General features: G+C 46.8%; 1 protein-coding gene and 2 pseudogenes across 1 annotated transcript; 2 read left to right on the top strand and 1 right to left on the bottom strand.

Annotated features, from left to right (window-relative positions):
- Nucleotides 1-22,372: 22,372 nt before the first annotated feature.
- On the top strand, nucleotides 22,373-43,771 carry MRPL44 (mitochondrial ribosomal protein L44). The gene is made up of 5 exons (XM_063915595.1): nucleotides 22,373-22,595; nucleotides 22,752-23,050; nucleotides 26,370-26,838; nucleotides 26,919-27,097; nucleotides 43,243-43,771. Exons 1-5 carry the CDS (start codon nucleotides 22,572-22,574, stop codon nucleotides 43,409-43,411), a joined length of 1,140 nt encoding a protein of 379 aa, XP_063771665.1. The 5' UTR covers nucleotides 22,373-22,571; the 3' UTR covers nucleotides 43,412-43,771.
- Nucleotides 43,772-64,741: 20,970 nt separating this feature from the next.
- Nucleotides 64,742-64,860, bottom strand: LOC134912037 (5S ribosomal RNA; annotated as a pseudogene).
- A 386-nt stretch (nucleotides 64,861-65,246) lies between these two features.
- On the top strand, nucleotides 65,247-65,365 carry LOC134912036 (5S ribosomal RNA; annotated as a pseudogene).
- The last annotated feature ends 6,724 nt before the right edge of the window (nucleotides 65,366-72,089 follow it).

The raw sequence follows: 72,089 nt of genomic DNA, 5'->3' as shown, positions 1-72,089 counted from the left end.
GTGTGTGTGTGTGTGTGTGTGTGTGTGTGTGTGTGTAGCTGCATCAGTCTGACTGATGGAGGAGTCCTGCCGCCTATCCGGGTCAATGATTACTGCCTGTAATTCACAGACAGCTCATGAATTCTTTCTGATTCACAGCTGTCTATGAATTAGAGGCAGCTCACAGATGGTGTAACTGGTACATCTGAGCCAGCCTGACCGCGTGCTGAACTGAGGAAAGTACAAGGGGCAAGAGCTCTCTCACAGACGGAGCAGTGGCCTCTGTGTTCCCACCCCCACCCCTCCCCCCGTTCTATGTTCCGCACAGAACTATGTGCTTGTACGCTTTTCACTCTCCATGACGTCAACCTCTCCTTGTCACCCTGCATCCCTCTGTCTCCTTAACACCCACTGACTCTCCCCATCACCACTCCTAGTCACCCTCTGCCTTTTACCCACAGCCTCTCTACCTCTTTCTGCCACCTACCTCTACCTGACACCCTCTGTCTCTTCTTTTCACCCTCTACCTTTCCTTCTCACCCTGTATTCTTCTGTCTCTCCTTGTCTCCCTTTGCCTCTCCCCATCACCACGTGCTATTTCACCCACTGGTATGTGGTATATTATGAACCAGGAATGGTGTAGGGGGGCCCAAAGAATATTTTTGCACTTGGGATCCAACATTCACAAGTTCTGCCTCTGGTATTTAGGGATATTCAGATGCTCTTAAGTAAGCCACGTCTATGGGCGGGATTCAAATCTTCCAGCTGCCCTCCCGCCCCCCATCTCGCCCTCCGACAGTATTCAAATGTTACTGCCGATGGGTGCGATATCAGCATTTCAGTTCGCCACCCCCTGGGGTGGTGAGCTAAAATACACGAAAAGTGACCCATTTGAACGGCCAAACGGGACTTTTTGCGATCGCGCCCATGACTTTAGTCGAGTTTAGCTGCTTTACGTGGCTAAACCTGTCTCTTATGGGCGCGATCAGCGCGATAACAGGGGCCATAGAATATCGCCCCGCGATCTCCAGTCACTTTAGATGGGAGATCAGGGGCAATAAAGGATTTGAATCCCACCCAATGTGTTAAGTTAAATTTCTCATACGTCCTAGAGGATGCTGGGGATGCTTCAAGAACCATGGGGTATAGACGGGATCTGCAGGAGACATGGCACACTTTAAGACTTTGAATGTGTGTGAACTGGCTCCTCCCTCTATGCCCCTCCTCCAGACTCCAGTTTAGATTCTGTGCCCAGTGAGACTGGTCACACACAGGGGAGCTCTACTGAGTTTCTCTGAAATGACTTTGTTAGGTTTATTATTTTCAGGGAGCACTGCTGGCAACAGTCTCCCTGCATCGTGGGACTGAGGGGAGAGAAGCAGACCTACTTCTGTGAGTTCAAAGGCTCTGGTTCTTAGGCTACTGGACACCATTAGCTCCAGAGGGTCTGATCACTTGGTACGCCTAGCTGCTCGTTCCCGGAGCCGCGCCGTCACCCCCCTTGCAGAGCCAGAAGACAAGTGAGTAGAAGAAGATCAGAAGACTTCAGTGACGGCTTTGAGGTACTGCACAGTGGCCGCGCTATGCTCCCACATACACAGGCACTGTCGGGTGCGGGGGGGGGGGGCGGGGGGCGCCCTGGGCAGCATATAAATCCTCAACATAGACTGGCAATAGACTATATAAGTGCCTGGGCACTATATTTAACCCCCGCCAGTATAAATATTTGTAAGTAATAGCGGGGCTGAAGCGTGCCATTAAGGGGGTGGGGCTTCCCCCTCACAGCTCATTTTAGCGCCATTTTCTCCTCACAGAGATGCTGGTCCTTCCAAAGCACTGCTGTACAGATCAGAGTGGAAAACGAGGGGGGGTACTGTTGTTTGGTGCAATATAAGTTAAAAATAAAGCACACTATATAATGAGCGCTGTGGAAATGAGCTGGTAAACTCCTTCTGTGTTTCCATGACAGAATGTACTGGGGTCTATCCCTTATAGCCAGTGTAATGTCGGCGGGTGTTTGGTACATGTGTGTCGGCATATCTGAGGCTGAGTGCTCTGCCACAAAGGGAATGACTGTCGGCGCTGTCGGCTTCTAATAGTACTTGGTACATGTAAATAAATGTCAACATGTCAGTAGAGGTATATTTTTCCCAAGAGAAAACTATATGGGAGACACATGTGGGGGGTGACCCTGTCGGCACCAACAATATCTGACTGGGTGGATATTGACATGATAATGTGATGCATATCAAAAAGAACTATACCTATATGTATATGTACGTATAGTAAGGTTGTATAGGGCTGTGGCACGATCACAGACGCGATTATATTTATGGAGGGAGTCATTTTCATAGCATAGATTTCTCTCGGACCCCTCAGGATAGCAAAAATTTTATTTTGCCCACTTACTACTCCCTGAGATAGACTCGAATAATATTTCTTATGTCGACCATGTTTCCTGATCAGATCCACAAAATTGGCATTTAGTACCTGTTCATACACATTGGAACGTATTAATGTCACTAGGGACCCTGCTGTTCCTGACAAAAGGATATATGTATACGTATTAGATAGATAGATAGATGTGTGTGTATAGGTGCATTTGAAAATATATGTATAATTATTTATAATGAATGCTGAGGTAAAGTTATTCCTTTTCATGGATAGAATAATGTGAGAGTCACCCCTGTTCTGCACGGGGCCCTGTCACAAAGGATCGTATGCAGGAAGATATGTGATACTCTAATTATGTGTCCGCATGTACGTTGATTATACTAGCATTACATGCGCATGGAGGAGTAGTTGTATGCAGGGTACTCCTGAAGTTGAGTCATGTCTATATCATTGCAGCATACTGCCGTGCGACTACAAGGAATATTGGACTCTTGGGGTTGCGAGCCACTTCCATGGCGGTCTCGACTAGGAGGATGTTGTGGATTCACCAATGGAATGCTGAGGCTGACTCCCGAGAAGTACTGGAGTATCTTCCCTATGAAGGTGAAACCTGGTTTGGGGATGGCTTTGTTAAGTTGATCTCGGCAGATACCACTGGTAAGTCTACCTTCTTGACCTATGTTTCCTCACGACGGTTGGTGACGCATTTTTGGAGGATGCAGTCATTTCGACTGAATGGATACGGTTTTCCCTTTCTTTGCAGGTAGAGGAAGGTGAAAAGGTAAGAGGTCAGCAGCCTTTTCAAGTTCGCAGAAGCAGAAAGCCTCTGTTTCTACCACATCCACCGCAGTTCGCTGGGGCTTGCGGGAGCCCACACCGGTGGAACCACATCTAATACTCTTCAGTCAGTCCTAGAATGGACATGGACCAGTGAGTTTAAGAATAGAGTCCCAAGGGGGACATACTGGAGTTTCCAGAAGATTCCCCTCACTGATTTTTCAAATAGACCTTACCGATTCTACTCTGGACGGGAAGGTAGTATGCGACGCCATACAGGAGTTGGGTCAGGATCAGGTCATTGTCCTGCTGTCCCGGTCACACAAAAAAAAAAAAGCTGTAATTCAAGCTTTTTCGTGCTTCTGAGGCCGGACGGCTCGGTCAGAACAATCCCAAAAATTTCTACTTAAGAAGTTGAACTACAAGATGGAATCTCTCAGGGCAGGGATCGCCAATCTGTAAAAGGAGAAAGAGGGTCTAAGTACGGTTTCTTCCGCATTAGGCTTACCTGGGTTTGCTATTCAGGATTGTCATTGCCAATTCACCAGAGTGATGGCGGTATGATGGTTTTCCTTCAATAGTAAGAGTCATTATTATTCTGTACTGGGATGCTCTCCTGAGTACGGCGAGGTAAAGAAACAAGTAGTGCAAAACGTTTTCTCCCTGACGGTTCTTCAACAAAGTGGTTGGCTCCTGAACTTGCCAGAATCACTGTTGATCCCAACGACGCGGTGGTCGGAGTTGGGAATAATGTTAGATACAGAACTGTTGAGAGTTTGTTTCTTCCAGTGGAAAGAGCTCTGAAGATCCAGATTCGGATCAGATCTGCAACAGTGTCAATACGTCAATACGTTCCGTTGATGAAGAAGATGGTTGCGGCCTACGAGGCCATTCAGTGAGCAGGGTAAATGCCAGAGTGGTTTTAGCGGGACCAGTTGGACATGTGGTCCGGGTCTATCCTGCATATGCCCCGGAAAATAATCCTATCTTCCAGGACCAGAATCTCTCTCCTGTGGTGGCAGCACAGTTCTCGCCTCCTAGAGGGACGAAGGTTCGGGATCCAGGATTGGATCCTGGTGTCCATGGATGCAAGTCTCCGATGATGGGGAGCAGTCTTTCAGGGGGAAGAATTTCCAGGGAAAATGGTCAAGCCAGGATGCTTGTCTGCAATAAACATTCTGGAATTAAGGGCTATTTACTTAACAGCAGTGGCGTACGTAAACCGCCAGGGCGGAATGAAGAGCAGAGCGGCAATGGCAGAGCCACAAAAGTTTTCCGCTGTGCGGAAAGACATGTGAGCGCTCTGTCAGCGGTCTTCATTCCGGGTGTAGACAACTGGGAAGCAGACTTCCTCAGCAGACACGATCTCCATCCAGGAGAGTGGGGCCTTCATCAAGAGGTCTTTGCAGAAGTGACAAGTCGTTGGGGAATTCCTCAAATAAACATGCTGGCGTCTTGCCTCAACAAAAACCTTCAGAGATATTGTTCCAGGTTGAGGGACCCTCAAGCAATAGCGGTGGACGCCCTGGTGACACCGTGGGTGTTTCAGTCGGTCTATGTGTTCCCTCCACTTCCACTCATTCCGAAGGTGAATACAGATCATAAGAAGAACAAAGGTTCAGGTGATCCTCATTGTTCCGGACTGGCCAAGGAGGGCTTGGTATCCAGATCTTCAAGGATTACTCATAGAAGATCCCTGGCCTCTTCCTCTACGAGGGGACCTGTTGCAGCAAGGACCGTGCGTGTATCAAGACTTACCGCGGCTGCGTTTGACGGCATGGCGGTTGAACGCCAAATCCTAGCCCGAAAGTGTATTCCGAGTGAAGTCATTCCCACACTTCTTCAGGCTAGAAAAGAAGTAACGGCAAAGCATTACCACCGTATTTGGAGAAAATATGTGTCTTGGTGTGAATCCAAGAAGGCTCCTACGGAGGACTTTCAGCTGGGGCGTTTGCTCCATTTTTTGCAAGCAGGTGTGGATGTAGGCCTAAAGTTAGGCTCCATTAAAGTACAAATTTCGGCCTTATCAATTTTCTTTCAGAAAGAATTGGCCTCCCTTCCAGAAGTTCAGACCTTCGTGTAAGGCGTACTGCACATCCAACCTCCCTTTGTGCCCCCAGTGGCACCATGGGATCTTAATGTGGTGTTGCAGTTCCTGCAATCTCATTGGTTTAAACCTTTACGTAATGTTGAGTTAAAATTCCTTACTTGAAAAGTAGTCATGTTGTTGGCTTTGGCATCCGCAAGGCTGGTATCTGAATTGGCGGCTTTGTATCACAAAAGTCCCTATTTAATCTTCCATGCTAATAGAGCGGAGTTGAGAACTCGTCAGCAATTTCTGGCAAAAGTGGTTTCATCGTTTCATGTAAACCAGCCTATTGTGGTGCCAGTGGCTACTGATGCCTTGGCGGATTCGAAGTCTCTTTATGTGGTCAGAGCTTTGAAAATCTATGTTGCGGGGGCGTGGCTTGGCTGGAGAAGAGAGCAGACGTGTCTCTGCTGGCCTCCTCTCTCCAGAGTTTTATATTACCGTGTCCTGGGTGCTCACCCCCTATATTCCCACTCTGGGGGCTCCCCTTCCCTCCCTGTAGGCCCCCTTAGCCCTGCTGCGACTGCCGCGGAGCCGGGGAGGAGTTTTCACTGCTCTCGCAGGTTGCGGCCTACACACCTCCGGAAGCCGGGGACTCGCGTACTCCCGGCGCCCGCGATTTGAGCTCCACGGCGGGATCGCGGTGCCGGAAAGCGGCACGGACCCCACACTCGAGCTCCGGATCACCTGGAAGCCTTCCCCTGACCCCCAGGGAGGACATTCCCTCTGTAACCAACTTGCTCTCTGTATTTGCCATACTCTCTCTCTCTCTCTGTTATTGTTACGCTGTTGTATATTGTATATGTGTAGTTATTATGTTTAGATATTGATGTTAGTCTGTAGTGTATAAGATGTTAACTGTATTTTCCCTTTTTACATAACTAAATCTCGTTAGTAAAGGTTTTGGAACCTTAGCAAGGTATTGTGTGTTTATTACATTGCTGAGAGTATTCAGAGCGTCTCAATCGCTCAAGAGGCTTTTATATAATAGAGGTTAATTAGCATTGCATTGTGTTCACATTACAAAACCAAGGTTTACAGTATAGGCTCAGACTTTCATTGTGTTGCATACAAGGTTTACTGTGTGTCATCCTGTGAGCGTCTGCGCCGCTCGTGTTCCTCTTGTGGGCACAGCGTCCGCTACGCTAGTAGCGTAGCATTACGGTACTCGGACCACCTATAGCGTGCTCGATACCCAGCGCAAGCCATGAGCGAACGTGTCGCTCGTGCGTCTTGACCATGGCCTAGCGTCTGCTACGCTAAGTGCGTACCCTTACGGTACCCCGTACGCCCATTACGTACTGAGTCTCTTACCAATATATAGTGAATGTTATAAGATAAACATTTAGCTTTATCAATTGGCGGCTCGTCCGTCCTCCACATATCCGCTCTAGCGAACACAAGCAGACTTTAGCTGTCAGCAAAGGGCGGGAAGGCGTATCCCTTTGTATCCGTGTTGGTGGTGAGGGATACGGTAGTGCTGACTAGATAAGCGTCTGCATCGCTACGCTGTAGGAGTGCTGGTGGAATCCGGAACCGGAAGGTAAGAACAGTACGCTATTGTCTTTTAAAACTGTTTTATTTCTGTTTGATACGCATTGCGTACGCAACACACGCACACACCTGCATTTGTCATTTGTGTAATTTTTACATCTCACTCTCCTGTTTGCCATTTATCATTGATAACGTGCTGAGAAAGATTTGTTGCTATTGGTAGTTAAAAGTAAAATTAATACGTAAGGGAGTAATTTGTAAAACACGCACACGGCTTGCCTAAGATACAAGGAAGTTCTGTGTGGTGCTTGGTAGATGATTACAGTTAAAGATCATTTACATTGATATAAACGTGTTACTTGTGTTACTGTGGACGTGTCTGGCCTGTGTACACGTGTCCCTAACAAAGGGCGGGACAAGCGTACGCGACGCAAGGGCTGACGCACATAGCGTATATTACGCAACGGAGCGTATGGGTACGCCCACGTAATACAAATCACGATAGTATTGTTTTAGTAGGCGATACGGAGGCAACGCGATAATAGCGCAAGTCAATCTCAGTGTCCTAAATTTTAGCGTAAATAATCCTTCTCTAGTTGTAACTCCTTTCGGGACTAGACTGTGATACTGAATGAAAGGGATTTCTGCGCAGAAACGAAAGTAAAGAGTATATGAGGTGAAAGAGTGTGTATACATATATATATAAGTTTCTCATTTTTGGGTGGAATCACAGGAAATCGAGTTCTCGTGAGGTACATACGTGAAAGTGACATCACGGTGGCTTCGGAGGCATCCCTTGTTAACATATTAAAATAAGAGCTTTAGAGATAACGGACCAGGAGGTCCAGAGACAGACCAGGAGGTCTAGGCACAGCGGACTAGGAAGTCCGCTACAGATAGAGTCAAGAAGCACAACACCAGGAGGGTTGGTGCAATACCCATATAGGCCATTAAGCTCTGGTTGAAGGAATTCGCAGCCGCAATTTTCGATTCCACTGGTCGTTCCGCACATAAGATTAGTTGCTTATGTGCAGAACGATTGTACCGCATGTAATTGTGTGCATTAGTTAGTAACTTGACCCAGTACCATTTGCAAACGCTATTTGTACATTCTAACGTGATTTGTGTAATTTTTTTTATTTTAAGGGAGGTTCGCTGGTCACTCAGGAATTCTCCAGCAACTGATGTTTACTGGGAAGGGTTAAGTGCTCTTCGGATCACACCCACATGTTCCAGTAAATAGAGGTTCAGGTCGCAGGGGCCCTAGGTTGAGTACGCCAGCGCAAAGGCAGTGTGTGGGCGTATTGGTCGACGTGGGCGAGTGAGTGGAGGTACTCTGTAAACTTTCACAGTCAGTCTACCCCGGACATCTTGGTTTTTGTAAGGGTTCGCTGAAGACCCTGATTTGAAGGTCAGAGGTAGCGAAAGCAACACCTGCAAAGATGGGGGCCAGTTGTTCAGGTAGGGGGCGATCAACTCTGGTCCAGGTTGATTCAGTAAACCGACCAATCGGGTCGGCAAGGTATATCATGTGTGAGAAATACGGTTCACACACAGAGGTTTTGTGCGATAAATGGGAAAGAATGACTGTGCATGATGGGGAAAAGTTCCCACGGGTAGGCAGTTTTAGCCCCGAGGTGTTACAAAATTTAAGGAGAAGGATATGTCTCATTAAATCTGCAAAGAGACGGATCAAACATTATGATTATTTACAATTATGGCAACAGGAAGGTGAAATACAGAGAGGATTGGCTCAAGCGGCTGGATCTAACCCTATCAGAAAACTGATAGCCACCGCACCACCACCACCACCATACATAACGGGAGAGAAAGTGGTTACAGAGAATGGCACACTGGTGTATGATAAACATGCACTTAGTAACTGTATAGATGTTAAGAATAATGTAACTAAGATTGTTGATGCTAATACTAACTCGTGCAAGCTATACCCTGTTTTAAACTTTCCCCAGGATTGTGACCAAGAGGATGAACCCACAACAATATCGGCACTCTCTCTAGCAGCCACCATAGCAGAAACAACAGTGGGCACGTCCCAACCAGTAAGAGCAGTATCAAAGGCCCCTAGTGGAGGGACAGGTGAGGTCGTATCAACTGGTAAGTACGGCACTGTACACTATGCTGAAACCATTACACCACATGTTGTAGAATCTACTCAGAATGATGTTATTGAACTTAATCCCGTTAGGGTAATTGCAGTACCAAATGGGAAAACGGACACTTCAGGAGTCACTCCTGTCAGAAACATTGCCATGCACTGCCCCTTTTCCCGAATGGAATTAAGATCAATGGTGTCTGAATTCCCTGATCCTAGGAAAGATCTAGTTGCAAGCCAGAAGTACATTAGAGAGCTAGGACATACTGTGGAGCCCAATAACAAAGATTGGCGGACATTGCTGACGGCATGGTTACCCTCCAATGTCGACTCAGCGAGTTTTATAACTGACTGTAGACTAGATGAAGAAGTACCCCTTACTGAGGAGTACAATCAAGATAATGTGAAAAGAATTAACTTGCAGCTGGGAGTATATTTCCCAGCTGTTGCTAAATGGAACAAAATTTTCTCCATCAAGCAAAAGGAGGGAGAAACAGCTGCTGATTATTTTCATTGGGCACTACAGGAAATGGCTAAGTATACAGGGATAGAAGACATTAAGACAAATGTGAATCATAGAGAAGTAGCAGTATCTGTGTTAATGGATGGTTTAAAGGAAGTATTGAGGACGAGGGTACAGACCACCCAACCATGTTGGCGAGGTTTGTCGGTGGCTACTTTGAGAGAGGCCGCTATTGATCATGATCGGAACATCACCAGACACAGGGAGTCGCAGAGTGATAAGCTGATGGCTGTAAGTATACAGGCCCTTACCACAAGGCCAACTCAGCATAAGTCTCAGACCCCTGTGGGTAAGTCAAATGTGGTAACTTGTTATTACTGTCATAAAGAGGGACATTTTGCACGAGACTGTAGATTTAAAAGTGCACAAAACTCACATCAACCCCCTAGACAACGACATGACACACGAAATTGGGATCAAGGACCGCAGAGACGGAGTTATGAGCCACACGCAGGGGAAACAAAAAGGTATCCCCCAAGAAGAGACTGGCAAGTCTCTGATAGTTCCCATTTACCCCCTTCACAGGTAATAGCTGCCAGCGCAATGCAGGGAGGTCACCACATACAATAGGGGTGGGGCCACACCTGTAGTCTGCAGCCAGTGAAATTAATTGCGAGCCTTGGAAGTGAACCCAAGGTCACAATTGATGTAGCTGGTAAATCTCTAAATTTCCTTGTAGATACGGGGGCGGCCAAGTCGGTAATAAATTCGACCGTGGGCATGAGAACCACTGGTAAAACAATTCCAGCCATGGGAGTAACAGGAGTAGTACAACACTACCCTTTAAGCAAACCTGCAGAGATTACGATAGGGCCTTTGCATACCAAGCATTCTTTTCTGCTGGCTGCATCGGCTCCGACTAATCTCCTAGGGAGAGATTTACTGTGCAAAATGGGATGTGTCATATATTGTACTCCTGAAGGTGTGTTCTTGGACATACCCGAAAACCACGCTCAGGAAGTGCAGGATATGCTAGACTCCCCAACAAGATTAATATCACACACTGTTATTGTAAATAGGTGTCCGTCCAAGGTAGTGGAAATGATTTCCCAGATACCGGAATCACTTTGGACCAAGGATGGACAAGACACTGGATTAATGGCAAACGTAGCCCCAGTAGTTGTACAAGTAAAAGATGGTAGGATAGCTCCAAAAATCCCACAATACCCTCTGAAGCCAGAGGTGGAGTTAGGAGTTTACCCTGTAATAAAGCGCTTGCTACAACAGGGCATTCTGGTAAGAACGTCCAGCACTGCCAATAGTCCCATCTTCCCTGTTAAAAAGAGTGGGGGGAGGGGTTACAGATTAGTGCAGGATCTAAGAGGGATCAACAAAATAGTTGAGTCAATTCCCCGTAGTGCCAAATCCAGCTGTCATCCTTATGCAAATCCCTCCCACTGCCAAATTTTTCACTGTGATTGACCTCTGCTCCGCCTTCTTCTCGGTACCTCTGCACCCTGACAGTCAATACTTATTCGCATTTACATACAGAGGAGTTCAGTACACCTGGACTCGATTACCACAAGGTTTCATTGACAGTCCAAGTATTTTCTCACAGGCCTTGCATGATTGTTTACAGTCTTTTCAACCTGAGAGTGGATCAATATTAATACAGTACGTGGATGACCTACTGCTGTGTTCAGATTCACTGGAATCATCTCTGAGAGATACGAAACAACTCCTGTTTCATCTTTCAGACACCGGACACAAGGTTTCCAAAGATCAGTTACAATTATGCCAGACCAGGGTAAAATACTTGGGACACTGTCTGACACAAGGACTGACACACCTTACCGCTGATAGAATTCAAGCAATTCGTGACATGACCCTGCCACAAACCCAGCAACAGATTAGAACGTTTTTAGGAATGTGTGGGTATTGCCGTAACTGGATCCCAGGTTTTTCCATACTGGCTTTGCCTTTACAGGAGATGGTCTCCTCAAACAAACCTGATCGGATTTCGCACACAGACGAGTCTGAGATGGCATTTGAGAGACTTAAACAGTGCCTAACGCAGGCACCAGCATTAGGCATACCAGATTATGGAAAACCCTTTGAGCTGTACGGAACAGAGAGTGCTGGGTGCGCGGCAGGTGTCTTAACCCAGAAGCATGGTGATGCCAGCAGGCCGGTAGCCTACTATAGCGCTCAGCTAGACACGGTAGCGCGATCCCTCCCCACATGCTTGCGAAGCGTTGCAGCAATAACATTGCTAGTAAGTAAAAGCGAAGATGTAGTGCTAGGACACAACCTCACAATTCATGCACCACATGCAGTGTCAGCTTTACTGAATTCGGCCCAAACCAGACACGTCTCATCAGCACGGTTTACAAGATGGGAATTGGCGTTGATGGCCCCCGTAAACATCACTATAAGGAGATGCAGCGCACTAAATCCTGCAACATATCTCCCAGGTGTGCCTGGACAGGCACAAAGGGTGGAGGATGAGAGTGATGGTGAAGGAGGATTTAGTAAGGAAAATGACACACATGATTGTATGGAATATTTGGCCCAAAATTTCACGGCAAGGCCTGACATCAGTGACAACCCACTGGAAGATGTAGATTTTACTTTCTACACTGACGGCAGTTGTCACAGACAGACGGACTCGGGAGACTTGTGTACTGGATACGCAGTCGTAGATGACCAAGGTACCATAGAAGCGGAACCCCTAGGCCCACCACACTCAGCACAAGTTGCTGAACTGGTTGCCCTAACCAGAGCATGCGAACTGGCTAAAGGCAAGTCAGCCAATATCTACACAGATTCTAGGTACGCCTTCGGAGTAGTCCATGATTTCGGGGCCCTATGGCGCCTCAGAAATTTCATGACGGCAGCTGGCACACCCGTAGCGCATGCAGCCCACATCAAAAGACTTCTAACAGCGATACAGGAACCCGACAGAGTGGCTGTTATCAAGTGTAAAGCTCACACGTATAGCCAAGACCCGGTATCACTTGGTAACAGCCGAGCAGACGAAGCTGCTAAATTGGCAGCCAGTAACCCCATACAGACAGACAGCACACAACTGATGGTATTTAATACTGTAAACACACAGAAATTATATGAAATGCAAGATTTGTGTTCACCACAAGAAAAGGCAGTTTGGAGGTCAAAAGGATATGGCCAGGAGTCCTCAGGACTCTGGACAGATGGACAGGGTAAGCCAGTGGCACCCAGAGCATACCGTCCAAGTCTAGCGGAAGCGGCACATGGACTGACTCATCTAGGCAAAGAAGGAATGTGTAGGTTGGTAAGAGCTTATTGGTGCGCCCCAGGATTTTCTTCCCATGCGGGTAAAAGAGCGATGACATGCCTCACCTGCTTGAGGAAGAATATCGGAAAGGTAATACCAACAGAGCCATCCCATATCCCTCCTACAGATGGTCCTTTCCAGGTAATACAAATTGATTTCATACAATTGCCACCTTGTAGAAATTTAAAATATGTATTGGTCTGTATTGACGTGTTCTCAAATTGGGTTGAAGCATTTCCCGCGGCCACAAATACCGCTGTGTTTACTGCAAAGAAAATTGTGCAGGAATTTGTGTGTAGGTACGGTATCCCTAGAATCATTGAGAGTGATAGGGGTACCCATTTTACAGGTGAAGTTTTTCAAGCAATGTGTAAGTTGATGGGAATTAATAGTAAGCTGCACACTCCGTACCGCCCCCAGGCGAGTGCGAAAGTGGAAAGAGTAAACAGCACTATTAAAAACAAATTAAGCAAGGTAATGGCTGAAACAGGATTGTTATGGCCCGAAGCTTTGCCAATCGTATTATACAGCATCAGAACCACTCCCAGGTCCCCTCTTAATCTGTCTCCCTTTGAAATTCTGTTTGGTCGACAACCCCATGTTATGGTTAATCAGGATGATTTGAAATGTAACAATGAAGTCACTGTAAAGTATTTGGTTAAAATGAGTAAGCAATTGAGGAATCGGAATGATAACCTAAAGTTGGTGATTCCTGATTTACCAGACAGTAATTGTCATGACATTGAACCTGGGGATTATGTAATGATACAGAATTTGCTACGCTCAGGTTGCCTTATTGACAGATGGGAAGGACCATATCAAGTCTTATTGACCAGCACGACAGCATTGAAGGTCGCCGAGAGAGAGACTTGGGTCCATTCGTCTCATTGTAAAAAGGTTGCTGACCCAGAGAGGTCCCGCTATAAAGAACAGACGGTAGAGGTTGTATCACTAGAGTGTCTGTTCTGGGAAGGTTGAGACGACACCTGAGCGCTGAGAATAATAAGACCGGAGGCGTTGTCGAGCCAGATTTCTTTTTCCCTTTTGTTATTTTCTCCAGTTCCCATCTCCCTCCTATTCTCCTTCCCCCTTCTTATTTTTCTCCTTTTCCTCCTATAAGATGGACTTGCCCCAAGAGACTGTGATCCGGATTTTCCTGTTGACCATGATGTTGACCAGAGCAGTCTGTTTCGGTGAGAGTACCATGGAGGTCGAGAAAGGATCTGGAATGGGTTCTGATGACCAGGATGGAGGCGTAGTTTTCCAAGAGCAACATAACCACCGAGTAAAGGCGAGTATCAGAAAACGATCTGGTAGCATTGACAATAGAAGGAATTGTGAAGGATTGTTAGCTGAAGAGAACTGCATCTGTAGGCATTGTGACAATATAGTTGAGGATGGGTGCATCAAGAAATGTCAGTCCAGTTTTAATGTCCACATGGACCGGCATCCATTGAGTGACTATCACTCCTTAGTGGGTAAGGTGTTAAATCAGACAGACTGTTGGGTATGCTCTCAAGTACCTCAAGGTCATAGCAAATCAGGACTAGTACCATTCCCTTTAACTGTAGGAGAGGTACTTGAGTTAAGTGGTGGGAGGCCGGTGGACAAGAGGTTTAATATCTCTAGTCCTCCTAGTTTGAAGCTCCACCAGTATCACGTGGATAAGTCCTTAGTATGCTTTAACATTTCCAATCCCCGAAAGCCGGGAAATTGGGAAGTGTCATGGAGTAATCAAACCATGACATTTTCATATAGAGCCGATAGAATGCCCATAGACACAGAGCTTATACGCCAGATCGCCAACAGTGGAAAATATTTCCGGTATAGGTATACTCTAGGAAGTAGGACCATGCGAGTTGGAGAAGTATCACCAGGATACTGTGCACATATCGTACAACCTGATACGTGTACTAGACAGATGGGAGAGTTAGGGTTAGGAGATTTCACATGGAAAATTTGTAACATGGTAATGTCATACTCCGTCCCATATGTTCTCCCCGATGATACATATTTCATATGCGGGAGAAAGGCGTATAAGTGGCTTGCCCCAAACTCAGAGGGATTGTGTTACATTGGAAAAGTACTGCCTGAAGTAATCACTGTATCCCATAACAAAATGAAAGACATTCACTGCGGTGCCCAAGCTCCTTATACTCACACTCATTACGAGCACGTTGTTAAACGGCACCTGATAGAGAGGACAGAGCATCCGGCCTCTGATCTGATCCATGAATCCACCGGGATTCAATTCCTACTCGTGTTAGATATCACTCGTACTGCCAGAGGAGTGAAAAATTATAAGTATATATCTGCGCTAGCAAACTTGTTAGACAATATCACCGAAATGTATGACGACACGTTCAGGTACACTGGGAAAGAGTTACAAGCCTACAAAACAGAGCTGGTTCAGCATAGGATGATTCTCCATTATCTCACAGCAGTGACAGGCGGGTATTGTGTTACCCTAGCAACTCAGTATGGAGTAAAGTGCTGCACGTATATTACAAACAGCACCGAGGACCCGGCCGAGGTCATAGACCAAAAGATGGATGACATTTTACAATTAAAGTGGGAGTTTCGAAGGAAACACAATCTCACACTCGCTGCTGTGGGTAATGAGCTGACCAGTTGGGTGTCATGGTTGAACCCACGAAATTGGTTTTCTGGTTTAGGAGAATGGACCCAAGGTATTATAATGGACGTAGGGAAATTTCTCTTGTGTATTCTGGGAGTCGTCATATTGGTTGGCCTGATATTTAGATGCGTTCGGGCTTTAACGAAGTGTAAAGTTAGTACCAGAGTGATGAGTCTGAGGAGCGAGGACACTGTAATAACAACAACTAATTTGATTTATGACCCAACGATAGAGACAATGTTGTGATGAAAATGTGAATCCACGGTCCGTTTCTTTCACCCGTTTCTCCTTTGTTTTCCTCCAAAGTACAAAGACATCCGCTTGGAAGAAGAATTTGACAACCTCTTTTATACAGACCATTGATGAACTATGCCACAAGCCCCCAATATCCCTAGTGACTTTAACTTTTACGATAGCCCAATACTTTAGAGACTGTAATTTTATGGACAATGGAACAGCTTTTGCTCGCTATTTATAGCAAAAGCACCGAGAGACATCAGACAACATGTACATCAAGACAAGACACCAGACAAGACCTCAATCGGCGACTGTTTATTTAAACTCACATAGTTTACGACTGCATTTATAATGATTGTTTCTTATCTTCATCTCTACAACCTCCAGGTAATGACACACATAGTCGACAGGGAATATAGACACATATATCAGCATTCACATGTTCCCCCCTTCATGTATCATCAACTAAATGTGCTCCCCATTTGTTGCAACCAAAAGCCGAAAAGAGCTTGGTAGAGTTTGACAGCCCATCCACAGACCCTTGATACGGGATAAGAAGGATTCAAATGTATACTTCGCAATACCTCGAAGCTTGATTTAAAACACGTACGGCACGATGATACATGGCCCCTCAAACATGGATTTCATACACACATGCTTTTACTATCTCACTAGGTCATGTTTTTCCTACTTCTCCTCTCCTCCCCTTACCCAATCATAAAAAGGTGTTTACATGATGACATATATTTTTCTGTTTTGTTTAGGAAGTGGCAGTTATTGGTGACTGCCAAAGGGTGGACTGTCAAAGTCGAAAAATATCGTTATTCTCATGCCTTGTACTAACCCCATGCACTTGCCCGCTGCACGTGCACATTCTCTCCCGTGCGTGCGCATATTCGCAGTTGCGTGACGGCGCCTCCACGGACATGCGCTCAAGCGCGTGGTATGTGCATTTTCGGTAGAGTTTGTGTGCGTCTGGCGGGCGACTCAATTGTCACATAGTTAATCCAAATAGTGCATTTTGTAGGTTATGGTCTCCTTAATAATATCAGTAAGTTTGTTTAGTGTAACTGGTTCATGGACAGAGAAATCCCTCTTTACATGATACGAAGGGTCAGACAGGTTTTGAGCAGTGGTGTTTAGTATGCAACGGTAAAGTATATTATTAGAAACATTCCGGTATTGGTTTGAGAGAAATTAATCGCTCCTGCGAATAGTTATGTTTATAAGAAGTTTATGGACATTTACTATATTTGCAGTTCATTATCCATGCGGCGGGAATCCTGAGATTCCCTCCCACCTGAGCAGTATGAAATAGTCACAGCCCACCTGTTTGAATCAACCTATGACCTTTTGTTATAATGTGAAGACAGATTCCTGTGTCCAATGAACAATGAGATTGTAGGCCCCTTTGTAGTGTACTGTATGCAGTGTATATAAGGCAGCCAGTTTGGGCCAGCTCAGTCTACTCTCCACAAAAGGTTTTCATCACTGACTAACTTGAGAGCTGGTGACCAGGACTGCGCAGCGATCATTCCCCAGTGTGTAAGTTTTTATCTGTAACCAACTTGTTCTCTGTTTGTATTTGCCATACTCTCTCTCTCTCTCTCTCTCTCTCTGTTATTGTTACGCTGTTGTATATTGTATATGTGTAGTTATGTTTAGATATTGATGTTAGTCTGTAGTGTATAAGATGTTAACTGTATTTTCCCTTTTTACATAACTAAATCTCGTTAGTAAAGGTTTTGGAACCTTAGCAAGGTATTGTGTGTTTATTACATTGCTGAGAGTATTCAGAGCGTCTCAATCGCTCAAGAGGCTTTTATATAATAGAGGTTAATTAGCATTGCATTGTGTTCACATTACAAAACCAAGGTTTACAGTATAGGCTCAGCCTTTCATTGTGTTGCATACAAGGTTTACTGTGTGTCATCCTTTGAGCGTCTGCGCCGCTCGTGTTCCTCTTGTGGGCACAGCGTCCGCTACGCTAGTAGCGTAGCATTACGGTACTCGGACCGCCTATAGCGTGCTCGATACCCAGCGTAAGCCGTGAGCGAACGTGTCGCTCGTGCGTCTCGACCACGGCCTAGCGTCTGCTACGCTAAGTGCGTACCCTTACGGTACCCCGTACGCCCATTGCGTACTGAGTCTCTTACCAATATATAGTGAATGTTATAAGATAAACATTTAGCTTTATCAATCCTTTAGGGAGAGCTTGGCCCCGGTGCTCTTGTCGGTGTTTAATGAAGCCTCAGAGGCAGGCCACTTCCCCAGGGAGATGCTGGAAGCTCAAATCATCACCATTCCCAAACCGGGAAAAACCCCTACCTCCGTCCAAAATTTTAGACCAATTGCTTTACTGAATACAGATCTAAAAATTTATGCCAAATTAATTGCCAACCGCATCAGTCCCCTGCTCCCTTCTCTTATGAACCCTGATCAAGTGGGTTTCATTTTAAACAGACAGGCCCCGGATAACACCCGTAGGGTGATTAATGTGATTGAGCATTCTGCCTGTAGAAGAGAACCCCTCCTAGTTTTATCTCTGGACGCCGAAAAGGCGTTTGATAGATTGAACTGGGACTTTATGAAATTAACTCTGGACAAATTTGGCTTCTCTGGAAGGATCCTAGACTCTATCATGGGTCTCTATTCCTCACCCAGTGCGCGGGTCTTTGTTAACGGATGCCTTTCCTCACCCTTCAATATCTCTAATGGCACGCGTCAGGGCTGCCCGCTATCCCCTCTTATTTTTGCTTTGGCGATAGAACCTTTGGCTGCTTGCATTAGATCCCGGGACGCGATTAGTGGCCCTGTTATAGGGGGGCATTTCCCACAAAATTAGCTTGTTTGCGGACGTTATTCTGCTATGTCTATCTGACCCTGAGGCTTCCTTGCCAGTTTTGCATGACGTTCTTCAAAGCTATTCAGATGTTTCTTTTTATAAGTTAAATACAAATAAAACTGAAGCCCTCCCACTCCATATACCTCCGACTGTGGTCTCTAGGCTGAAGGATTTGTACAAATATGCCTGGAAGTCCTGCTCCTTGAGATATCTAGGGATTAATTTAACCAGAGAAGATAACTTGATTGAGTGTAATTATGCCCCGTTATTAAAAGCGTTTACGGAGCTGACTGGGGAATGGATGCTACAGGAAGTGTCTTGGTTGGGTAGGATTGCTGCTGCCAAGATGGTCCTGTTGCCGAAATTAATGTACCTGTTTCGCGCCATACCAAGGCCCCTTCCCAAACTCTTCTATAATAAATTTAACCAGGTCCTGATCAGATATGTGTGGGGAGGCTCTAGACCGAAAATTGCTAAAAAAAAACTCTTGTTCTGCCTAAACTGTCTGGTGGGGTAGCTTTACCAGATATAGAAAAGTACCATGCTGCATGTCTGATAAGTCAGTCTAGAGACTGGTTTGACACCTCGAGTCTGAAACCTTGGTTTATCCTGGAAGCTTCATGCTTGGACGCTGTTTCTCTCCCTGATTTGTTTTGGTTACCACTGTCTGCTGCTCGGAGTAGGGCCGGATCCTGCAAGTCTATTAAAACGACCCTAGACTCATGGCATAAATTAGTACTCTCTTCGGAAGAGCTTAATTTACCCGCCCCCTGTCTGTCGTTAACTGCTCTTATGTCGTTGATTCCTAATGTTTCCCTAGAGGAGTGGATTCGGACGGGGATCTCCACTGTGGGCGATTTATTTGTAGGAGACGTCTTGATGTCCTTCTCTCAATTGCAAGAGAAATTTGAGATTCGGACTCAGGATTTTTTCAAATACTTGCAGGTGAGAAGTTGGTTACACTCATTTACTCCCTCACATCTCCACAAACCTTCTCTTCCGGCTTATATTATAAGCCGATTGGAGACTCCCTCGCATAAATATGGGATTACGTGGTGGTATCAATTTCAATTGACAAACGGCTCACAGACAGAATTAAAAGCTCAGACTCTATGGGAAAGAGACTTGAATAGATCCTTTACTGATGCAGATTGGGACAGTATATTTAGATCTTGTTTTAAAGTCACCAAATGTGTTAACCACTCCCAAATGTTCTACAAGCTTATACAGAGGGCCTACTTCACCCCTGAAAGACAGCACAGAATCTGGCCTTCACAATCTAAATCATGTTGGAGGAAATGCGGCTCCACGGGGGATATCTTTCATATCTTCTGGGCATGCCCTCGTATACAACCACTTTGGAGAGAAGTTTTAAATATGGCTAGCATGGTGTTAGGGCTCAGCATCCCCATGGACCCAGCTCTAGCGCTATTTCACTTATACGTAGATCGCCTCTCCGCAGGTGATCACTACGTTTTGGGGCATATCTTGATAGCCGCTAAAGCTGCTATAGCACAATTGTGGAAATCTGAGAATGTTCCCACCTTAGCGTTCATCCAAAATAAGATTCACAAACATTTCATTTTTGAAACAGCAGAGGCTAAATATTCCTCCTCGGCTAACTCTATCCACTTGAAATGGTTAGGATGGTCCGATTATAGGAGTAGAGAAGGTAGGCTAACCGTTTACAGCTCTCCAATTGATATGTCTGTGCTTGGCCCTTCCTAGATTGACTTCTACGAGAATGCTGTGATACCAGATATTTTCTCTCCATGTCTTCTCTCAGTGCTTTCTCCTTTTCTTGTATCTGTACGCCTAATGTAGCCAATTGTATATTCCTCCGACTGTGCGTTGTGTGTGTTTGCATATTGTAACCATTCCGGACTTCACCTGTGTTTCCCTTATCTCTTTTTTCTGTTCCCCATTTCTGCGTGTAAACTTTTCAATAAAAATTTAATGTAAAAAAAAAAAAAAAAGAAAATCTATGTCGCCAGAACGGCTCAAATTAGGAAAACAGAGGCTCTGTTTATCCTATGGGCTCCCAACAAGTTTGGGGCTCCTGCTTCCAAGCAGACTATTGCACGCTGGATCTGTAATACGATTCAGCAGGCTCATTCTATGTCAGGATTGCCGTTACCGAAATCGGTGAAGGCCCATTCTACCAGAAAGGTGGGCTCATCTTGGGCAGCTGCCCGAGGGGTCTCGGCATTACAGCTTTGCCGAGCTGCTACTTGGACGGGATCAAACACCTTTGCGAAGTTTTACAAGTTTGATGCCCTGGCTGAGGAGGACCTCTTGTTTGGTCAATCGGTGCTGCAGAGTCATCCGCACTCTCCCGCCCGTTCTAGAGCTTTGGTATAAACCCCATGGTTCTAGAATCATCCCCAGCATCCTCTAGGACGTATGAGAAAATAGGATTTTAATACCTACCGGTAAATAGTGATGAGCGGATTCGGTTTTACTCGGTTTTACTCGGTTCTCAAAACCGAATCTTATTGGCTCACTGATGTCACGTGTTTTGGATAGCCAATAAGATTCGGTTTTGAGAACCGAGTAAAACCGAGTAAAACCGAATCCGCTCATCACTACCAAATCCTTTTCTCTTAGTCCGTAGAGCATGCTGGGCGCCCATCCCAGTGCGTGCTGTATCTGCAGTTATTGGGTATGTTTACACACATGGTGTGTTGCGTTTATGTCAGCCTGTTGCTGACGATATTCATGCCATGGCATGCGTTATGCTGTCATTGGTTGTGTTTACACACAGGTTTTGTTACGCTTTATGTCAGCGTATTGCTGCATATTCTTCATGCCGTCGGCTGGTTTTCTATTGAATGCCACGTTCTGCGGCATACTGGAGGTGTGAGCTGGTAAAATGCTCACCGTGGTTTATCAATAAATTCTTTCCTCGAAATGTCCGTCTTCCTGGGCATAGTTACTTAAACTGGAGTCTGGAGGAGGGGCATAGAGGGAGGAGTCAGTTCACACCCATTCAAAGTCTTAAAGTGTGCCATGTCTCCTGCGGATCCCGTCTATACCCCATGGTTCTTGAAGCATCCCCAGCATCCTCTACAGACTAAGAGAAAAGGATTTACCGGTAGGTATTAAAATCCTATTATTGTATACCTGATTATCTTTCTTTTTGCTCGATCAACTCTAAAGGTGCCCATATACTAGAAGGTATTATAAACAATTTGGCCGTTTCTGACAGGTCGGAATTGCAAATCGTTCGTAATAGTGCAGATCGTTCAGCGTCCGTGAACGATCACGATGCGCGGTCCCGTTGGTCGAAGCTTCTGATCTTCCCTGCTGCAGGGAAGATCTGAAGCTAATGTCAACGACTGTATGCTCGTGGATGTAGCCACTCCCAGATCTTAAGATATATCTTATGTGTATAGTACTACAGTATAGCGTTTGCCTAGGACTGCCAGGGAGCTGCCGAGGGAGTTCAAGGGACTTTGTTAACGAGAAATCATTTTCATGTCATCTAGTGTATGGGCACTTTTAGTGATGACAAGGATGGCCAAACTTGGGAGAGGATATTTTATTACTTATTAACTGTTTCTTATATAGCGTAAAATATTCTGTTGTGCTTTACAACTGAAAACAACAGTGACCGCACAAAACTGGGTAATAACAGACAGACATAGAGGTAGGAACGGAAGGCCCTGCACGCAAACTTACAATCTCTAGGTATACTGCAATCAGGACTGGACCAGTGGATAACGTCTCTGCTCATATGTAATTATGTAGTACATTTCTCCGATGGTTAATCATAAGGACAAACCTCTTTTGCAAACAGAAAAGCTGGCACACAGCATTATTACCTACCAATGGTTGGCACTGAGGTGTAACTCTGGGAACAAGGTGTATATAATTGGGATTTAAATACAATTTACAGCAGAGGTTCTCAAACTCGGTCCTCGGGAGTCCACACAGTGCATGTTTTGCAGGTAACCCAGCAGGTGTACAGGTGTATTAATTAGTCACTGACACATTTTAAAAGGTCCACAGGTGGAGCTAATTATTTCACTTGCGATTCTGTGAGACCTGCAAAACATGCACTGTGTGGGCCCCCGAGGACCGAGTTTGAGAACCTCTGATTTACAGCATTCAGTGATACACAAGTAACTGCATGGTTCATCATTGGTACAGTTTCCACTACTAGCCTTTCCTTAGTAGGAAGACCTCCATCACTGAGCACTCAAACTAATGTTGCGGTCCAGGTAATGTCATCCCGACCAGATGCTCAGGTAACATATATTGCTATAGATAGCACGTCACTCCATTGCTAGCATCTGGGGGGCGCCTAGCCATAGGTTAGTGTCTGGCTTAGGGGATCATGGAGTCTTTTCGTTGAAACATCTTGCTTTTTACTGATATTTGTGCACTGGAATTTCCTCTTGCAGGAATGTACACCTCACCTCAGGCCGGGGAGAGCAGGGCAGGCGGATCGGGGAGATTTCCTACACGGAACTATTATTCTGTGCTGTCACGGGCTCTCGTTTCCGGGGGAAGCTGTGCAGTCAGCGCACCAGTCCCCCAGCCGTCACATTGCCATGTCTTCGCTGCTCTCAGGTCTCCGCTCCCTGGCGGTAACGGGGCTGTGCTATACCCCGGTGCGGGGGAAGAAGCGATGGCTGCGCCCTTACCTGAGGCTTCTGGCGAGGAAGCGGTTGCTGGAGCCTCCCCCGGTTCCTGTGCCAAGGTGAGGGCCCCGACCTCCCTGCCATATGCCCTCACCCCCACACCCCCTTCCTCTCCTCCCACCTCTGCAAGGCACATAGCCTGTACTCCCGGGATCCGCTCTCATACACTTGCCCCATCTCACCCATGTATTGGAATAGTCCCAATTATGTCCCAAGGTCATAGAACCATCGTCTGCTAAATAGATTGATAGATATTATTTATATATATATAGAGAGAGAGAGAGATAGATGTGTATCTAGGGATCCGAGCTCCACTGACAAATGAAACTCCTTTCAGACTGCCCTTCCACGCACAGTGAACGGGAAGTGGGTCGCATCGACTGCTCCCGTTCACACCACACAGCAAACCGGGTTGAACACGACCTGGGATATTTCCCCTGGCACCTTTCAGACCACATATGAACACTGGTTATCCGTGCTCATGTGCAATAACCCGTGTTCAAAGCTGGTGGTCTGAAAGGGGTATTATAGGACTGAAAACCCCCATCTCACCCTTTCCCACCATATACTCCATTCCCTATGTTTTTCCCCTACCGCATGTTAAAAACAAACCCCACTTCTGTCTCTGTGTGTCTACCTGTACCCCCGCTGCCTCTCTGTGCGTCCACCTGTAGCCCCCACTGCCTCACTGTGCGTCCACCTGTAGCCCCCACTGCCTCACTGTGCGTCCACCTGTAGCCCCCACTGCCTCACTGTGCGTCCACCTGTACCCCCGCTGCCTCTCTGTGCGTCCACCTGTAGCCCCCACTGCCTCACTGTGCGTCCACCTGTAGCCCCCACTGCCTCACTGTGCGTCCACCTGTAGCCCCCACTGCCTCTCTGTGCGTCCACCTGTAGCCCCCACTGCCTCTCTGTGCGTCCACCTGTAGCCCCCACTGCCTCACTGTGCGTCCACCTGTAGCCCCCACTGCCTCACTGTGCGTCCACCTGTAGCCCCCACTGCCTCACTGTGCGTCCACCTGTAGCCCCCACTGCCTCACTGTGCGTCCACCTGTAGCCCCCACTGCCTCACTGTGCGTCCACCTGTAGCCCCCACTGCCTCACTGTGCGTCCACCTGTAGCCCCCACTGCCTCACTGTGCGTCCACCTGTAGCCCCCACTGCCTCACTGTGCGTCCACCTGTAGCCCCCACTGCCTCACTGTGCGTCCACCTGTAGCCCCCACTGCCTCACTGTGCGTCCACCTGTAGCCCCCACTGCCTCACTGTGCGTCCACCTGTAGCCCCCACTGCCTCACTGTGCGTCCACCTGTAGCCCCCACTGCCTCGCTGTGCGTCCACCTGTAGCCCCCACTGCCTCGCTGTGCGTCCACCTGTAGCCCCCACTGCCTCGCTGTGCGTCCACCTGTAGCCCCCACTGCCTCGCTGTGCGTCCACCTGTAGCCCCCACTGCCTCACTGTGCGTCCACCTGTAGCCCCCACTGCCTCACTGTGCGTCCACCTGTAGCCCCCACTGCCTCACTGTGCGTCCACCTGTAGCCCCCACTGCCTCACTGTGCGTCCACCTGTAGCCCCCACTGCCTCACTGTGCGTCCACCTGTAGCCCCCACTGCCTCGCTGTGCGTCCACCTGTAGCCCCCACTGCCTCGCTGTGCGTCCACCTGTAGCCCCCACTGCCTCGCTGTGCGTCCACCTGTAGCCCCCACTGCCTCGCTGTGCGTCCACCTGTAGCCCCCACTGCCTCGCTGTGCGTCCACCTGTAGCCCCCACTGCCTCGCTGTGCGTCCACCTGTAGCCCCCACTGCCTCGCTGTGCGTCCACCTGTAGCCCCCACTGCCTCACTGTGCGTCCACCTGTAGCCCCCACTGCCTCACTGTGCGTCCACCTGTAGCCCCCACTGCCTCACTGTGCGTCCACCTGTAGCCCCCACTGCCTCACTGTGCGTCCACCTGTAGCCCCCACTGCCTCACTGTGCGTCCACCTGTAGCCCCCACTGTCTCGCTGTGCGTCCACCTGTAGCCCCCACTGCCTCGCTGTGCGTCCACCTGTAGCCCCCACTGCCTCGCTGTGCGTCCACCTGTAGCCCCCACTGCCTCGCTGTGCGTCCACCTGTAGCCCCCACTGCCTCGCTGTGCGTCCACCTGTAGCCCCCACTGCCTCGCTGTGCGTCCACCTGTAGCCCCCACTGCCTCGCTGTGCGTCCACCTGTAGCCCCCACTGCCTCGCTGTGCGTCCACCTGTAGCCCCCACTGCCTCACTGTGCGTCCACCTGTAGCCCCCACTGCCTCACTGTGCGTCCACCTGTAGCCCCCACTGCCTCACTGTGCGTCCACCTGTAGCCCCCACTGCCTCACTGTGCGTCCACCTGTAGCCCCCACTGCCTCACTGTGCGTCCACCTGTAGCCCCCACTGCCTCACTGTGCGTCCACCTGTAGCCCCCACTGCCTCTCTGTGCGTCCATCTGTAGCCCCCACTGCCTCTCTGTGCATCTTACTTGTACTACTGGGTGTGGCTCATAGGGTCGACCGTGTCTAGGTCGACACAGGAAAAAGGTCAACATGGATTGAAGGTCGACTTGAAAAAGGCCAGCATGAGTTTTTTTGACTGATTTCAATGTCGTTTACTTTGGACAATCAGCAGGAACCCCAATTAGTGCACCATGTCCCCTATCATGGCTCTCTTCTCTCACCATGCTTCGTTACTATTCTCAGTCATAGTCTATGTGGATCGTAAAGTATGAAAAATTTTCCTTTGTTGACCTTTGTCATATCACCTTGTGTCAATGTCGATCCAATAGTGGAAGACCTATTGACTGTCGATCTAACAACCGCATACCCCCCTACTGCCTCTCGTGTATTTAACTGTACCATCTACTGCCTCTCGGTGCATCTAACTGTACCCCCCACTGCCTCTGTGTGCATCTTTCTATCACCCAGTCCAAGACTTACTGTTTAATGCGTATATCCCAGTATATGAAAGATGTCCCGAGGATATCACTTCTTTAGTAGTGTCCGTTCAGTAGTCAGGCAACAGTGAGGTGTAGAGCCCACATAATTGGAAGCAGCAACAAAGGCAATAGGCAGAGGCGTTCGCAGTTAATGTGGGCCAACCGCATTAATTATGTGCGCAGGACGGAGCATGCGCACAGCGGGTGCTTCTCAGAAACTGTGGTCACATCGCGTTTGCAATGCGACCTGAATTAGGCCTTCGTTTTATGAACTAAAAAATAGTTTACTTGTTTCATTAGCTATGAAACACAGAACAAATATATGAAGTTAGGTATGAGTACCATTGCACCTTTAATGAGTATTTAACTATAAGAAGAGCAAGAATTCTTATTGCTTTAAGCCTATACTTGAATGTCTTTTCTAAATCTACAGGTCCCAGCAGCCAAATTTTGATTACCATGCAGAGATCGTGGCTTTCTCCAGGCGTCTAAATGAGGCTTTCTCAATTGATGTTTTAAAAACTGCTTTTGTGAACGATTCCTATGTGACCGAAGAGGAGAACCGTCGCCGAGAGCTGGGGTTGGACAAAGAAATTGCTGCTTTGAACCTGCAGGATAACCACAAGCTCGAAGAAGATGGTTCGGCCTTCACTGTGTCATACCTAACCAATACGTTGAAGAAGAACTTTCCAAATCTGCCACCTGCTGGCGTGGAAGCTGTGGTTGACTCCCTCACTAGCCAGCAGGTTTTGTGTCATGTTGCTCAAAATATAGGGATTGAAGATCTAACACTGAGCTCAGAGTGTCCATTGTCTCCCACAACCCTACAGAGAACGCTCTATGCCGTTATCGGAGCTCTCCTGCAAAGCACTGGTCCTGATAAAACAGGGTTATTTCTCCAGGTAAGTTGCATTGTGTTTACAACATTTCGTACAACTTTGAGTTCTGAATATCCTATAACAGACTTTCTCTTGTCCTGTAGGACTTCCTAATTCCTCAAATGATTGGGAAGGACTTGTTTGATCACTGGTCCATTATAGACCCTATGTCTTTGCTGGTTGAACAGCTGGCCCAGAGGAACATACCCCTACCTGAGTCCAGGCTCACAAAACAATCCGGAGCCAGCACTGTGCTACCTGTATACTTTGTGGGCCTCTACTGGTTAGTATGACCTAGTCAGCACTGTCAGATGAACCGTTTAAAGTATTTAGTTTATTCCACATAAAATGTGATGAATAACAATATAGGCCCTCATTCCGAGTTGATCGCTCGCTAGCTACTTTTAGCAGCCGGTCAAACGCATTGTCGCCAGCCACGGGGGAGTGTATTTTCGCTTTGCAAGTGTGCGAACGCATGTGCAGCCGAGCGGTACAATAACATTTTGTGCAAAACAAGACTAACCCTGTAGTTACTTATTCTGTGCGATGAATCCAGCGACGGAGGGTCCCGGAATTGACATCAGACACCCGCCCTGCAAACGCCTGGACACGCCTGCATTTTCCCTAACACTCCCAGAAAACGGTCAGTTGACACCCATAAACGCCCTCTTCCTGTCAATCTTCTTGTGATCGGCTGTGCGAACGGATTCCTCGCTAGAACCATTGCACAGCAATGATGCTCTTTGTACCCATACGACGTGCGTGCACATTGCGGCGCATACACATGCACAGTTTTGCAGTTTTTTTACCTGATCGTTGCGTTGCGAAAATCGTCAGCGAGCGATCAACTCGGAATGACCCCCATAGAGGGCTCTGAAGATCAACTTGGAACTGATGGTGGAAGTGACTGGATCTTGGCCTAAAATATTTATCAATATATGCACCTAAATATTCACACAAAAACACATCCACTCTAGCTATATAAAACCAGCAATTATACACCATCATTTTAATTAAATTGTATATATTATCAACAATTCAACATGCCCAAGTAGTTACATTTTGCATGACTATGGTTTTAGGCAAGTATACGGGACTGTGCAAGCTGCATCATAGAGTCATCCGGATTGGTCAGGGGAGAGAAACCATGGGAGGGCAATGTAGGGATCATTATGTGACTGGGAGCAGGAATATGCCAGGAACACTGGAGCTGAGGCATATCTGTTGGGGGCTGGATGAGAAGTAGTAGTACAGTCTGGTCCAAAAGAGAAGAATCGGGCTGATGGTTTTGGCTTAGTTCTTTATTTTATGTGACTGGTAAATTAGTGCAGTAATAGGAAGACCATGCATTTTACCAAAGCATGTGAGGGGATCTCTAAGGAAGCAGGTAATATACTATGGGCCTGACTCGTAGCTTTTCGCTAATGCTGCCACAGATGTGACTTTTGATTCAGAGGATGTGCGTAAATAACCCCCGGGATTTGTATAGATACACCCATCGGAGCCCTCACAGCTGCTCACAACTGCGTACACATTCGCAGTATCAACGCAGATCCGGGAAACATTGACTCCCTGAGTGAGTCTAGGGTGACTCAGAATGGCCGCTACAACTGGACGCCAGAGACATGTTTCCTGAATACAAGATCGTAGTAGGCTGCTGTTACACCTCCCGAAAATGGTCCTGGCGCCCGGGTTATTGCCACCACTCCCTGTTACCTCCCACAAAACAACTGCTCCCTGTCAATCACTTGAGAATGAATCCTCACTAAGACTGTAATCGTAATTCAATTTGCACACATTCACAGACCACCGATAATTGCTCAATTGCGAAAACATCGGTATAGCACACAAGTATTGGTCAGGCCCTAGTTGCTGGGTACTTCCAGTAGGCAGCAATCTGGCAGTGATCCTTATTAAGCGTCTGTTGGATTGGTTTAGCCATGCGGTGGGCCCCTCTAGGGGTGACATGATTTTATATATTTGCTTTCTAACCATATTTGTTCAATTTGAGATATTCTCACCGTGTGTGCAAAAGGGAGAACCTGCCTGGGAATGTTGCCTCCAATAGTGATCTGTGGTTCCTGGGAACATGTTGCTGAGTATAGAAAGAACCGGGGACTGGTGATAGAGTAATTTAGACAGGGGAGTGAAGGATCAAAGTGTTATATATCTACGGCAGTCAATGTAGCGGTGGCACGGATTCTGGCCTTAGGGGCTCAGTGGTTATTGCAACAAACCTAGGACAACGAATTATCAGTTATAGACCTTATTCCTCTAGTGCAGTGGTTCTCAAACTTGGTCCTCAGGACCCAACACAGTGCATGTTTTGCAGGTAACCCAGCAAGTGCACAGGTGTATTAATTACTCACTGACACATTTTAAAAGGTCCGCAGGTGGAGCTAATTATTTCACTTGTGATTTTGTGAGGAGACCTGCAAAACATGCACTGTGTGGGGTCCTGAGGACCGAGTTTGAGAACCTGTGTCATAAAGCAATAATAAATTCAGATTATATATATATATATATATATATATATATATATATATACACACACACACACAGTGTTCCTTCTAGGCTGTTTCAGCAGGGTACTGCACCCTGCCCATTTTTTAAATGTGAAAAAGCACCCTGCCCTTTTTCAGTGCACCCTGCAGGACCATAAATCAACCCCTTGTATACAGAATGCAACAGTCAGAGTGCATATTACAATGTTATTGTCTATTCCTTGCCCATCTCTGAAATTGGAGCACAATTTCTATCCTTAGCGAACTGGATGGCAGATGAGGGACTGTAAATGACATCACTTTTGTGGTTGCCTGCAAAGCACAGCACCCTGATAAAGAGGGAAAGAACAGGGTAAGCAGTGAGCATGTGCTGCTTACAGTATTTCCCTAGTAGAACACTTTTTTTTTTTTTTTTTTTTACCTATATATTTGAACCCTCTGCTTAACTTCCCTGTTTTATAACACATACGGATTATAACCACTTCAGCACTGGAGGAGACATTTATAATTATCTACTTATGTATATGCTACAGCCGATCTTTCAAGAAGACTGGACATATACAGTATGTTGCCCAGTACAGATGTTGGGTGTTACATTGGTGTCCTATATATGTATGTATGGGTATATGATATACGAAGGGGAAAATGTATGTACAAAAACTATAAACATTTGCGCTATGCTTTGTGCGCAAAGCGTCACATCAAAAATGTGCCCTTCAAAATAAAAATGTGCCCTCAATGATCAGCACCCTGCTATATATATATATATATATATATATATATATATATATATATAAGTGATTGCAGTGAAATATAGCGCATTTTTATATATCTTATCAGCATTTATTATTGCTTATTTGGCACTATAGTTCCTCATTGCACAGCATTTGCTGCTCCTAACACTTAAATACATTTATTGCTTGTGACTCTCTCCCCACTTACTGTAGGCGGTTATAGATGTATGTGCCTAATAGTTGGTTTTAATAAATTATTATTTCTCTGACGTCCTAGTGGATGCTGGGACTTCCGTAAGGACCATGGGGAATAGCGGCTCCGCAGGAGACTGGGCACAAAAGTAAAAGCTTTAGACTAGCTGGTGTGCACTGGCTCCTCCCCCTATGACCCTCCTCCAAGCCTCAGTTAGATTTTTGTGCCCGAACGAGAAGGGTGCATGCTAGGTGGCTCTCCTGAGCTGCTTAGAAGTAAAAGTTTAAATAGGTTTTTTATTTTCAGTGAGTCCTGCTGGCAACAGGCTCACTGCATCGTGGGACTAAGGGGAGAAGAAGCGAACTCACCTGCGTGCAGAGTGGATTGGGCTTCTTGGCTACTGGACATTAGCTCCAGAGGGACGATCACAGGTTCAGCCTGGATGGGTCCCGGAGCCGCGCCGCCGGCCCCCTTACAGAGCCAGAAGACAGAAGAGGTCCGGAAAATCGGCGGCAGAAGACGTCCTGTCTTCAATAAGGTAGCGCACAGCACCGCAGCTGTGCGCCATTGCTCTCAGCACACTTCACACTCCGGTCACTGAGGGTGCAGGGCGCTGGGGGGGAGCGCCCTGAGACGCAATAGAACACTATAAAAACCTTATATGGCTAAAGAAATGCATCACATATAGCTCCTGGGCTATATGGATGCATTTAACCCCTGCCAGTTTTCCTGAAAAAAGCGGGAGAAAAGGCCGCCGTGAAGGGGGCGGAGCCTTTCTCCTCAGCACACAAGCGCCATTTTCTTTCACAGCTCCGCTGGAAGGACGGCTCCCTGACTCTCCCCTGCAGTCCTGCTACAAGAATCAGGGTAAAACAAGAGAGGGGGGGGCACTATTGGCAGCTAATATAAAACAGCAGCTATAAAGGGAGTAACACTTACATAAGGTTATCCCTGTATATATATAGCGCTCTGGTGTGTGCTGGCAAACTCTCCCTCTGTCTCCCCAAAGGGCTCGTGGGGTCCTGTCCTCTTTCAGAGCATTCCCTGTGTGTGTGCTGGGTGTCGGTACGATTGTGTCGACATGTATGAGGAGGAAAATGATGTGGAAGCATAGCAATTGCCTGTGTTAGTGATGTCACCCCCTAGGGAGTCGACACCTGACTGGATGGTCGTATTTAAAGAATTACATGACAGTGTCAGCACTTTGCAAAAAACTGTTGACGACATGAGACAGCCGGCAAATCAATTAGTGCCTGTTCAGGCGTCTCAGACACCGTCGGGGGCGCTAAAACGCCCGTTACCTCAGATGGTCGACACAGACCCAGACACGGATACTGAATCCAGTGTCGACGGTGAGGAGACAAACGTAATGTCCAGTAGGGCCACACGTTACATGATCACGGCAATGAAGGAGGCATTGAATATTTCTGACACTACAAGTACCACAAAAAAGGGTATTATGTGGGGTGTGAAAAAACTACCAGTAGTTTTTCCTGAATCAGATGAATTAAATGAGGTGTGTGATAAAGCGTGGTTTTCCCCCGATAAAAAACTGCTGATTTCTAATAAATTATTGGCACTATACCCTTTCCCGCCAGAGGTTAGGGCACGTTGGGAAACACCTCCTAGGGTAGATAAGGCACTCACACGCTTATCAAAACAAGTGGCGTTACCGTCTCCCGATACGGCCACCCTTAAGGAACCAGCTGATAGAAGGCTGGAAAATATCCTAAAAGGTATATACACACATACTGGTGTTATACTGCGACCAGCAATCGCCTCAGCCTGGATGTGCAGTGCTGGAGTGGCTTGGTCGGATTCCCTGACTGAAAATATTGATACCCTGGATAGGGACAGTATATTATTAACTATAGAGCATTTAAAGGATGCATTACTATATATGCGAGATGCACAGAGGGATATTTGCACCCTGGCATCTAGAGTGAGTGCGATGTCCATTTCTGCCAGAAGAGCGTTATGGACGCGACAGTGGTCAGGTGATGCGGATTCCAAACGACATATGGAAGTATTGCCGTATAAAGGGGAGGAGTTATTTGGGGTCGGTCTATCGGACCTGGTGGCCACAGCAACGGCTGGAAAATCCACCTTTTTACCCCAGGTCACCTCTCAGCAGAAAAAGACACCGTCTTTTCAAACTCAGTCCTTTCGTTCCCATAAGGGCAAGCGGGCAAAAGGCCACTCATTTCTGCCCCGGGGCAGAGGAAGGGGAAAAAGACTGCACCAGGCAGCCTCTTCCCAGGAGCAGAAGCCCTCCCCCGCTTCTGCCAAGTCTTCAGCATGACGCTGGGGCTCTACAAGCGGACTCAGGCACGGTGGGGGGCCGTCTCAAGAATTTCAGCGCGCAGTGGGCTCACTCGCAAGTGGACCCCTGGATCCTGCAGGTAGTATCACAGGGGTACAAATTGGAATTCGAGACGTCTCCCCCTCGCCGGTTCCTGAAGTCTGCTCTACCAACGTCTCCCTCCGACAGGGAGGCGGTAGTGGAAGCTATTCACAAGCTGTATTCCCAGCAGGTGATAATCAAGGTACCCCTCCTACAACAGGGAAAGGGGTATTATTCCACGCTGTTTGTGGTACCGAAGCCGGACGGCTCGGTGAGACCAATTTTAAATCTGAAATCATTGAACACTTACATAAAAAGGTTCAAATTCAAGATGGAGTCACTCAGAGCAGTGATAGCGAACCTGGAAGAAGGGGACTATATGGTATCTCTAGACATCAAAGATGCTTATCTCCATGTCCCAATCTACCCTTCTCACCAAGGGTACCTCAGGTTTGTGGTACAAAACTGTCATTATCAGTTTCAGACGCTGCTGTTTGGATTGTCCACGGCACCACGGGTCTTTACCAAGGTAATGGCCGAAATGATGATTCTTCTTCGAAGAAAAGGCGTCTTAATTATCCCTTACTTGGACGATCTCCTGATAAGGGCAAGGTCCAGGGAACAGTTAGAGGTCGGAGTAGCACTATCTCAGGTAGTGCTACGTCAGCACGGGTGGATCCTAAATATCCCAAAATCACAGCTGATTCCAACAACACGTCTACTGTTCCTGGGGATGATTCTGGACACAGTCCAGAAAAAGGTGTTTCTCCCGGAGGAGAAGGCCAGGGAGTTATCCGAGCTAGTCAGGAAACTCCTAAAACCAGGCCAAGTGTCAGTGCATCAATGCACGAGAGTCCTGGGAAAAATGGTGGCTTCTTACGAAGCGATTCCATTCGGAAGATTCCATGCAAGAACTTTTCAGTGGGATCTGCTGGACAAATGGTCCGGATCGCATCTTCAGATGCATCAGCGGATAACCCTATCTCCAAGGACAAGGGTGTCTCTCCTGTGGTGGTTACAGAGTGCTCATCTTCTAGAGGGCCGCAGATTCGGCATTCAGGATTGGATGCTGGTGACCACGGATGCCAGTCTGAGAGGCTGGGGAGCAGTCACACAGGGAAGAAATTTCCAGGGCTTGTGGTCAAGCATGGAAACGTCTCTTCACATAAATATCCTGGAACTAAGGGCCATTTACAATGCCCGAAGTCAAGCAAGGCCTCTGCTTCAGGGTCAGTCGGTATTGATCCAATCGGACAACATCACGGCAGTCGCCCACGTCAACAGACAGGGCGGCACAAGAAGCAGGAGGGCAATGGCAGAAGCTGCAAGGATTCTTCGCTGGGCGGAAAATCATGTGGTGGCACTGTCAGCAGTGTTCATTCCGGGAGTGGACAACTGGGAAGCAGACTTCCTCAGCAGACACGACCTCCACCCGGGGGAGTGGGGACTTCACCCAGAAGTCTTTCAAGTGATTGTAAACCGTTGGGAAAAAACAAAGGTGGACATGATGGCGTCCCGTCTCAACAAAAAACTGGACAGATATTGCGCCAGGTCAAGGGACCCTCAGGCAATAGCGGTGGACGCTCTGGTAACACCGTGGGTGTACCAGTCGGTGTATGTGTTCCCTCCTCTGCCTCTCATTCCAAAAGTACTGAGAATCATAAGAAGGAGAGGAGTAAAGACTATACTCGTGACTCCGGATTGGCCAAGAAGAACTTGGTACCCGGAACTGCAAGAGATGCTCACGGAGGACCCGTGGCCTCTACCTCTAAGAAAGGACCTGCTCCAGCAGGGACCTTGTCTGTTCCAAGACTTACCGCGGCTGCGTTTGACGGCATGGCGGTTGAACGCCGGATCCTGATGGAAAAAGGCATTCCAGATGAAGTCATCCCTACCCTGATCAAAGCCAGGAAGGATGTAACCGCGAAACATTATCACCGCATTTGGCGAAAATATGTTGCCTGGTGTGAGGCTAAGAAGGCCCCCACAGAGGAATTTCAACTGGGTCGTTTCCTGCATTTCCTGCAAGCAGGACTGTCTGTGGGCCTACAATTAGGATCCATTAAGGTTCAAATTTCGGCCCTGTCGATCTTCTTCCAGAAAGAACTGGCTTCATTGCCTGAAGTTCAGACGTTTGTCAAGGGGGTACTGCATATACAGCCTCCTTTTGTGCCACCAGTGGCACCTTGGGATCTCAATGTAGTTTTAGGGTTCCTAAAATCACATTGGTTTGAACCACTCACCACTGTGGAATTAAAATATCTCACATGGAAGGTGGTCATGCTGTTAGCTCTGGCGTCAGCCAGGCGTGTCTCAGAATTGGCGGCTTTGTCATATAAAAGCCCTTACCTAATTTTTCATTCAGACAGGGCAGAATTGAGGACTCGTCCTCAATTTCTCCCTAAGGTGGTTTCAGCGTTTCACATGAACCAACCTATTGTGGTGCCTGCGGATACTAGGGACTTGGAGGACTCCAAGTTGTTGGACGTAGTCAGGGCCCTGAAAATATGTTTCCACGACGGCTGGAGTCAGAAAATCTGACTCGCTGTTTATCCTGTATGCACCCAACAAGCTGGGTGCTCCTGCTTCTAAGCAGACGATTGCTCGTTGGATTTGTAGTACAATTCAGCTTGCACATTCTGTGGCAGGACTGCCACAGCCAAAATCTGTTAAAGCCCATTCCACAAGGAAAGTGGGCTCATCTTGGGCGGCTGCCCGAGGGGTCTCGGCTTTACAACTTTGCCGAGCAGCTACTTGGTCAGGGGCAAACACGTTTGCAAAATTTTACAAATTCGATACCCTGGCTGAGGAGGACCTGGAGTTCTCTCATTCGGTGCTGCAGAGTCATCCGCACTCTCCCGCCCGTTTGGGAGCTTTGGTATAATCCCCATGGTCCTTACGGAAGTCCCAGCATCCACTAGGACGTCAGAGAAAATAAGAATTTACTTAACCGATAATTCTATTTCTCATAGTCCGTAGTGGATGCTGGGCGCCCATCCCAAGTGCGGATTGTCTGCAATACTTGTATATAGTTATTGTTTCAAAAAAATCGGGTTGTTTATTGTTGTGAGCCATCTTTTCAGAGGCTCCTACGTTTATCATACTGTTAACTGGGTTCAGATCACAGGTTGTACAGTGTGATTGGTGTGGCTGGTATGAGTCTTACCCGGGATTCAAAATCCTTCCTTATTATGTACGCTCGTCCGGGCACAGTATCCTAACTGAGGCTTGGAGGAGGGTCATAGGGGGAGGAGCCAGTGCACACCAGCTAGTCTAAAGCTTTTACTTTTGTGCCCAGTCTCCTGCGGAGCCGCTATTCCCCATGGTCCTTACGGAAGTCCCAGCATCCACTACGGACTATGAGAAATAGAATTATCGGTAAGTAAATTCTTATTTTTACTTCATGTCCTATCTCATTGATTACAGAGTCATTTAAATGTTTTATTACAAGTGCTGTTTCCACATCTTTTATTCAGGCTGGTAGTTAGCGCTGACTGCTTTGTAAGATTTGGTGGTGGGGTTTTTGGGTCTCATCTTCAAGTTGTCAGAACACAGGAAGGATCTAGAGATACGCAACCAATGCTAGTTTTTATACAGGAAGTATTGTTGTAGCAAGTCGGGGACTGGAAGGCTTTTCAGAAATGGATGGAGCAAGATATAGCGAGATCTTAGGACAAGTTTTATATTCCAGCAGGACCCAAAGGACATAACGCAGGGCCTAATGCACGTATGTAACTAAAGCAAAATAGCAAGCAACTGGACAAAACCATGTTTCACTACATATGGGGCAGATGTAACATATGCAGATAGATGTAATTTTGGTGGGTCGTATTTTTTCTGTGCAGAGTAAATACTTTTGCATGTAGCCCACAAATGTAAGACAGCTTTATTTTTACACTGCAATTTAGTTTTCAGTTTGAACACACCCCACCCAAATCTAACTCTCTCTGTGCATGTTACATCGGGTTGGGGCTGAAATGCCAGCGTTCAGAATACCAACCGCATCATTACGATTGGTAGAGTTATACGAAGTATCCTTACCCTCCCCTTTCCGTAACCCTATCCTTCGCTAACTGCAGCTCAAACCTAACCCTCCCGCCTTCCCCACTGCAGCTTATTCCTAACCATCCCCGGTGGTGCCTAAACCTGCCCAGTCGGATCCCGGCAATCGAAATACAGACGCCAGAATACTGACTCTGCTTGTATTGCCGGTACCTGTATTTTGATTGCCGGGATGCCGATGGGATCCCGTTACATCTACCCCACCTGCAGTGCATCATGGTTTCTCTTACGTCCTAGAGGATGCTGGGGACTCCGTAAGGACCATGGGGTATAGACTGGCTCCGCAGGAGACATGGGCACTCTAAGACTTTAGATGGGTGTGAACTGGCTCCTCCCTCTATGCCCCTCCTCCAGACCTCAGTTAGATCCTGTGACCAGAGGAGACTGGGTGCACTACAGGGGAGCTCTACTGAGTTTCTCTGAAAATACTTTTGTTAGGTTTTTTATTTTCAGGGAGCACTGCTGGCACCAGGCTCCCTGCTTCGTGGGACTGAGGGGAGAGAAGCAGACCCACTTTCCTGGACTGATGGGCTCTGCTTCTTAGGCTACTGGACACCATTAGCTCCAGATGGTCGGAACACAGGTGTCGTCCTTGCTGTTCGTCCCAGAGCCGCGCCGCCGTCCTCCTCACAGAGCCGGAAGATAGAAGCCGGGTAAGTGTAAGAAGCAAGAAGACTTCAAAGGCGGCAGAAGACTTCAGATCTTCATGAGGTACCGCGCAGCAGTCGCGCTGCACGCCATTGCTCCCACAACACACACAGGCACAGCAAGGGTGCAGGGCGAAGGGGGGGCGCCCTGGGCAGCAATTTTCACCTCAAATAAGTCTGGCACAGTTATATAGATACTGCCGAGGCAGTATATAATAAATCCCCTGCCAGTTTAAAGAAAAAGAGCGGGACCAAAGCCTGCTGTCGAGGGGGCGGAGCTTGATCCTCCAGCACTAACCAGCGCCATTTTCTCCACAGCAAGCTGCAGAGAAGCTGCTCCCTGACTCTCCCCTGCTGAACAAGTAACAGGGGGCAAAAACGAGGGGGGGGGCACATTTATTTGGTGCTAAATTGTGTAGATATAGCGCTTTACAGGCTGGTACTTTGTTTCAGTGTCCAGTGGTGCTGGGTGTGTGCTGGCATACTCTCTCTCTGTCTCTCCAAAGGGCCTTATTGTGGGTCTGTCCCCATATTCAGATATCCCAGTGTGTGTGGAGGTGTCAGTACGTGTGTGTCGACATGTCTGAAGCGGAAGGCTCGTCTAGGGAGGATGCAGAGCAGATGGTGGTGTCTCCGTCGGCACAGCCGACGCCTGATTGGTTGGACATGTGGAATGTTTTAAATGCTAATGTGACTCTATTATATAAGAGATTGGACAAAGCAGAGTCCAAGGACAATGCAGGGAGTCAATCCATGGCTTTGGCTGTGTCACAAGACCCTTCAGGGTCCCATAAACGTCCCTTCTTCTAGATAGCAGACACTGATACCGACACGGATTTTGAATCCAGTGTCGACTATGATGATGCGAGGTTGCACCCAAGAGTGGCCAAGAGTATTCAATATATGATTACTGCAATAAAAGATGTTTGGCATATCACAGAGGACCCCTCTGTCCCTGACACGAGGGTGCGCATGTTTAAGGAAAAGAAACCTGAGGTAACGTTTCCCCCATCTCATGAGCTGAACGCTTTATTTGAAAAGGCTTGGGAAACTCCAGGCAAGAGACTGCAGGTTCCCAAGAGAATTATTATGGCGTATCCTTTCCCCTCAAAGGACAGGGTACGGTGGGAATCCTCGCCCACGGTGGACAAGGCCTTGACGCGCTTGTCCAAAAAGGTTGCGCTACCGTCCCCGGACACGGCGGCCCTAAAGGATCCGGCAGATCGCAGACAGGAAACTACCTTAAAATCAATTTATGTGACTACGGGAGCCCTGCTCAGACCTGCAGTAGCGTCGGCATGGGTGGGTAGCGCAATTGCAGCGTGGGCAGATAACTTGTCATCTGACATTGACATCTTAGATAAAGATAGTATTTTGTTGACCTTGGGTCACATTAAGGACGCAGCGTTATATATGAGAGAGGCCGCGAGAGATATTGGGCTGTTGGGTTCAAGAGCCAATGCCATGGCAGTTTCTGCTAGAAGGTCCCTGTGGACCCGTCAATGGACAGGGGATGCTGATTCAAAGAGACATATGGAGGCTTTGCCTTACAAAGGTGAAGTTTTATTTGGGGAGGGCCTCGTGGACCTGGTCTCCACAGCTACCGCGGGTAAGTCTTCTTTCTTACCTTATGTTCCCCCACAACAAAAGAAAACACCTCAATACCAGATGCAGTCCTTTCGGTCGCATAAGTTCAGAAAGGGTCGGGGCTCTTCCTTCCTCGCCAGAGGAAAAGGTAGAGGGAAAAGAACACCAGCTACAGCTAGTTCCCAGGAACAAAAATCCTCCCCGGCCTCTACAAAATCCACCGCATGACGCTGGGTCTACGCTGCGGGAGTCCGCATCGGTTGGGGCACGTCTTCGTCTCTTCAGCCAGGTCTGGGTTCAGTCGGATTTGGACCCTTTGGTGGTCGAAATTGTATCCCAAGGCTACAAACTGGAGTTCGAAGATGTGCCTCCACACCGATTTTTCAAATCGGCCTTGCCAGCTTCTCCCCGAGAGAGGGAAATAGTTTCAGCTGCCATACAAAAGCTGTGTCAACAGCAGGTGATTATCAAGGTTCCCCTAGGGCAACAGGGGAAAGGGTTTTATTCAACCCTATTTGTGGTCCCGAAGCCGGATGGCTCGGTCAGACCAATTCTGAATCTAAAATCCCTAAACCTATATTTGAAAAGGTTCAAATTCAAGATGGAATCTCTCCGGGAAGTGATCTCCAGCCTGGAAGGGGGGGATTTTATGGTGTCACTAGACATAAATGATGCATACCTTCATGTCCCCATATATCCTCCTCATCAGGCGTACCTGAGATTCGCTGTACAGGATTGTCATTACCAGTTTCAGACGTTGCCGTTTGGGCTTTCCACGGCCCCGAGAATTTCCACCAAGGTAATGGCGGAAATGATGGTGAAGGTAATGGCGGAAATGATGGTGCTCCTGCGCAAGCAGGGGGTCACAATTATCCCATACTTGGACGATCTCCTGATAAAGGCAAGATCAAGAGATCCGTTACTAAAAAGCGTGTCTCTCTCCCTGAGAGTACTACAACAACACGGCTGGATTCTAAATCTACCAAAGTCGCAGTTGGTTCCGACAACTTGACTGTCATTTTTGGGCATGGTTCTGGAGACGGAAAAAAAGAGGGTTTTTCTCCCATTGGAAAAAGTCCAGGAACTCCAGAGCATGGTCAAGGACCTGCTGAAACCAAAAAGAGTGTCAGTTCATCAATGCACTCGAGTATTGGGAAAGATGGTGGCGGCCTAAGGCCATTCCGTTCGGCAGGTTCCATGTAAGAACTTTTCAGTGGGACCTTCTGGACAAGTGGTCAGGGTCCCATCTACAGATGCATCGGAGGATAAGCCTGTCCCCCAGGGCCAGGGTCTCTCTCCTGTGGTGGCTCCAGAGTGCTCACCTTCTAGAGGGTCGCAGGTTCGGCATTCAAGATTGGGTTCTTGTGACCACGGACGCGAGCCTCCGAGGATGGGGAGCAGTCACACAAGGCAGAAATTTTCAGGGAATATGGTCAAGCCAGGAGGCTTGTCTACACATCAATGTGCTGGATTTAAGAGCCATATACAACGGCCTGCAACAGGCTGAGAGTCTTCTTCGCAACCTACCCTTTCTGATCCAATCAGACAACGTCAGAGCTGTGGCGCATGTAAACCGCCAGGGCGGGACAAGGAGCAGAGCGGCAATGACAGAAGCCACCAGGATTCTCCGCTGGGCGGAAAATCATGTAAGCGCTCTGTCAGCGGTCATCATTCCGGGAGTAGACAACTGGGAAGCAGACTTACTCAGCAGACACGATCTCCATCCAGGGGAGTGGCGACTTCATCAAGAGGTCTTTGCAGAAGTAACAAGTCGTTGGGGACTTCCTCAAATAGACATGATGGCGTCACGCCTCAACAGAAAGCTTCGGACGTATTGTTCCAGGTCAAGGGACCCTCAGGCAGTGGCGGTGGATGCCCTGGTGACACCGTGGCTGTTTCAGTCGGTCTATGTGTTCCCTCTACTTCCGCTTATCTCAAAAATACTGAGAATCATAAGACGAACAAGAGTGTAGACGATACTCATTGTTCCAGATTGGCCTCGAAGGGCCTGGTATTCAGATCTTCAGGAAATGATCACAGAAGATCCGTGACCTCTTCCTCTCAGGGAGGACCTGTTACAACAGGGGCCCTGTGTGTTCCAAGACTTACCGTGGTTACGTATGACGGTTGAACACCAAATCCTAGCCAGGAAGGGTATTCTGGGGGAAGTCATCCCTACTCTAATCAAAGCTAGGAAGGAGGTAACGGCGAAGCATTATGACCGTATCTGGAGGAAATATGTGTCTTGGTGTGAAGCCAAGAATGCTCCTACGGAAGATTTTCAGCTGGGTCGTTTTCTCCATTTTCTGCAGACAGGAGTGGATACGGGCCTAAAGTTAGGCTCCATTAAGGTGCAGATTTCGGCCTTATCTATATTCTTTCAGAAGGAATTGGCTTCTCTCCCAGAAGTTCAGACTTTTGTAAAGAGTGTGCTGCACATCCAACCTCCTTTTGTGCGCCCAGTGGCACCGTGGGACCTTAACGTGGTGTTACAGTTCCTTAAATCACACTGGTTTGAACCTCTTCAAACAGTTGAATTAAAATTTCTCACTTGGAAGGTGGTCATGTTATTGGCCTTGACATCTGCGAGGCGGGTGTCCGAATTGGCGGCTTTGTCTCACAAGAGCCCTTATCTGATTTTACATGTGGATCGAGCAGAGTTAAGAACTCGTCCTCAATTTCTGCCTAAGGTGGTTTCGTCGTTTCATGTGAATCAACCTATTGTGGTACCTGTGGCTACGGGGGACTGGGAGGATTCCAAGTCCCTGGATGTAGTCAGGGCCTTAAAAATGTATGTAGCCAGGACGGCTCGGGTTAGGAAAACAGAGGCACTGTTTGTCCTTTATGCAGCCAACAAGGTTGACGTTCCTGCTTCTAAGCAGACTATTGCTCGCTGGATCTGTAACACGATTCAGCAGGCTCATTCTACGGCGGGATTGCCGTTACCAAATTCGGTAAAGGCCCATTCCACTAGGAAGGTGGGCTCTTCTTTGGCGGCTGCCCGAGGCGTCTCGGCAATACAGCTTTGCCGAGCAGCTACTTGGTCGGGTTCAAACACTTTTGCAAAATGCTACAAGTTTGATACCCTGGCTAAGGAGGACCTCATGTTTGCTCAATCGGTGCTGCAGAGTCATCCGCACTCTCCCGCCCGGTCTGCAGCTTTGGTATAATCCCCATGGTCCTTACGGAGTCCCCAGCATCCTCTAGGACGTATGAGAAAATAAGATTTTAAACCTACCGGTAAATCTTTTTCTCCTAGTCCGTAGAGGATGCTGGGCGCCTGTCCCAGTGCAGACTATTTCTGCAAGGCTTGTATATAGTTGTTGCTTACGTAAGGGTTATGTTACAGTTGAGATCAGTCTCTGGCTGATGCTGTTTTGTTCATGCTGTTAACTGGTTTAGTATATACCATGTTGTACGGTGTGTATGGTGTGGGCTGGTGTGCATCTCGCCCTTAGATTATTATTATTATTATTATTATTATTATTATCCTTTATTTATATGGCGCCACAAGGGTTCCGCAGCGCCCAATTACAGAGTACAAATGCACATAATCAAAACAGGAAAACAGTGACTTACAGTTGAAGACAATTTAGGACAAGTACAGGGTAACTAAGCATAACTACACCAGTAAATGACAGAGATAAGTTCCAGGGTGCCAAAAAACTGCGTGATTTGGGCAGTTGAGGATTATTAAATTAAGAAAAGGATAAGCACATGAGGGAAGAGGGCCCTACTCGTGAGAGCTTACATTCTAAGATTAACAAAAATCCTTTCCTCGTACTGTCCGTCTCCTCTGGGCACAATTCTATAACTGAGGTCTCGAGGAGGGGCATAGAGGGAGGAGCCAGTTCACACCCATCTAAAGTCTTAGAGTGCCCATGTCTCCTGCGGAGCCCGTCTATACCCCATGGTCCTTACGGAGTCCCCAGCATCCTCTACGGACTAGGAGATGAAGATTTACCGGTAGGTTTAAAATCTTATTTTTTCCCAGTTACTTGATTTGTTACTTTACTTACAAGCACAAACTAAGACCTCAGTCCCATCATGGGATAATATTACAATTTCTGCTCACCAGCAGTGTCATCCAGCCTGATGAAACTCAAGCAGTACCTTAAGGATTTGGGAAAAATCACAATTCCCAGCTCTGCAAATCCTACATTATATAACTTGTGTATAGACATTGACATAGATTAGTATTCCGTTAATGTAGATAAATGCAATTGCGATGTTGTTATACTTTCTATAATCTCAAATGTTTCAAATATGGTAATTGCAGTCTGTAGATAACACGTGCATTGTGTTGCTTTAGTTTGTGTCTTAATTACTTGCTTTTATTTTTTTATTTTTAAATTAGTGATAAGACTCTGATTGCTGAAGGCCCTGGAGAGACCATCATAGCTGCAGAAGAGGAAGCTGCCCGAGTGGCCCTGCGAAAGATGTTCGGATTTGCAGAAAGCAGGCGTCCATGGGATTATTGTGCGAGCAGACAGGAGACTACCAATAAAAAGGCCATAAATCAGTAGCTCTGAGCACACGCCACGCACTTAGTGCTGAATAGGGACTCACTTTATGAACTGTGTGTCAGAGCTGGGACGTGGCAGCTGTTTGAGAACTCATAAGATTCACTGTCTGGTTCTTATTGATCCAGTGGTTTTTTTTCCTGATGTGGCATCAAAACCTTAGCTATTTCATATCTGTCCCACTAATTGTAGACCATTGTTTTTTGATTGTCAGTCTTATTCTTTTCAAAACATAGAATGGAAAGATTAAATACAATTAATGTCTTTTTTTGTTGTTGTATATTTTCCTATCCTTGTATACTGTTTGTAGGACTACACCCATGATGCAGACATTACTAGGAATAAACATTTCCATTCACAAAACTTTAGTGCAACATTTTCATAACTTCTGACTCTGTAGTGGATGTAACTAATGATGTACTAATGATGTAACACTGTGAGTTCAAACTCCCCATCAAACAGACAGACCGACCAATTATCTGACATTGCCACACACTGTCAGGTAATTTATCTGATGGTGAGTCTATCCATTGTCAGATCTGAGGAGCAATTGTCGCATCTGTAGAGCATTCTGAAAGTTTCTCATGCCCGACTGAGCGATAGTTGCTGCACAGTCACAGCCGTATGCTGTGCCGGATCAGCTGATTGGGAAGATAATTGCATAGTGTATAGCTACCTTCATGCATAGGAAAAAATTGATGTTGCCCAAATGGTTTACTCTAAGCCAGAGGTATTTAAACGCGGTCCATATGTGTAACATGCTTGTATCGAAATTTGCCAACGTGAGAACACGCCATTGCAGCCCAGTTCTGCCTCTTCGGTTGTAAGTGTATGAGGCGATGGAAATGCATAGGAATGCACTACCTGTACTATGTACTATGCCCATTCTATGAGCCTGCACAGTGCAAATTCATGCAAAATAAATACATAAATAAAACTTGTGTATATCTCACAAATGAATAGACTGGTTAATAATATGTACTTTCTATTTAAAGTTAATAAAAAAGGTGTGATCAGAGGGCAGTTCTAAGAAATGTGTTCCATTTCTAAATAGAAAGTACTATGGTTCCAGGCCTGGCCAACCTGTGGCTCTCCAGCTGTTGTAAAACTACAAGTCCCATTATGCCTTGCCACAGTTTTGCTATTAGGGAATGCTAAAACTGTGGCAGGGCATGCTGGGATGTGTAGTTTCACTACATCTGGAGAGCCACAGGTTGGCCAGGCCTGGTTTAGACGGAATTAAAGATCAGCAGCCCAGAGGGCATTACTTATACCCCTTTCACACCACTGCAAAAACATGGGTTATTGCCGGGTTAACCCGGGTCTAGTGACCCGGAAATCTAATCCAGGTAGCTATCTAAGTTGGTCTGGTAAGGACCCACGTTATGGAGCAATCTCAACGGGTAACTGGGGTCCCATTCACTGCACAGAGAGAGCTGCATTCAAGTTGCTTGGAGATGATGTAATTACCAAGAGCCGGCAGATGTGAGCCCTGGCAATATTCCGGATCCAGCTAGCAGTATGAATGGTTTGAAACCCGCGTTCAGTGACCCAGGAATGCAGTGTGAAAGGTGTATTAGAAACTTGCCACAGGGAGTGGAGAGGTCTTTTAAGTATGTTATTTTTAGTTAATTTGAGACGTGTAAAATAATATCCAAATTATTAATTTATGGGGCATTTAAGACTAATACACCTAGAAATAACTACAAAGAACTCCAACTCTACAACGTAAAGCTGGATACACACTGCATAATATATTGGACAATCACCCAATCCTCAACCTATTGGGTGTGGATCATTAGATCGACAGTGTCTAGGTCGGCAGTCGCTAGGTCAACAGGGTTTCTAGGTCAAAAGGTCGACATGAGTCTTTCATGTTTTTGTTTTTGTGTCGTTTTCTCCGTACAGTGACCGGGAAGCCCAATTAGTGCACCGTGTCCCCTTGCATGGCTCGCTGCGCTCGGCACAGGTTATAATTTTCAATCGTAGTCCGCGTGGATAGTTAAGTCTGAAAAAGTTCAAAAAAAAAATTGAAAACCTCATGTCAACCTTTTGACCTGTCGACCTTGAAAACATGTTGACCTAAACATTGTCGACCTTCAGACCGGATCCCCAACCAATCTGCACAACCATCTTACAGTGTGTACACCCAATTAATTGTGTAAACACTGCTCAGGTCACATCGTCCCATTGGACGTGCATAACGGAAGATGTGATGTATGATATCATGTACAAATAGTAAACTCTCTTTCTCTGACGTCCTAGTGGATGCTGGGAACTCCGTAACGACCATGGGGAATAGACGGGCTCCGCAGGAGACTGGGCACTCTAAAAGAAAGATTAGGTACTATCTGGTGTGCACTGGCTCCTCCCTCTATGCCCCTCCTCCAGACCTCAGTTAGAATCTGTGCCCGGCCAGAGCTGGGTGCTCCTAGTGGGCTCTCCTGAGCTTGCTAGAAAAGAAAGTATTTGTTAGGTTTTTTATTTTCAGTGAGATTTGCTGGCAACAGACTCACTGCTACGATGAAATCGGCGGCAGAAGACTCCTGTTTTCATTAAGGTAGCGCACAGCACTGCAGCTGTGCGCCATTGCTCCCACAGCACACCACACACTCCGGTCACTGTAGGGTGCAGGGCGCTGGGGGGGGGGGCGCCCTGGGCAGCAATTATATTACCTTTTTGCATAAAATACACATAATACAGTCAGTTAACTGTATATGTCTAAAAAACCCCGCCATTAAGTTACAGAAAACGCGGGACAGAAGCCCGCTGCTGAGGGGGCGGGGCCTTCTTCCTCAGCACACCAGCGCCATTTTCCCTTCACAGCTCCGCTGGAAGCACGCTCCCCAGGCTCTCCCCTGCAGTATCCAGGTACAAGACGGGTTAAAAAGAGAGGGGGGGCACATAAATTTAGGCGCAAATCGATACAAACAAGCAGCTATTGGGAAAATCACTTATTAGCAGTGTAAATCCCTCTGTTATATAGCGCTGTGGTGTGTGCTGGCATACTCTCTCTCTGTCTCCCCAAAGGACTTTGTGGGGTCCTGTCCTCAGTCTGAGCATTTCCTGTGTGTGTGCGGTGTGTCGGTACAGCTGTGTCGACATGTTTGATGAGGAGGGTTACGTGGAGGCGGAGCAGGGGCAGATACATGTGGTGTCGCCCCCGATGGGGCCAACACCTGATTGGATGGATATGTGGAAGGTCTTAACCGACAGTGTCAACTCCTTACATAAAAGGTTCGATGACGCAGCAGCCTTGGGACAGCCGGGGTCTCAGCCCGCGCCTGCCCAGGCGACTCAGAAGCCGTCAGGGGCTCATAAACGCCCGCTAGCTCTGATGGTAGACACAGATGTCGACACGGAGTCTGACTCCAGTGTAGATGAGGATGAGACAAATGTTCAGTCTACAAAAGTCATCCGATACATGATTACTGCAATGAAAGATGTATTGCACATTTCTCTAACGTCCTAAGTGGATGCTGGGGACTCCGTAAGGACCATGGGGAATAGCGGCTCCGCAGGAGACTGGGCACATCTAAAGAAAGCTTTAGGACTATCTGGTGTGCACTGGCTCCTCCCCCCATGACCCTCCTCCAAGCCTCAGTTAGATCTCTGTGCCCGAACGAGAAGGGTGCACACTAGGGGCTCTCCTGAGCTTCTTAGTGAAAGTTTTAGATTAGGTTTTTTATTTTCAGTGAGACCTGCTTGCAACAGGCTCACTGCATCGAGGGACTAAGGGGAGAAGAAGCGAACTCACCTGCGTGCAGAGTGGATTGGGCTTCTTAGGCTACTGGACATTAGCTCCAGAGGGACGATCACAGGCCCAGCTTGGATGGGTCCCAGAGCCGCGCCGCCGGCCCCCTTACAGAGCCAGAAGGCAGAAGAGGTCCGGAAAATCGGCGGCAGAAGACGTCCTGTCTTCAACAAGGTAGCGCACTGCAGCTGTGCGCCATTGCTCTCAGCACACTTCACACTTCGGTCACTGAGGGTGCAGGGCGCTGGGGGGGGGGGCGCCCTGAGACGCAATAAAAACACCTTGGATGGCAAAAAAATGCATCACATATAGCTCCTGGGCTATATGGATGCATTTAACCCCTGCCAGAATCCATAAAAAAGCAGGAGAAAAGTCCGCGAAAAAGGGGCGGAGCCTATCTCCTCAGCACACTGGCGCCATTTTCCCTCACAGCTCCGTTGGAGGGAAGCTCCCTGTCTCTCCCCTGCAGTCACTACACTACAGAAAGGGTTAAAAAAAGAGAGGGGGGCACTAATTAGGCGCAGTATTAACTATACAGCAGCTATAAGGGGAAAAACACTTATATAAGGTTATCCCTGTATATATATAGCGCTCTGGTGTGTGCTGGCAAACTCTCCCTCTGTCTCCCCAAAGGGCTAGTGGGGTCCTGTCCTCTATCAGAGCATTCCCTGTGTGTGTGCTGTATGTCGGTACTTTTGTGTCGACATGTATGAGGAGAAAAATGATGTGGAGACGGAGCAGATTGCCTGTAATAGTGATGTCACCCCCTAGGGGGTCGACACCTGAGTGGATGAACTGTTGGAAGGAATTACGTGACAGTGTCAGCTCTGTATAAAAGACAGTGGTTGACATGAGACAGCCGGCTACTCAGCTTGTGCCTGTCCAGACGTCTCATAGGCCGTCAGGGGCTCTAAAGCGCCCGTTACCTCAGATGGCAGATATAGACGCCGACACGGATACTGACTCTAGTGTCGACGGTGAAGAGACGAATGTGACTTCCAGTAGGGCCACACGTTACATGATTGAGGCAATGAAAAATGTTTTACACATTTCTGATAATACGAGTACCACCAAAAAAGGGGTATTATGTTCGGTGAGGAAAAACTACCTGTAGTTTTCCTGAATCTGAGAAATTAAATGAGGTGTGTGATGATGCGTGGGTTTCCCCCGATAACAACTGATAATTTCTAAAATGTTATTGGCATTATATCCTTTCCCGCCAGAGGTTAGGGTGCGTTGGGAAACACCCCCTAGGGTGGATAAAGCGCTCACACGCTTGTAAGGGCTCTACCTTCGCCTGAGATGGCCGCCCTTAAGGATCCTGCTGATAGAAAGCAGGAGGGTATCCTAAAAGATATTTACACACATACTGGTGTTATACTGCGACCAGCAATCGCCTCAGCCTGGATGTGCAGTGCTGGGTTGGCGTGGTCGGATTCCCTGACTGAAAATATTGATACCCTAGATAGGGACAGTATATTTTTGCCTATAGAGCATTTAAAAGATGCATTTCTATATATGCGTGATGCACAGCGGAATATTTGCCGACTGGCATCAAGTCTAAGCGCGTTGTCCATTTCTACCAGTAGAGGGTTATGGTGATAAAGCTAAATATTTATTGTGTATATAACCCTTTATGAGGTCTAAGAACACTGTACGCTATCTACGTAAGAAGTACCGTAAGGGTACGCAAGTTGCGTATCGATCGCTTAGCCGTGATCGAGACGCTCAGGCGTCACGTTCACTCACGGCCAAGTGATCGCAGGCAGGCAGACTATTGGCTGTTGACTTATCGTAATGATTCGCTATAGCGTAGCGGCGCTCGGGTCCACGAGGAGATCACCAGCGATGCAGACGCTCACAACGTTAAACCTTTATATCTATACCTTTAGTAATGAAATACACAGCAAACCTTAATGTAGAGACAAAGTGTAAGTGCAACCTTGTGTAACCTGATTAACTACAAAGCTGCTTGAGCGTCACCGATGCTCAGGGAATACTTAACACTATAAAGAATACACAGATACCTGGGCTTAGGGTCCGAAACCTATTATATGTATTATGACTATTATACTTGCAAAAAGAATCACAGTACAAAGCATACACTACAATATAACATAAACCAACTAACCAGATAACTACACAGGGAAATACAATACAATACAATTAAGTCTAATCAAGGAAAAATACGAGAGAAAGAGAAGAGAGGGAGAGAGAGAAATGGCTCACAGTAAGACAATATGATTACGGAGAGAACTTACGCACAAGGGGAACGATCGCATGCGCCTCGATATCCAGCTCCCGATTATCAGCAATGAGAACCGTTGAAGAGAGTGAAGTTGGATATGGTCGGCCTGCTATTTATGCCCCACACACAATACAATTCAATGGTCCCTACAATCTCATTGTTCATTGGACACAGGAATTCGGCTTCGCATTATAACAAAAGGTCATAGGTTGATTCATACAGGTGGGCTGTGACTATTTCCAACTGCTCAGGTGGGAGGGAAACTGGGTTTCCCGCCGCATGGGTAATAAAGTGCAAATAAAGTAAATGTTCATAAACTTCTTATGTCCATAACTATTCGCACGAGCGATTGATCTGCTTCAAACCAACACCGGAATATTTCTAATTAAATATTCTTCCGATGGATACTAAACACCACTGTATTACTCCTATCTGACCCTTCGTATCAAACAAAGAGGGATTCCTCTGTTCATAAACATTCTATATTAACCAAACTTTCAGAATCTATCAAAGGGACCATGATCTATAAAATTACATTATTTGTGAAAATATGTAACGATTGAGTCGCACGCTACGACTACACAAACTTTACCGTAAATACGCATACCGTGCACCAGCGGGTGCACGCAACAGCGGGTATGCGCCTTCACGGGAGAGCGCACGCATGCGCAGCGCGGACCAGTGTGAGGTGCAAATATGGCAGTGTGTATAGAGATATTTTTCTGACTTTGACAGTCCACCCTTTGGCAGTCAATAATAACTGCCACCTTCTAAAACATTTCAAAAGGAGAAAAATATATGTCAGGGGTTAATTCATTTCCATGGTTGGGTGAGGGAGGAGAGAGGAGTAGGTGTGAAGAGGGTATGACCTAGTGTGATAGCAGAAGCATGTGTGTATGAGTCCATGTTTGGGGGGTCATGTATGATCGTGCCGTACGTGTTGTAAATCAAGCTTCGAGGTATTGCGAAGTATACATTTGAATTCCTTCTTATCCCGTGGTACGGGTCTGTGGATGGGCTGTCAAACTTTACCGAGCTCTTTTCGGATTTTGAACAAAATGGGGAGCACATTTTAGTTGATGATACATGAATGGGGGAATATGTGATTGCTGATATCTGTGCCTGTATTCCCTATACTATGTGTGTCATTACCTGAGGGTTGTAGAAATGAAGAAAAGACATAATTACGGTAAATGCGGTGGTATTCTATGTCAGGTTAATGTACATCTGTCGGTTGAAGTTTTGTTCGGTATCAGTTGAAAGTCGTCTTCTTTGCGCTGTTTTGCTCATTAGGCGTGAGCAATAAGCTTTGTCAATGCCATTAGATTTACAAAAAATGTTGGGCTAGCGTAATTTTAAGAATTCTAGGGAAACTGGGGATCCATGGCAAAGTTCATCAAATGTCCATATCTCAAGTGGTCAAAACTCCTTCTTTGGTCCATCCGTTGTCTGTATAGCGTCTCATCAACTTCCTCGTCCAAGGGGGTCTTGTTATCTTGGAGAAAAACCAGAAAAACAGGTGAAAGAAACGGACCGTAGAAATCGCATTTTCATCACATCATTGTTTCTATCGTTGGGTCGTAAATCAAATCCAGGTTAATTACAGTTTCCTCACTCCTCAAACTCATCACTCTGGTACTTTGTTTGCACCTCATTAAAGCCTGCCCGCATCTAAATATCAATCCAATCGATATAACGACACCTAAGATACATAGTAGAAACTTCCCAACATCCATTATGACTCCTTGAGCCCAGTCTCCCAAACCGGAGAACCAATTTCGCGGGTTCAACCATGACACCCAACCAGTCAGCTCATTACCTACAGCAGCAAGAGTGAGATTGTGTTTTCGGCGAAATTCCCACTTTAATTGGAGAATATCGTCCATCTTTTGGTCTATGACCTCTACCGGATCCTCGGTGCTATTCGTGATATACGTGCAACACTTCACGCCGTACTGTGTTGCCAATGTAACACAATATCCGCCTGTCACTGCTGTGAGGTAATTAAGAACCATTCTATGCTGTACCAGTTCTGTTTTATAAGCCTGAAGTTCTCTTCCAGTGTATCTAAACGTGTCATCATACATTTCAGTGATATTATCTAACAAATTGGCGAGTGCGGAAATGTATCTATAATTCATCACTCCTCGAGCGGTGCGAGTGAAATCTAACGCCACCAGAACCTGAATCCCGGTGGATTCATGGATCAGATCAGAGGCCGGATGCTCTAACCTTTCTGACAGTTGTCTTTTAACGAGGTGCTCATAATGAGTGTGAGTATAAGGAGCTTGGGCACCACGGTGTATGTCTTTCATTTTGTCATGTGTTACAGTCATTACTTCAGGCAATACTTTTCCAATATAACACAATCCTTCCGAGTTTGGGGCAAGTCACTTGTACGCCTTTCTCCCGCATATGAAATATGCATCATCGGGGAGAACATATGGGACGGAGAAAGACATTACCATATTACACACCTTCCAGGTGAAATCTCCTAGCCCTAATTCTTCCATCTGCTTAATGCACGTATCAGGTTGTACGATATGTGCACAGTATCCTGGTGATACTTCTCCAACTCTAGTAATCCTATTTCCTAGGGTGTATCTATACCGGAAAGATTTTCCTCTACTGGCTATGTGGCGTACAAGCTCTGTGTCTGTAGGCATTCTATCTGCTCTATGTGAAAAGGTCATGGTGTGGTTACTCCATGATACTTCCCAATTTCCCGGCTTTCTGGGATTGGAGATGTTAAAACATAATAGGGACCTATCCACGTGGTATTGGTGGAGCTTCAAACTAGGAGGGCTGGAGATATTAAACCTCCGGTCCACCGGTCTCCCACCATTTAACTCAAGTACCTCCCCTATCGTTAAAGGAAATGGTACTAGCCCTGATTTGCTATGACCCTGAGGTACTTGGGAGCATACCCAACAATCTGTTTTGTTTAATACATTACCCACTAAGGAGTGATAATCACTCAATGGATGCTGGTCCATATGGATATTAAAACTGGATTGGCATTTCTTAATGCACCCATCTTCAATGACATTGTTACAGAGCCTACAGATACAATTTTCTTCAGCTAACAATCCGTCACAATTTCTTCTATGATCAATGCTATCGGATCGTTTTCTGATACTCGCCTTTGCTTGTTGGTTAGGTTGATCTTGGAAAACTACGCCTCCATCTTTATCATCAGAACTCATTCCAGAACCTCTATCGACCTCCATGGTACTCTCGCCGGAACAGACTGCTCTGGTCAACATCATGGTCAACAGGAAAATCCGGATCACAGTCTCTTGGGGCAAGTCCATCTTTGAGGAGGAGACGAAGAAGAATGAGAAGGAGGAAAAATACATTTGAGGGATAGGGGATGGGAAGTGGAGAAAAACAATAAAAGGGAGTGGGGAGTCGACAACAGCTCTCGGTCTTCAAGGCTCAGGTGCCGCCTCAGTCCTTCTGGAACAGACACTCCAGTGATACAACCTCTACCGTCTGTTCCTTATCACGGGACTTCTCTGGATCAGCAACCTTCTTGCAGTGGGATGAATGGACCCAAGTCTCTCTCTCAGCAACCTTCAATGCTGTAGTGCTAGTCAATAAGACCTGGTATGGTCCTTCCCATCTGTCAATAAGGCAACCTGAGCGTAGAAAATTTCGTATCATTACATAATCCCCAGGTTCAATGTCATGACAACTACTATCAGGTAGATCAGGAATCACCAACTTTAGATTATCATTTTGATTCCTTAACTGTTTACTCATGTTAATCAAGTACTTTACAGTTACTTCATTGTTACATTTCAAATCATCCTGAGGGTTAATCATGACATGCGGTTGTCGACCAAATAAGATTTCAAAGGGGGACAGATTAAGAGGGGACCTGGGAGTGGTTCTGATACTGTACAGTACAATGGGTAAAGCTTCTGGCCATGTCAATCCTGTCTCTGCCATCACTTTACTCAATTTATTTTTAATAGTGCTGTTCACTCTTTCGACCTTCGCACTCGCCTGTGGACGGTACGGAGTGTGCAGCTTGCTATCAATTCCCATCAACTTACACATTCCTTGAAAGACATCACCTGTAAAATGGGTACCCCTATCACTTTCGATTATTCTAGGGATACCATATCTACATACAAATTCCTGCACAATTTTCTTAGCTGTAAACATAGCGGTATTTGTAGCTGCAGGAAATGCTTCGACCCAATTCGAGAAAACATCTATACAGACAAGTACATATTTCAAATTCCGACAAGGGGGTAATTGAATGAAGTCAATTTGTATTACCTGGAAAGGGCCGCCGGCAGGTGGGATATGGGATGGTTCTGTAGGTATTGCCTTTCCAATATTCTTTCTCAGACAGGTAAGGCATGACATTGCTCTTTTACTCGCATGAGAGGAGAATCCTGGGGCGCACCAATATGCTCTTACCAATTTACACATTCCCTCCTTGCCTAGATGAGTCAGCCCGTGAGCTGCTTCAGCCAGACATGGAAGATATGCTCTGGGGGCCACTGGTTTACCATGTCCATCCGTCCAGAGTCCTGAGGACTCTTGGCCACATCCCTTTGCCTTCCAGACTGCCTTTTCCTGTGTGGAACACAAATTTTGCATTTTACACAACTTCTGTGTGTTGATGGTATTGAATACCATCAGTTGTGTGGTGTCTGTCTGTATGGGGGTAGCAGCTGCTAACTTAGCAGCTTCGTCTGCTCGGCTGTTACCAAGTGATACCGGGTCTTGGCTATATGTATGTGCTTTACATTTGATAACAGCCACTCTGTCGGGTTCCTGTATCGCTGTTAGAAGCCTTTTTATGTGAGCTGCATGCGCTACCGGTGTACCAGCTGCCGTCATGAAATTTCTGAGGCGCCATAGGGCTCCGAAATCATGGACTACCCCGAATGCGTATCTAGAATCGGTGTAGATATTGGCTGACTTACCCTTAGCCAATTCACATGCTCTGGTTAGGGCGACCAGTTCAGCAACCTGGGCTGAGTGAGGTGGGCCTAGCGGTTCCGCTTCTATGGTGTCTTGGTCATCTACGACTGCGTATCCAGTACACAAGTCTCCCGAGTCTGACTGTCTGTGACAACTACCGTCCGTGTAGAACGTGAGTTCTGCATCTTCCAGTGGGTTGTCACTGATGTCAGGCCTTGCGGTAAAATTTTGGGTCAAATATTCCATACAATCATGTGTATCTTCCTTTGTATTAAATCCTCCTTCCCCAGCACTCTCACCTTCCACCCTTTGTGCCTGACCAGGCACACCTGGGAGATATGTTGCAGGATTTAATGCACTGCATCTCCTTATGGTGATGTTTACGGGGGCCATTAGTGCTAATTCCCATCTTGTAAACCTCGCTGATGAGACGTGTCTGGTTTGGGCAGAATTCAATAAGGCTGATACCGCATGTGGCGTATGGATTGTGAGGTTGTGGCCTAGCACGACATCTTCGCTTTTTGTCACTAGCAATGCTATTGCAGCCACGCTTCGCAAGCAAGTGGGGAGGGATCGCGCTACCGTATCTAGCTGAGCGCTGTAGTATGCAACTGGCCTGCTGGCATCACCGTGTTTTTGGGTTAGTACGCCTGCCGCGCAACCAGCACTTTCTGTTCCGTATAGTTCAAAGGGTTTCCCATAGTCTGGCATACCTAGTGCTGGTGCCTGCGTTAGGCACTGTTTGAGTCTCTCAAATGCTGTTTCGGACTCGTCTGTATGCGAAATCCTATCAGGTTTGTTTGAGGAGACCATTTCCTGCAAAGGTAACGCTAAAATGGAAAACCCTGGGATCCAATTACGGCAATACCCACACATTCCTAAAAACGTTCTGATCTGTTGCTGGGTTTGTGGCAGGGTCATGTCTCTAATTGCTTGGATTCTATCAGCGGTCAGGTGTCTCAGTCCTTGTGTTAGACAGTGTCCCAAATATTTTACCTTAGTTTGGCATAATTGCAACTTGTCTTTGGACACCTTGTGTCCGGTGTCTGAAAGATGAAACAGGAGCTGTTTCGTATCCTTCAGAGATGCTTCCAGTGAATCTGAACACAGTAATAAATCGTCCACATACTGTATCAATACTGATCCACTGTCTGGTTGGAAAGACTGTAAACAATCATGCAAAGCCTGAGAAAATATACTTGGACTATCTATGAAACCTTGGGGTAATCGAGTCCACGTGTATTGGACTCCTCTGTATGTGAATGCAAACAAATATTGGCTGTCAGGGTGCAGAGGTACCGAAAAGAAAGCGGAGCAGAGGTCAATAACAGTGAAAAATTTGGCAGTGGGAGGGATTTGCATTAGGATGACAGCTGGATTTGGCACTACGGGGAACTGACTCTCAACTATTTTGTTAATCCCCCTTAGATCCTGCACTAGCCTGTAACCCCTCCCCCCACTCTTTTTAACAGGGAAGATGGGACTATTGGCAGTGCTGGACGTTCTTACCAGAATGCCCTGTTGTAGCAAGCGCTCTATTACTGGGTAAACTCCTAACTCCACCTCTGGCTTCAGAGGATACTGTGGGATTTTTGGAGCTATCCTACCATCTTTTACTTGTACAACTACTGGAGCTACGTTTGCCATTAATCCAGTGTCCTGTCCGTCTGTTGTCCAAAGTGACTCTGGTATCTGAGATGTCATCTCTTCTACTTGGGATGGATTCCTATTTGTCATAATGGTATGTGACATTAATTTTGATGGGGAGTCTAACATGTCTCGCACTTCCTGAGCGTGATTCTCAGGTATGTCCAAGAATACACCTTCAGGAGTACAATAAATGACGCACCCCATTTTACACAGTAAGTCTCTTCCCAGGAGATTGGTTGGTGCCGATGCAGCCAGCAAAAAGGAATGCTTGGTATGCAAAGGCCCTATTGTAATCTCGGCTGGTTTGCTAACAGGGTAGTGCTGGACTACTCCTGTTACTCCCATGGCTGGAATTGTCCTACCAGTGGTTCTCATGCCCACTGTCGAATTTATCACTGACTTGGCCGCCCCTGTGTCTACAAGAAAGTTCAAAGTTTTACCAGCTACATTAATTGCGACCTCGGGTTCACTTTCAAGGTTGGCAATCAATTTCACTGGCTGCAGATTACAGGTATGGCCACACCCCTATTGGGTATGGTGACCTCCCTGAATCCCGCTGGCAGCAACTATTTGTGAGGGAGATAGTTGGGAACTACCAGAGGCATGCCAGTCTCTGTTTGGGGGATATCTTTTTGTTTCCCCTGTATGTGGCTCATAACTCCGTTTCTGCAGACCTTGCTCCCAATGTCGTGTGTCGTGTCGTTGTCTAGGGGGTTGGTATGATCTTTGCGAATTTTTCGCTCTACAGTCTCGTGCATAGTGTCCCTGTCTTTGACAAGAATAACATGTTATCATAGTTGACTTACCCACAGGGTTGGATGGTACATACGCAGGCTGCTTTGTGGTCAGAGCCTGTATACTTACTGACATTAGCTTATCACTCTGCGACTCCCTGTGTCTGGTGATGTTTCGGTCGTGATCAATAGCAGCCTCTCTCAAAGTGGACACTGACAGACCTCGCCAACATGGTTGCGTGGTCTGTACCCTTGCCTTTAATGTTTCCTTCAAACCATCCATTAGTACAGATACTGCTACTTCTCGATGGTTTGGATTTGTTCTAATGTCCTCTATACCAGTGTACTTTGCCATTTCTAATAGTGCCCGGTGAAAATATTCTGCAGCTGTTTCTGACTCTTTTTGTTTAATGGAAAATATTTTGTTCCATTTAACAACTGCTGGGAAATGCTCCTTTAACTGTAAGTTTATCCTTCTTACGTTATCTTTGTTGTACACATCTGTAAGAGGTACATCCAGATCTAGTCCACAATCAGCTAAAAATTGAGCTGAGTCGACATTGGAGGGTAAACAAGCTTTTAGCAATATCTGCCAATCTTTATTATTGGGCTCTAAAGTGTTTCCTAAGTCTGTGATGTATTTTTGGCTGGCAACTAAATCTTTTCTAGGGTCAGGGAATTCAGACACTATGGTCCTTAATTCCATTCGGGAAAATGGGCTGTACATGGCAATGTTCCTTATGGGAGTGGCTCCTGATACATCTGTTTTCCCATTGGGAACTGCTATTACCCTAACAGGAGTAATTCTAACAACCTCATTCTGTGTAGATTCTACAGCTTGTGGTGAAATAGTCTCAGCATAATGCATGGTGCCGTACTTACCAGTTGATACGACCTCACCTATCCCTCCGCTAGGGGCCTTTACTAATCTCATGGGTGTTGCTGTGCCTACTGTGGTCTCTGCTATGGTGGCTGCTAGAGAGAGCGCTGAAATCGTTGTCGCTTCGTCCTCTTGATCACACTCCTGAGGAAAGTTCAAAACAGGGTACAACTTGCACGGGTTAATACTTGCATGGGTTAATGGGTTAACATTATCATTAACATTTACACAGTTACTAAGTGATTTTGTGTTACACCTTAGTGCGTCTTTCTCCGTAATCAACTTCTCTCCTGATATATATGGTGGCGGCGGGGCCGTGGCAATCAGTTTTCTGTTAGAGCCAGATCCCGCCGCCTGAGCCAAACCTCTCTGTATCTCACCTTCCTGTTGCCACAACTGTAAATAATCATAATGCTGAACTCGTCTCTTTGTTGATTTTATGAGACATATCCTCCTCCTTAAATTTTGTAACACCTCTGGGCTGAAGCTACCTATTCTTGGGAATTTCTCCCGGTCTTGTACCGTCATTCTCTCCCATTCATCACATAAAACCTCTGTGTGACTTCCATATTTCTCACACATGATATACCTGGCCGACCCAATTGGTCGGACCACTGAATCAACCCGAACCGAGGTTGATCGCCCCCTACCTGAACAACTGGCCCCCATAACTCTGCAGGCGTTGCTTGCTCTACCTCTGATCTCTATATCAAGGTCTTCAGCGAACCCTTACAGAAAACCAGATTGTTCACAATAGGCTGACGGTGGCGGTTTACCGAGTACCCCACTCACTCGCCCACGCCGACCAATGCGACCTGATCACACCGATATGGTGCTGGCGCACTCGACCCAGGGCACCTATAAAAACCGTTGTTTACTGGAACATGCGAGGGTTATCCGCAGAACACTTACTCTTTCCAGTAAAGGTGAGGTTTGTCAGATAGTTCCTGAGTGACCAGCGAACTTCCCTTCTTGAAAAATAAAAAATTACACAAATCACGTCAGAATGTACAAATAGCGTTTGTGACCCCTTTACTCTAATGGTACTAGGTCAGATTACTAACTACTGTACACAATTACGTGCGGTCCAGTCGTTCAGTACACAAACAACTAAGCTTGTGTACGGAAAGACCAATGGAATCGAAACTTACGACTGCGAATTCCTTCAGCCAGAGCTTGTACGGCCTATATGGGTCTTGCACCAACCCTTCTTTTGGTGTTGTGCCTCTGAACTGTATAGCGGACTTCCCTGTTTACTGTACCTGGACCTGCTGGTCTACTATGACCTCCTGGTCTTGTTCTGTACGACCTCCTGGTCTGACCTCCTGGTCTTGTTCTATACTGGTCCGCTATACTCTAATGCTCAAATATTATGTTTAACCAAGGATGCCTCCCTAGCCACCGTGCACGTCACTTACACGCGTGTACCTCACGAGTACTCGACTTTTCTTGTGGTTCAACCTTTAAGTTATATAAACTTATGTAATACAAAAACACTCACTCATCACATGTACACTTTTGCTTCTATTTTTATTTCTGCGCAGAAATTTTTCTTTAGCCCAGCTGTGTTACCAATTAGGAGCAGGATCTGTTAATTTAAATTTTGGATTTCCAAAAATAGACTTGCGTTATTTATCGCCTGTGGCGCTATTTACCGCTTTGCGTTACTTATCGCGTTGCGTTAAAAATCAACTTATCGTGACTTGAGCTACGTGGGCGTAACCGGACGCTCCGTTGCGTAATGTACGCTGCGTGCGTCTGCCTTTGGATTGCGTACACAAGTCTTTTGTTAGGGACACGTGTACGCAAAGCAAAGATCCACCGTAACACAATTTATATTTTTATCAATGTAGATGATCCCTGGTCATCTACCACTCAACACACTGACTTCGCCTTATCTCCCAGGCAAAACTGTGTGTTTGTCTATCTTTTAACTATATTACCTTTACTCTTAAACTATGAAATAACGGCAAATCTTTTTTTTTTTTGCACTTCTATCGACTATAAAACTGGTAGACAGGAGAGTGATATACGAAAATGAAAAAGAAAAAGAAATGCAGATATATATGTGTGCGTGCGTGTGTACACAAGACAGAAAAATACAGTTTTAAAAGACACTAGCGTTTTGTTCTTACCTCCGGTTCCCGGATTCCTTCAGCACTCTTTTATCTAAGCGAAGCAGACGCTTATCCCGTCAGCACTACGAGACAACCTCCCGCCCTTTGCTGAGGGATAATGTCTGCTGATCTACCTAGTGCAGATATGTGAAGGACAGGACGAGCCGCCAATTGATAAAGCTAAATATTTATCGTGTATATAACCCTTTATGAGGTCTAAGAACACTGTACGCTATCTACGTAAGAAGTACCGTAAGGGTACGCAAGTTGCGTATCGATCGCTTAGCCGTGATCGAGACGCTCAGGCGTCACGTTCACTCACGGCCAAGTGATCGCAGGCAGGCAGACTATTGGCTGTTGACTTATCGTAATGATTCGCTATAGCGTAGCGGCGCTCGGGACCACGAGGAGATCACCAGCGATGCAGACGCTCACAACGTTAAACCTTTATATCTATACCTTTAGTAATGAAATACACAGCAAACCTTAATGTAGAGACAAAGTGTAAGTGCAACCTTGTGTAACCTGATTAACTACAAAGCTGCTTGAGCGTCACCGATGCTCAGGGAATACTTAACACTATAAAGAATACACAGATACCTGGGCTTAGGGTCCGAAACCTATTATATGTATTATGACTATTATACTTGCAAAAAGAATCACAGTACAAAGCATACACTACAATATAACATAAACCAACTAACCAGATAACTACACAGGGAAATACAATACAATACAATTAAGTCTAATCAAGGAAAAATACGAGAGAAAGAGAAGAGAGGGAGAGAGAGAAATGGCTCACAGTAAGACAATATGATTACGGAGAGAACTTACGCACAAGGGGAACGATCGCATGCGCCTCGATATCCAGCTCCCGATTATCAGCAATGAGAACCGTTGAAGAGAGTGAAGTTGGATATGGTCGGCCTGCTATTTATGCCCCACACACAATACAATTCAATGGTCCCTACAATCTCATTGTTCATTGGACACAGGAATTCGGCTTCGCATTATAACAAAAGGTCATAGGTTGATTCATACAGGTGGGCTGTGACTATTTCCAACTGCTCAGGTGGGAGGGAAACTGGGTTTCCCGCCGCATGGGTAATAAAGTGCAAATAAAGTAAATGTTCATAAACTTCTTATGTCCATAACTATTCGCACGAGCGATTGATCTGCTTCAAACCAACACCGGAATATTTCTAATTAAATATTCTTCCGATGGATACTAAACACCACTGTATTACTCCTATCTGACCCTTCGTATCAAACAAAGAGGGATTCCTCTGTTCATAAACATTCTATATTAACCAAACTTTCAGAATCTATCAAAGGGACCATGATCTATAAAATTACATTATTTGTGAAAATATGTAACGATTGAGTCGCACGCTACGACTACACAAACTTTACCGTAAATACGCATACCGTGCACCAGCGGGTGCACGCAACAGCGGGTATGCGCCTTCACGGGAGAGCGCACGCATGCGCAGCGCGGACCAGTGTGAGGTGCAAATATGGCAGTGTGTATAGAGATATTTTTCTGACTTTGACAATGGACACGTCAGTGGTCAGGTGATGCGTATTCCAAACGGCATTTGGAAGTATTGCTTTATTAAGGGGAGGAGTTATTTGGGGTCGGTCTCTCAGACCTGGTGGCCACGGCAACAGCTGGGAATTCCACGTTTGTACCCCAGGTCGCCTCTCAACATGAGAAGACGCCGTATTATCAGGCGCAGTCTTTTCGTGGACAAGGTTCCTCATTTCTGCCCCGTGACAGAGGGAGAGGAAAAAGGCTGCAGAAATCAGCCAGTTCCCAGGAACAGAAACCCTCTCCCGCCTCTGCCAAGCCCTCAGTATACGCTGGGGCTTTACAAGCAGAATCAGGCACGGTGGGGGGGCCCGTCTCAATGAATTTCAGCGCGCAGTGGGCTCACTCGCAAGTAGACCCCTGGATCCTTCAGGTGATATCTCAGGGGTACAAATTAGAATTCGAGACGTCTCCCCCTCGCCGTTTCCTAAAGTCGGCTTTACCGATGTCTCCTTCTGACAGGGAGACCGTTTTGGAAGCCATTCACAAGCTGTATTCCCAGCAGGTGATAATCAAGATACCCCTCCTGCAACAGGGAACGGGGTATTATTCCACACTGTTGTGGTACCGAAGCCGGACGGCTCGGTGAGACCGATTCTAAATCTAAAATCTTTGAACACTTACATACAGAGGTTCAAATTCAAGATTGAGTCACTCAGAGCAGTGATTGCGAACCTGGAAGAAGGGGACTACATGATGTCTCGGGACATCAAGGATGCTTACCTTCATGTCAAAATTTACCCTTCTCACCAAGGGTACCTCAGGTTTATGGTACAGAACTGTCACTATCAGTTCAGACGCTGCCGTATGGATGGTCCACGGCACCCCGGGTCTTTACCAAGGTAATGGCCGAAATGATGATATTCCTTCGAAGGAAGTGAATTTTAGTTATCCCTTACTTGGACAATTCCCTGATAAGGGTAAGATCCAGGGAACAGTTGGAGGTCGGTGTAGCACTATCTCAGGTAGTGTTGCGGCAGCACGATTGGATTCTCAATATTCCAAAATCGCACCTGGTTCCGACGACGTGTCTTCTGTTCCTAGGGATGATCCTGGACACAGTCCAGAAAAAGGTGTTTCTCCCGGAGGAGAAAGCCAGGGAGTTATCCGAGCTAGTCAGGAACCTCCTAAAACCGAGCCAAGTCTCAGTGCATCAATGCACAAGGGTTCTGGGTAAAATGGTGGCTTCCTACGAAGCAATCCCATTTGACAGATTCCACGCACCAGTGGGACCTGCTGGACAAATGGTCCGGGTCACATCTTCAGATGCATCAGCGGATAACCCTGTCACCAAGGACAAGGGTGTCCCTCCTGTGGTGGTTGCAGAGTGCTCATCTTCTAGAGGGCCGCAGATTAGGCATTCAGGACTGGGTCCTGGTGACCACGGATGCCAGCCTGCGAGGCTGGGGAGCAGTCACACAGGGAAGGAATATCCAGGGCTTATGGTCAAGCCTGGAGACATCACTTCACATAAATATCCTGAAGCTAAGGGACATTTACAATGCTCTAAGCTTAGCAAGACCTCTGCTTCAAGGTCAGCCGGTGTTGATCCAGTCGGACAACATCACGGCAGTCACCCACGTAAACAGACAGGGTGGCACAAGAAGCAGGAGGGCAATGGCAGAAGCTGCAAGGATTCTTCGCTGGGCGGAAAATCATGTGATAGCACTGTCAGCAGTATTCATTCCGGGAGTGGACAACTGGGAAGCAGACTTCCTCAGCACGACCTCCACCCGGGAGAGTGGGGACTTCACCCAGAAGTCTCCCACATGATTAAAAACTCGACAGGTATTGCGCCAGGTCCAGGGACCCTCAGGCAATAAGCTGTAGACGCTCTGGTAACACCGTGGGTGTACCAGTCAGGGTATGTGTTCCCTCCTCTGCCTCTCATACCCAAGGTACTGAGATTGATAAGATGGAGAGGAGTAAGCTCTATATTCGTGGTTCCGGATTGGCCAAGAAGAACTTGGTAACCGGAACTTCAAGAGATGCTCACGGAAGATCCGTGGCCTCTACCTCTAAGAAGGGACCTGCTCCAGCAAGGACCCTGTCTGTTCCATGACTTACCGCGGCTGCGTTTGACGGCATGGCGGTTGAACGCCGGATCCTGAAGGAAAAAAGGCATTCCGGATGAAGTCATCCCTATCCTGATCAAAGCCAGGAAGGATGTAACCGCAAAAACATTATCACCGCAATTGGCGAAAATATGTTGCGTGGTGCGAGGCCAGTAAGGCCCGACGGAGGAAATTCAACTGGGTCGATTCCTACATTTCCTGCAAACAGGAGTGTCTATGGGCCTGAAATTGGGGTCCATTAAGGTTCAAATTTCGGCCCTGTCAATTTTCTTCCAAAAAATAACTAGCTTCAGTCCCTGAAGTTCAGACATTTGTAAAAGGGGTACTGCATATACAGCCTCCTTTTGTGCCTCCAGTGGCACTTTGGGATCTCAATGTAGTTTTGGGTTCCAAAAGTCACATTGGTTTGAACCACTTAAATCTGTGGAGTTAAAATATCTCACATGAAAAGTGGTCATGCTTTTGGCCCTGGCCTGGGCCAGGCGCGTGTCAGAATGGGCGGCTTTATCCTGAAAAGCCCTTATCTGATTTTCCATTCGGACAGGGCGGAATTGAGGACTCGTCCTCAGTTTCTCCCCAAGGTGGTTTCAGCGTTTCACCTGAACCAACCTATTGGTGGTGCCTGCGGCTACTAGGGACTTGGAGGCCTCCAAGTTGCTAGACGTTGTCAGTGCCCTGAAAATATATGTTTCCAGGACGGCTGGAGTCAGGAAATCTGACTCGCTGTTTATCCTGTATGCACCCAACAAGCTGGGTGCTCCTGCTTCTAAGCAGACTATTGCTCGTTGGATTTGCAGTACAATTCAGCTTGCACATTCTGTGGCAGAATTGTATGTACAAAGAGAAAAAAAGTATGACACTAGTTTGGGCGCACTCTTGTTATTAATTTTTGATGATGATCAAATGAGATAAAGGCCTAAAGCTTGATATTGACGTCTAGGGCTAGTACTCTGCTATCCTTTTAAATAACCTCACAACAGGATATATTCTGCATGAATAGCCATATTTATATAATGAAAAATGTGACTGGAAGGAATACCAATTTATGTTGCAAAATAATGTGTGAAATGTTCAGATCTTAATTATACCTGGATAATTGCATAAAGGAAGGTAGCTACATCACAAACTGCCTCCGTCTGCCAAAGATCTGTACAAACTTTGTTTGTATTAATACGGCCCGGATTAGGGTTGGATTAGTGGGTGGGAGAGCCCACACACTATGAAATGATTTTTAGTAACTTGCCACTGTCTTTAATGGGTAATTCATAGGAAGATTAGGAAAGTAGTTGGAATCAGTGAAGTAGTGATACTGCTGTTGACGTTAATACCATAGGAGGATCTCTCTACTTCACCGGGTATTCCCTAGTAGTCACCCGTCTAGGTACTGACCCAGCCCACCTCCGTTTAGCTTCCAAGATCGGACGAGATTGGGCGTGAACGGAGGGGTATGGTCGTAGAGAGAAATTGCCCTATATCGCCAATGAGAGTGCACCGAAACGGAAGGATAGATTCCTTCTCGGGAGAGAATGTTACGAGATTATAAAATGATTAAATAAATACCGATAGATAATTAGGTGTGAATCTGCTGTCCACGTTAGACTGGCAAGACGTGTACCCTAGGGGACTGGTCCGCCTGAATCGTGGATGAGAGTTCTCTCATCCACGATTCAGGCGGACCAGTCCCCTAGGGTACACGTCTTGCCAGTCTAACGTGGACAGCAGATTCACACCTAATTATCTATCGGTATTTATTTAATCATTTTATAATCTCGTAACATTCTCTCCCGAGAAGGAATCTATCCTTCCGTTTCGGTGCACTCTCATTGGCGATATAGGGCAATTTCTCTCTACGACCATACCCCTCCGTTCACGCCCAATCTCGTCCGATCTTGGAAGCTAAACGGAGGTGGGCTGGGTCAGTACCTAGACGGGTGACTACTAGGGAATACCCGGTGAAGTAGAGAGATCCTCCTATGGTATTAACGTCAACAGCAGTATCACTACTTCACTGATTCCAACTACTTTCCTAATCTTCCTATGAATTACCCATTAAAGACAGTGGCAAGTTACTAAAAATCATTTCATAGTGTGTGGGCTCTCCCACCCACTAATCCAACCCTAATCCGGGCCGTATTAATACAAACAAAGTTTGTACAGATCTTTGGCAGACGGAGGCAGTTTGTGATGTAGCTACCTTCCTTTATGCAATTATCCAGGTATAATTAAGATCTGAACATTTCACACATTATTTTGCAACATAAATTGGTATTCCTTCCAGTCACATTTTTCATTATATAAATATGGCTATTCATGCAGAATATATCCTGTTGTGAGGTTATTTAAAAGGATAGCAGAGTACTAGCCCTAGACGTCAATATCAAGCTTTAGGCCTTTATCTCATTTGATCATCATCAAAAATTAATAACAAGAGTGCGCCCAAACTAGTGTCATACTTTTTTTCTCTTTGTACATACAATTTTGCTTGCCTTTTATGACCCTGGGCGCACCGCCATACGGACAGATTGGGATTTCCAAAGATTATTGTCCATTTCTGGCTCTTATTTAATTTTCTGTATCTTTGAATCTAGTTCTGTGCAGGATCAACAACCAATGTTTTCACATTCTGTGGCAGGCCTGCCACAGCCAAAAATCTGTAAATGCCCACTCCACAAGGAAGGTGGGCTCATCTTGGGCGGCTGCCCGAGGGGTCTCGGCTTTACAACTTTGCCGAGCAGCTACTTGGTCAGGAGCAAATACGTTTGTATAATTCTACAAAATTGATATCCTGGCTGAGGAGGACCTGGAGTTCTCTCATTTGGTGCTGCAGAGTCATCCGCACTCTCCCGCCCGTTTGGGAGCTTTGGTATAATCCCCATGGTCCTTACGGAGTCCCCAGCATCCACTTAGGACGTTAGAGAAAATAAGAATTTACTTACCGATAATTCTATTTCTCATAGTCCGTAGTGGATGCTGGGCGCCCATCCCAAGTGCGGATTGTCTGCAATACTTGTACATAGTTATTGTTACAAAAATCGGGTTATTATTGTTGTGAGCCATCTTTCAGAGGCTCCTCTGTTATCATGCTGTTAACTGGGTTCAGATCACAGGTTATACGGTGTGATTGGTGTGGCTGGTATGAGTCTTACCCGGGATTCAAAATCCTTCCTTATTGTGTACGCTCGTCCGGGCACAGTATCCTAACTGAGGCTTGGAGGAGGGTCATAGGGGGAGGAGCCAGTGCACACCAGATAGTCCTAAAGCTTTCTTTAGATGTGCCCAGTCTCCTGCGGAGCCGCTATTCCCCATGGTCCTTACGGAGTCCCCAGCATCCACTACGGACTATGAGAAATAGAATTATCGGTAAGTAAATTCTTATTTTCTGATATTAACCCGGTTACCACCAAAAGGGGTATTATGTTTGGGGAGAAAAAGCAGCCAGTGACTTTTCCCCCATCTGATGAATTAAATGATTTGTGTGAAGAAGCGTGGAGATCCCCTGATAAGAAACTAGTGATTTCTAAGAGGTTACTGATGGCGTACCCTTTCCCGCCAACGGATAGGTTACGTTGGGAAACATCCCCTAGGGTGGACAAGGCGCTAACACGCTTATCTAAAAGGGTGGCACTGCCGTCTCAGGATACGGCCGCCCTAAAAGATCCTGCGGATAGAAAGCAGGAAGCTATCTTGAAGTCTGTATACACACTCTGGTACTCTACTGAGACCTGCTATTGCTTCAGCCTGGATGTGTAGTGCTGCAGCAGCATGGACTGATACCCTGTCAGACAACATTGATTCCCTCGATAGGGATACTATTTTGCTAACCATCGAACATATAAAAGACGTCGTCTTATATATGCGGGATGCACAGAGGGACATTTGCCTGCTGGCATCTAGAATTAATGCAATGTCCATTTCTGCCAGGAGAGTATTATGGACTCGGTAGTGGACAGGTGATGCTGATTCTAAAAAACACATGGAGGTTTTGCCTTATAAGGGTGAGGAATTATTTGGGGACGGTCTCTCGGACCTCGTATCCACAGCAACTGCTGGGAAGTCGACTTTTTTACCTCAGGTTCCCTCACAGCCTAAGAAAGCACCGTATTATCAAATGCAGTCCTTTCGGCCTCAGAAAGGCAAGCGGGTCAGAGGAGCATCCTTTCTGGCCAGAGGCAAGGGTAGAGGAAAGAAGCTGCCCCAGGCAGCCAGTTCCCAGGAACAAAAATCCTCCCCTGCTTCCACTAAGTCCACCGCATGACATTGGGGCTCCACAGGCGGAGCCAGGTGCGGTGGGGGCGCGTCTCCGAAACTTCAGCAACCAGTGGGTTCGCTCACAAGTGGATCTCTGGGCTGTACTAATTGTATCTCAGGGATACAAGCTGGAGTTCGAGGCGACTCCCCCTCGCCGTTACCTCAAATCAGCCTTGCCAGCTGCTCCCAGGGAAAGGGAGGTAGTACTGGCGGCAATTCACAAGCTGTACCTCCAGCAGGTGATAATCAAGGTCCCCCTCCTTCAACAGGGCAGGGGTTACTATTCCACAATGTTTGTGGTACCGAAACCGGACGGTTCGGTGAGACCCATCCTGAATTTAAAATCCTTGAACACTTATATAAGGAAGTTCAAGTTCAAAATGGAATCGCTCAGGGCGGTTATTGCAAGCCTGGAAGAGGGGATTTTATGGTGTCGCTGGACATCAAGGATGCTTACTTGCATGTCCCCATTTACCCACCTCACCAGGAATACCTCAGGTTTGTGGTACAAGACTGTCATTACCAATTCCAGACGTTGCCGTTTGGTCTCTCCACGGCACCGAGAATATTTACCAAGGTAATGGCCGAAATGATGATACTCCTTCGAAAGAAGGGAGTTATAATTATCCCGTACTTGGACGATCTCCTCATAAAGGCGAGGTCCAGAGAGCAGTTGTTGGTCAGCGTAGCACTCTCTCGGGAAGTGTTGCAACAGCACGGCTGGATTCTGAATATCCCAAAGTCGCAGCTGATTCCTGCGACGCGTCTGCTTTTCCTGGGCATGATTCTGGACACAGAACAGAAGAAGGTGATTCTCCCGGTGGAGAAGGCCCAGGAATTGTCATCTCTGGTCAGGGACCTCCTGAAACCAAAACAGGTGTCGGTGCATCACTGCACGCGAGTCCTGTTAAAGATGGTGGCTTCTTACGAAGCAATTCCCTTCGGCAGGTTCCATGCAAGGATCTTTCAGTGGGATCTGTTGGACAAATGGTCCGGATCGCATCTTCAGATGCATCGGTTGATCACTCTGTCCCCAAGGGCCAGAGTGTCTCTGTTGTGGTGGCTGCAGAGTGCTCATCTTCTCGAGGGCCGCAAGTTCGGCATACAGGACTGGGTCCTGGTGACCACGGATGCAAGCCTCCGAGGATGGGGGGCAGTCACTCAGGGAAGAAACTACCAAGGACAGTGGTCAAGTCTGGAGACTTCACTACACATAAATATACTGGAACTAAGGGCCATTTACAACGCCCTGAGTCAAGCAGAGCCCTTGCTTCAAAACCACCCGGTTCTGATCCAGTCAGACAACATCACGGCGGTCGCCCATGTAAACCGCCAGGGCGGCACGAAAAGCAGGATGGCAATGGCAGAAGCCACAAGGATTCTTCGATGGGCGGAGAATCACGTGCTAGCACTGTCAGCAGTGTTCATTCCGGGAGTGGACAACTGGGAAGCAGACTTCCTCAGCAGGCACGACCTCCACCCGGTAGAGTGGGGACTTCATCAAGAAGTCTTCACACAGATTGTAAATCGCTGGGAACTGCCACGGGTGGACATCATGGCGTCCCGCCTCAACAAAAAGCTAAAAAAATATTGCGCCAGGTCAAGGAACCCTCAGGCGATAGCTGTGGACGCACTAGTGACACCGTGGGTGTACCAGTCGGTTTATGTCTTCCCTCCTCTAACTCTCATACCCAAGGTACTGAGGATAGTAAGAAAGAGTGGTGTAAGAACTATACTCATCGTTCCGGATTGGCCAAGAAGAACTTGGTACCCAGAACTACAAGAAATTATCTCAGAGGATCCATGGCCTCTGCCTCTCAGACAGGACCTGTTACAACAGGGGCCCTGTCTGTTCCAAGACTTACTGCGGCTGCGTTTGACGGCATGGCGGTTGAACGCCGGATCCTAACGGAAAAGGGCATTCCAGATGAAGTGATTCCTACGCTGATAAAAGCTAGGAAGGATGTGACAGTAAAGCATTATCACCGCATATGGTGGAAATATGTCGCTTGGTGTGAGGCCAGGAAGGCCCCAACAAAGGAATTCCAGCTGGGTCGATTTCTGCACTTCCTACAGTCAGGGGTGTCTATGGGCCTAAAATTGGGGTCCATAAAGGTCCAGATTTCGGCCCTATCTATTTTCTTTCAAAAAGAACTGGCTTCACTGCCTGAAGCTCAGACGTTTGTTAAGGGAGTGCTGCATATTCAGCCCCCTTTTGTGCCTCCAGTGGCACCTTGGGATCTTAACGTTGTGTTGGATTTCCTGAAATCACACTGGTTTGAGCCACTTAAGACCGTGGAACTAAAGTATCTCACGTGGAAGGTGGTCATGCTGTTGGCCTTAGCTTCGGCTAGGCGTGTGTCAGAATTGGCGGCTTTGTCATGTAAAAGCCCATATCTGATCTTCCATATGGACAGGGCGGAATTGAGGACTCGTCCCCAATTTCTCCCAAAGGTGGTATCAGCGTTTCATCTGAACCAACCTATTGTGGTGCCTGCGGCTACTCGGGACTTGGAGGATTCCAAGTTGCTGGACGTAGTCCGGGCTTTGAAAATTTATGTTTCCAGGACGGCTGGAGTCAGGAAAACTGACTCGCTATTTATCCTGCATGCACCCAACAAGCTGGGGGCTCCTGCTTCAAAGCAAACTATTGCTCGCTGGATCTGTTGCACGATTCAGCTGGCACATTCTCGGCTGGACTGCCGCATCCTAAATCAGTAAAAGCCCATTCCACAAGGAAGGTGGGCTCTTCTTGGGCGGCTGCCCGAGGGGTCTCGGCTTTACAGCTTTGCCGAGCGGCTACTTGGTCGGGTTCAAACAAATTTGCTAAATTCTACAAGTTTGATACCCTGGCTGAGGAGGACCTTGAGTTTGCTCATTCGGTGCTGCAGAGTCATCCGCACTCTCCCGCCCGTTTGGGAGCTTTGGTATAATCCCCATGGTCCTTACGGAGTTCCCAGCATCCACTAGGACGTCAGAGAAAATAAGAATTTACTCACCGGTAATTCTATTTCTCGTAGTCCGTAGTGGATGCTGGGCGCCCGTCCCAAGTGCGGACTCTCTGCAATACATGTATATAGTTATTGCTTCACTAAAGGGTTATTGTTATGAGCCATCCGTAAAAGGAGGCTCAGTTGTTGTTCATACTGTTAACTGGGTATGGTTATCACAAGTTGTACAGTGTGATTGGTGTGGCTGGTATGAGTCTTACCCTGGATTCCAAATCCTTTCCTTGTTGTGTCAGCTCTTCCGGGCACAGTTTCCCTAACTGAGGTCTGGAGGAGGGGCATAGAGGGAGGAGCCAGTGCACACCAGATAGTACCTAATCTTTCTTTTAGAGTGCCCAGGCTCCTGCGGAGCCCGTCTATTCCCCATGGTCCTTACGGAGTTCCCAGCATCCACTACGGACTACGAGAAATAGAATTACCGGTGAGTAAATTCTTATTTTTATGACAACCTTCTGTATTTTCTGATATGAAATTAGTTATAATACACTTTCACTGATGTCTCTCTCGATATTTCTCCAGGCATCATTTGGGAGGCCCATAAGGTGAACATAAGAGTTGCTGTTCTAATTATAGACCACATTCGTTACTGAATAAGGATCTTAAAATTTATGCATAAAAGCTGTTACTCGTTTGAGTCCCCTTCTTACCCATCTGGTTCACCCTGATCAAGTGGTATTCAGTCCAGGTAGACAGGCTCCAGATAATACTAAAAGGATTGTAGACTTGTTCCACATTTGTAACACTTCGGGTTTTTCTGGCATATTTCTAGAAGTGTACTGACTTTGTACTGCTCCACATCTGCTACGGTCACGGTTAACCAAGTTACCCCACTGCTCTTCTGGCTCACCAATGGCACGAGGCAGGGATTTTCTCCCTAAATTTTCACCCTCATTGTTGGAATAAGAGTTGGCTCTTCCAAACACAAAATTGCCCTATATGCAGACAATGGGGGTAATTCCAAGTTCATCGCAGCAGGAAATTTTTTAGCAGTTGGGTAAAACCATGTGCACTGCAGGGGGGCAGATATAACATTTGCAGAGAGAGAGAGATTTGGGTGTGGTGAGTTAAATCTGCAATCTAAATTGCAGTGTAAAAGTACAGCAGCCAGTATTTACCCTGCACAGAAACAAAATAACCCACCCAAATCTAACTCTCTCTGCAAATGTTATATCTGCCCCCCCTGCAGTGCACATGGTTTTACCCAACTGCTAAAAAATTTCCTGCTGCGATCAACTTGGAATTACCCCCTATGTTCTTATTCTCTAAACTAACCCGACCCAATCTTTACAACCCTTTTTTCTGAGATAGATTTATACTGTCGATATTTGGAATATAAGATTAACACTTCTAAAACAAAGGTTTTAGACTTTTATATTCCTAACCCAGTTAAATCTTCTCTCAAGTAGACATACCTGTTTCGCAGGCTCACAAG

This window comes from Pseudophryne corroboree, chromosome 4, assembly GCF_028390025.1.
Source record: "Pseudophryne corroboree isolate aPseCor3 chromosome 4, aPseCor3.hap2, whole genome shotgun sequence".
Classification (NCBI taxonomy): Eukaryota; Metazoa; Chordata; class Amphibia; order Anura; family Myobatrachidae; genus Pseudophryne; species Pseudophryne corroboree.
This window is presented reverse-complemented; position numbering and strand designations above follow the sequence as displayed.

Excerpts from the sequence above, each read along its gene's own strand:
- MRPL44 (XM_063915595.1), top strand. The coding sequence starts at position 22,572 with ATGTCATCCCGACCAGATGCTCAG. Across the intron at positions 23,051-26,369 it reads CCCCCGGTTCCTGTGCCAAG|GTCCCAGCAGCCAAATTTTG; the intron begins GTGAGGGCCCCG and ends CTAAATCTACAG. Across the intron at positions 27,098-43,242 it reads TACTTTGTGGGCCTCTACTG|TGATAAGACTCTGATTGCTG; the intron begins GTTAGTATGACC and ends TTTTTAAATTAG.